The 72,089-nt window shown below is 31.9% G+C and overlaps 2 protein-coding genes and 1 long non-coding RNA gene across 4 annotated transcripts in view; 2 read left to right on the forward strand and 1 right to left on the reverse strand.

The window, feature by feature from the left end:
• Window positions 1-8,957: 8,957 nt before the first annotated feature.
• LOC133179426 (uncharacterized) lies at window positions 8,958-9,993 on the forward strand. Its single transcript, XR_009720119.1, has 3 exons — window positions 8,958-9,001; window positions 9,411-9,477; window positions 9,915-9,993. It is a non-coding gene; the product is annotated as an uncharacterized LOC133179426 (long non-coding RNA).
• A 1,282-nt stretch (window positions 9,994-11,275) lies between these two features.
• On the reverse strand, window positions 11,276-20,171 carry LOC133179427 (uncharacterized). The gene is made up of 4 exons (XM_061314187.1): window positions 20,059-20,171; window positions 15,803-15,905; window positions 15,525-15,634; window positions 11,276-11,575 (listed from the first exon to the last, which is right to left on the reverse strand). The coding sequence occupies exons 1-4, from the start codon at window positions 20,126-20,128 to the stop codon at window positions 11,505-11,507; spliced, it is 354 nt and encodes a 117-aa protein (XP_061170171.1). The 5' UTR covers window positions 20,129-20,171; the 3' UTR covers window positions 11,276-11,504.
• Window positions 20,172-64,168: 43,997 nt separating this feature from the next.
• The window catches only part of LOC133179068 (titin-like), a 13,122-nt gene continuing 5,201 nt past the window's right edge, over window positions 64,169-72,089 (forward strand). For both annotated transcript variants that reach the window (XM_061313779.1, XM_061313780.1), the window contains exons 1-10: window positions 64,169-64,207; window positions 67,573-67,628; window positions 68,014-68,334; window positions 68,774-69,043; window positions 69,228-69,439; window positions 69,522-69,627; window positions 69,756-70,076; window positions 70,732-71,034; window positions 71,381-71,506; window positions 71,606-71,630. In XM_061313779.1, the coding sequence (XP_061169763.1) occupies window positions 67,580-67,628; window positions 68,014-68,334; window positions 68,774-69,043; window positions 69,228-69,439; window positions 69,522-69,627; window positions 69,756-70,076; window positions 70,732-71,034; window positions 71,381-71,506; window positions 71,606-71,630 (1,733 nt within the window). In that variant the 5' untranslated portion in view covers window positions 64,169-64,207; window positions 67,573-67,579. The remainder of the gene's footprint in view (window positions 64,208-67,572; window positions 67,629-68,013; window positions 68,335-68,773; window positions 69,044-69,227; window positions 69,440-69,521; window positions 69,628-69,755; window positions 70,077-70,731; window positions 71,035-71,380; window positions 71,507-71,605; window positions 71,631-72,089) is intronic.

Consider the following 72,089-nt stretch of genomic DNA (forward strand, 5'->3'; position numbering starts at 1 on the left):
AAAACATTTTGAAACGAACTCCTTCTTGTTAAACAATTGGTCGTATCTCTGATAACGGATAAGTTAACTTTGTAATCGGTAAGATTGATAAAATTTGAAATTTGAGACTCAGTATGATAGATAATGACTATTAGACGTGCAATGGCTACATTTTTTTCGACCTTAGTGCTTCCATTTGGAACCGGAGGAGAAACTAAAAAATAAAAAAAAAATTCAAATATTTTTTTTTTTAAATTCCCGACATTGACTTTCAAAAGCAACAATAGCATTAGATTCAAAAGGAAAACAGTAAAAAACAGTAAAAAGCGTTGCTTTCTTTTTCAGAAACAAATATGTGTAATCATAATTGGAGAACATTTGCTTTCTTTTTCAGAAACAAATATGTGTAATCATAATTGGAGAACATTTGACACAGTAAATAGAAAGAGCAATAATTTATTATCACAACATGAAATTAAAACTATAAGGTGTATATGAAAACAATATGTAATGTCATACATATTAAATTCATATAAGAAAACACAATGAAGCGTTGCTTTTTAAGTCAGAATATCACATTGTTATCTGTAGTGGAAAAAAGAAATGCATCCATCCACAAGAGCCATTTTTAGGCGGAAAACGTTTTATTAATGAAAATTCATCTGTTATCATTTTATTAATTTTTCTGTTACGTGATAAATTACTGTAGCATTTCTGAAATTGTTTCTTATGAGATAGAATTATCCCAATTTTAACAGTAAAAGAACTGGGTGCAAATGTTTTAGGTCAAGTACGAGGGTTGTCCCAAAATTCCGTAAACTGAGTTCATATCTTTTGCAGAAATCAAGGTATCTTTATATAATTTTGTGGGTGTATAAAGTGTATTTTTAGCTGATAAATTACGAAGTTTTAACGTAAGTTTAATTGGAATTTTAATGTTACCGTGTCCTACCACCCGGCGCAATCTTCAACATCAAAAATTACGTAAACGTCACCGGTCTGAATTTTTGGGGAAAATGCATTAATTATCAGACTCACATTTTCTACTTTAATATAAAGATTTGTGAAATGAATATGAAATATTATAATTGTTATGATGTACTTAACATTAAAATATACGCCAAAAAAGTTTAAATTGTATGCATCTATTAATAATTCATAAAAATCTCCTTATCTCCGAGGGACTTTTTGTGCGTCTTTCCGAATGGAGTTGCACTGTGTAGCTTTGACGACGATTTCTTTGTCTATTTCTTTCAACTGGTCTCTTTAATTGCTTCGTTTTGCATATATACCTTGAAAAACTTCTAATGTCATTCAAATAATACATACTTGAATATATCTACGTGTTCCAAACATTTGCACCTCTACTTTATTCACTTCTATTGCACCTCTATTAAAGTTCCGATCTACATTTTATCATATTCCATTGCGCCGCCTGTGTCAATGCGGCGTCATTTTTTTAAACAGTCAAACGTCTAACCAGTGCAAATAAACGTTACAACATTCTTATTAATGAAGGCATATGTGTTAAAATTGGAATTAAGATAGTTATTTACGTATATAATTTGAGAAACTATCATTTTTATTCCACGAAATTTTGACAAGAATTTTCTTTTTTGCGAGATTTTACATTTTATATACCGATTTTTAATAGCAAATTTTGATATTGCGCCGCCTCTTTACATCAGACATTGAATTATTTCATTTAAACAGGATAAATCTGTGTAATTACGCAATATTTTACACTAAAAATATTAGTTGTTAGTAGTTTTAGTTATTTTGAAAATTTCATTAATTTATGACACTGGGTTACTACAAAACGACGCTTGTCTACGGAATTTTGGGACAACCCTCGTATTACTGGTCACTATAAAAATATTGGCAAGAGAAAAATTGAGGTAAACGGTTGTAACATAGGATTCGAATGAATTGACTTCATACTGGTCCTCATTACTTGACTCTGGTAAAATAAATTATCGAGCAGTTTGGAATTATTTTCTTGGGAAGTTATCTCTCTTATCATAGGATCATTCCACCTTAAAGTAATTTTTTCAACATATCATTTTTTATATACAAAAAGGTGATCTAAAAGAGTTTTAATCTATTTAGTCATTAATCAAGAGGATAAGGACCTAATTATGCGTCATTAAGTTATTTTCTGTAAATACATATTTGATACCTCGCTTTACAAAGATATACATACCTTGGCTTGATACAGTTGAAAATGTTAAAAAGATAAAAATGCTGGAAAATGTAAACTTCATTGTTGAAACTCCGACCTCTCACACACAAAGAAGACGTACTATAGGGAAACTTTTTAATCTCATTCTGTCAAGTGTATTTTTATCGTAAAACTCACCTTTCGAACCTTTTGTTTCAATGGTGATTGGTTCATATTGTTTACGCAGTCTATTAAGTCAAGATACAGTGCTGAGGGTGGAAAAACTAACCACAAACTTGTTTTAGCATAACAATATATTCTTTGCAGTTAGTCGTTATAGATATTATCCGTGATTCACAACTGTTTGACGGTGTGTATATAGAGCTACCAAATAGTAATTTAAAAGCTTTTTAAAAAAATATTTTCATGATTTAGAAATTTACATAATTAACATTGCAGAGATAAACTATACATGGAATCTAAATCACATGCCAAGCATATTACTTTTTTCATTATCATAAAATGTATTATATAGGAATATAATATTTGAAGAAAAAAAATCAATCCAAATGAATGAAAAATTAAAAAATTAACAAAAGTGTTCATTAAGGTGACTACAAGTTATAAAAGTTAAGTATAAAGTTTAACAACAGAAATCGCCAAAAACATCAAATATTTTCAGCACTGAAACCACTATCATGATAATAAATAAATTACTAAATCTTGAACTTATGTGTTATTTAAATGTTATAATGCAAACATTTTAACACTAATAAATCTTTTTTTTCAAATTCAAAATGACGATTATGAAAATTTATCGTTGAATCTTGATTTCTGATTAATCTAACCTGGTGGGTTTTCCAAGAAAAGATAAACCAAACTTTTTTGATTAGTAGAAAGATGAGCATAGACATGTTGTAAACTGAGTGCACACAACACGTGTACTTCTGATAATAATATTGTTGTAGATTATTGACTTCCAAATAATACCAATTAAATGACCGTAGCTCACCTGAGCTAAAATACTTAGCAATCAATTTTGCCCAATAGGGATATATTAGTGGAGTCTGTCTTTCATTCTGCTGACGGCAAACATTTTAACTTCTTTTCAACGCAGCTAGCCATAGATCTAGGATATGCATAAAAAATAATATAGTTAAAAAAAAGGATACAATATTATACAATCATTGCTGTTATTCTAAAGGTCAATGCGTTGATTCAAACATCTGAGAAGTACAATATTCACCGAGCCCGAAGGGCAAGATGAATAATGTACTTCGAAGGTGGCTAAATCATCATATTGACCGAAAAAGCAGCAATAATTGGTATATGATTCAATAATTAATATGCCAACAAAGGAATTGATGCGGTTAATATAGTTAATATTCTTAATCACAAAAGGGTCCAGTTTTGTATTTCACCATATTTCTATCTGAAGACTACACCCTGTATTTCCCTTTAAATATACATCGACTATTGCTTCCAAACTTTTTAATTACAAGAAAACTTTACACAGCCTGGATATTGAGCGTCTCAAAAATAAACCTCCATCGTGTTCATGTTTTTCTTCACCCTACAACTATTGTCCTGCTGGACACGTTATTATAATTACTGGTGACGTAAATATAGTTGATAATGTGGAACTTACATCACTTATTATAAAAGGGCCAAAATTTAGGGAACCCCGATCTTTCAGCTAATATAATTTCATAAATATTATGAATTCTGTGGAAGATTATGCCAGGCGATGGGTCAGACATGAAAGGATGACCATGACAGTTTGTCAGAATGAATTAAATGTAACAAATGTATGTTAAAATCTCGCATTTAGCGATTGAGGGACAACATGAAAACTATCTATCCTACTGTGTTCAATAATTCAGAATTGAAAAAAGAATTAGATAGATTACACTATCAGTATGTACTGGTCCCAGCAGACAAAGCAAATAACAACATTGTTTGTAAGGCTCATTATTTTAATTGTATCTTTGAAGAACTGGGATTTAATTCCACAAGTGGCAATCCAACTTATACCCATAGCTTCCCTTCTAAGGAGGAAATTCTTTAAAATCGTATATCAGTTCTGAATATTTTTAATATTCCCAACAATCAAAATGAATTTGAATTATTATTTATATTGATTTCGGAAATTTCATAAAACTCTTTACAAACAAAGATTCATAGCGGGTTCCAGTAAATGTTGAACCAAGCTTCTTTCTTTACTCCTCACTGAAATATTAACAATAGTGAAGGAGAAAGCTCAGGAGTACTGTTCTGTTCTATTCGGGAAGTGATGTAAATCAGATGTGGATACTTTAAAATACCAAGGAACTTTTGGAAAATTTGAAATCACAAAATTTTACTAAAATCAATAACATAAAAACTTTTCAACTCTGTATACAACCATTCCCCACGAGTCCAGGCTGATTGGTATCATTGACAGCTTTTTTTCAATAAAAATAGAACTCGTAAATTTACTTACCTAGGTATTGGGCATTTGCAAAATTATTTTGTTAAAAACATTCTTATTGTACACACACGTACTCGGAAGTTGATATTAAAAAGTTGTTTGAGTTTCTGATTGACAATATCTATGTCGTTTTTGGAGACCAGGTCTTTCAAAAATCTGTTGGAAATCTGTTGTACCATTTGTGCCCTGTTGTTAGCAGACCTATTTTTGTATTCATATGAAGCAGAATTTATTCAAAATCGTATACATGAAAAAAGAAAACTCTTGCTGTAGCCTTCAACTCGACATTTAGATATATCGACGACGCAATATTAATTAACAATAGTAAGTTTCATTCATATGTCGACACAATATATCACAGTAAACTTGAAATAAAAGATACCACAGAGACTGACATATTTGTTTCATATTTGGATGTTTTACTTTAAAAAGTCGTTAATGGTAATCTAACAACAAAGCTTTATGATAAACCGTGATGATTTTAACTTTTCAATCGTCATCTTCCCTTACTTACACAGCAATATACCCTTATCATCTCCATATGGGGTGTATATATCTCAGTTGATTCGATACGGAAGAGCATGCTCTACGTATGAACAATTTCTAAAACGAGGTAAGTTATTGACAAATAAGTTGATGAAACAAGAATATCAGCAGTCTCGTTTAAAGTCATCATTTCGTAAGTTCTATGGTCGATACAATGACCATGTCAGCAAATACAATCTATCATTAAGTCAAATGCTGACTGACGTTTTTCATACTTGGCCATTATTTACACACTGAATTGTCGACGGATTTTCCCGTTATTTCCTGATCATGAGAAGGAGCACACGGCGGGTGTAACCGGTTGGCAGGGGATAATCACTCCTCCATGGTACCTGATCCCACCTCTGACATTTTAGAAGGTTTTGTTTCCTCTGCTCCTGATTTGTATTGTTTAATGGACATTTGCACTTGAATACTGTTCGTTATCTCCATATATTTCATTTCACCAACATAAATAAACCCACAAAGAATACATTCTATTCTGTAGACAACATTAGAAGATTTGGAATTCAGATTTCCCCAAGTTTTGGTATAGAAGCTCTGTCTAGTAAACAAAGAGCTAGTACCGTAATCAAAATATCATTGGTTTTACAGTTTTTGACACATATCAAATGGAAAATTCTTTATTGTATACGTACAGAAGTCTATATCCATTTACTTCTAAATATCGACGCAAAACCTGCCATGGGAGTATGATGATACATCTAAAATAAACCAGATTTTCTTCATTTTACCGAATATTCGAATATATTCGAATACTTTCATTGAGTATTCGAATATGAATTATTGACAAAATTGACATCCCTAATTATCAGATATGAAATTAAAACTGAGTTTTTTCAGATACGAAATTTAAACCGAGTTCTTCAAGGAGAAAATTGTTATAATGAGCCTTACAAACAAAGACTACATTGTTACAAGCTTTGTCAGCTGGAACCAAAAACATATTTTTCATGTAGTCTTCCTAATTTCTTTTATCACTTCAGGTCTACTGGAAACGGAGGGATAGATAATTCGCACTTTGCCCTTTAGCCGAGATGAATGATTTATTCCTAAGCAAATGAATGTGTGAACATCACTCTAAAGGTTTTCCTAAGTTTATTCCATTAAGAAGTACAAAAATTCCATTTTTGGTATTCAACATCTTAAATTATGATCTATCGAAAATTTCTTCTTAAAACATGGGGAAAAAAAATAAGGTAGTCAAAGTCCTTTGGGGATTGAGGGGGAAACCTTTTTTTAAATATATATTTATTTATTTAGAATTTTGGAGGTTTTGATGAAAAAAAGAGGTAAAGGCTAGTATAATTTTAATCCTACATCTTATCAAATGACTGCACAACAATGAATTACATGGATGACATTTTTGTTTGCACAATTTCCTCTCTACACGTAAATCAGAAATGATGGATAGTAAAATAAATTCCTCCATACTACAGTATGACAGTAATGACATCACATGACAGCTTTATCTCTAATTATCTGAATCAGTACAACTTAAATAAATGCAACTTTTTAATAGATGAAATATTGCTGGAAAACTGCAGTCACAGGTAGGCACGGCATGTTGACAACAGGAAACCCAGCTTGGGAACCTAAAGGTTGAGCACACACACACACACACAAATATATATATATTTATCCCATGTTTACCCCTTTATCCCGTGGATGTGACTCATTGGATAATATTTTCATATTCCACAGTTAAGTGCAGTTGTGACGTCACAATGGTTTTAGCGTAAGCGTGATGAAGTAAAATAAAGTGGAGTCCTATATATAAAACAGTGTAAAACATTAAACATGGGATAAATAGAATCTCCCATGAATTGTAGTTGGATATGACTTTTATCCAACTCGTTGTGTGTTTTTATAAAAAACACACAACTCGTTGGATAAAAATCATATCCAACTACAAAACATGGGAGATCCTATATATATATATATATATATATATATATATATATATATATATATATATATATATATATATATATATAAAACATTTATAACATATATCTATCTTTGTATATCTATCTATGAATTTTATGTATCATAATAGCAATTAACCCTGCATTCAGTGCTGATCGGTAAATTTTCGTCCTGAATTAAATCACACTGTATTGTTCTTAATTAGTTAAATAATTGTGGATCATTAAATTCGCTAATGTTATTTTTAGCCTAATTTCACCTTTCAAACATAATATTCCAGCAAACAAGAGTTTTCTCTCTTTTCATACATTAGCGTTGCCCTTAATGAGAAAAAAATACCTTGCATCTGCATCATTCATGGTGTGATTCCGCCAAACTCTACAATTTTACTTGCCAAAGCCAAGCCAAATTCCACTGGATACTGTTACAGTGTTTAACATTAGCAATGTTGAGGAGATGAGGATGATTATTTTTTCATATGTGTTTTCTCTCTGTCGTCAGAGATAGGATGGATTTCGGTGCAGTACTAGCAAGATAAATTGATCATGAAATTTGCTGATTTAATTTGTTTATTGAAAGCATACCGTAAAGTTCTGCTGTTGAGATGCTGAAGGAAGAAAAAATATTCAACCACAATCTGTCAGAAAATCTTATTGAATATTCTTCATCATATGAAAATCTTTTTCGATATCTTGGGATATCTAGTAAACGATAAAAATGTATTTAAAAAAATACAAATGTAGAGAAACGAAGGATTTTTAACACTACATGAAGTTATGTCCAGACAAAGAGAACAATTTGAAAACAAATGAGAGAACATTTTGACAACAAGTGCGTTAATACAAAAAATGACAGACTCTCTGATTTTTGTTTTGTTGTTGTTTTTTTCATAAATTTTAAATTTTATATTCATGTGTGAATGAGTTACAGGGATTGCACAACAGTAATCTATATTACATTTATCTTATGAATATATCATCAACTATGTTAAGGAAGAGCCAAGTGGGAAATATGATCTTAGTACCTTCTTAAAATATATAACTTTCAATAATATCTGTATCAAAGTAACTGTATAAATGTAGGAAAGATAATACATATATCCATAATGAATGGGTTTGTATCATACTTAGTACCTGTTACATCGCATGTATCAGCTGTGTGTCACGTGACTGGTAAAGAATTGGTAAGTTGAATGTAGAAAAAGACACAAGTGCAAGGGAATACGCATGTTTATTGACTTAAAAATTGATATGCATTAAAAGAGGTTATCATCGTCTACCTGAAAAGTGCTGGGAGTTAGTCTGTGTTGTTTCGGAAGTACTCGTTATTTTGCCGAAAATGCGTGCAATAGCTGAAAATCCGTACCACGTTTAAATTTTATTATGAATAAAAGTAATATTATGCAGACAAGAATCAGCTCCCAGCACTTTTTAAAATATACATATGTGGTATAGTGTAAATATTTGAAAAGTGTATATAGTTTTAGTATTTTAGGATTTTGAGTTTATTTGATATGTTTAGTAATATTATCTACAAAATAATTTTGATATTATTATTTACAGGAAATTTATTTAATTTAACTTAATATTTATATTTCAGCAAATTATTATTTATTTAATGTATATTATACTTTAGAAGATACAATTATTTAGGAATTACTTTAGTATAAATAAATATAAGTTCCCCTTATTGTAATAAACTTTGAGAGGTCAGTGACCTATGAAATAACCCATCAGTGAGATTTCATTGGTCGAGGTTTTTGGAGGGAAATCTCTTTGTGGGCAGTTTATTTTTGGTTAGAACTGGTCATACCAGTCTTTGTGTTCAAACTGACAGGATGTCTTGATGTTCCTGATTTCATACGTTTTGGGGTGTAGCAGTTTATTTTCTTTGATTGTTCAATTCCAGAATTTCAGGTCTGTTCTTAATATTATTTTCATGTATGATTGTGATTTTGTATGTTTATGTGAAAGTGAATGAAAAAGGTGTTTGAATGGTGAATGCAAGCTTGAGAGATTGTGTAAATGAGCAGTATAAATATTTTATCAGACATTTCACTCTAATTCAAGGATTAAATTATATATATGTAGGACTGAGTGAAATGAATAAATAAGTCTAAAGTTGTAAAACTATTTTTATCAATAACTTGTATAACTGTAATGTGATTAATAGTAAAATTAGGAATTTTATCTTCTGTTTCATATAATTTAAATAATTCTTTCAATTTAAAAGCCTAGGTACTTTTCATTAAATAAAGCAGTTATTATTATTAAAGATTTTTATAGCAGCAAAGGGAGATTACTCATTGTTATGCATTCCTTATAGGACTGTCACAGCTACATGATAGTATAACTTTCCATATGTACATCCAGACCTTTTGACCATATTAAAGGTAATTTATGTGTTTTATGTTTATGTGTTGTTCCATTATATGTATGTGTTGACAGAACTTATATTTGAGTATTTGTCATGCATGTCTATATTTTATGTTGAATTAAATTTCATGTGTGTTATGTCCAATGCATGAAATTGTATTTGTGTTAATGTTCAATATGAAATCATATAAGATTATTTGATTTAGAATTATTTAATATCAGATAATGATTTTGATAATTATCATGATTTTTTATTTTAAATGACTAAATTAATAAAGGAATTATTTTTTATGATAAATTGATCTGTGATAAAGAAGTGGTAATTATTTTTATATCAATTTAATTTAAAGAGAATATGAATTATAAAGTATGAGATTTATTATAATGATGATATACTATAATAGAGTTAAATGTGTATTTTTAGCTTGTCTAATAATTGTTATTGTTATTACAGGGTCTACTATATTATACTACTCTACTCTACTGTTACCATGGTTACTATTATTTAATAAAATACAACAATGAAGCAAGGATCAACTTCGTTTTTATTCAACGAACCCTATTAAACATGATTAGGCAGTTGATATTACATATTTCAGCTAAAACAGTCTAAGTCTTTGACCTTGCACTTTTGAGGTTAATTGGGAATACGCTTATCATGTAGTCGATCTTCTTCACATTTTTGTCGCTGTGTGGCTCCATAACGCCTAGATAAAATGATTATCTATATAATTTTTTTAAATAAATAAATTACTTCTAGTTTAATTCATTAGATCTAAAAATTGACTATGATTTCATATTTAATCAAGCATTTTTGTAATGATTATACCAATGGTTCCACTGCTCTGGATCACAAGTTAAGGCTAGTGACGTCATTTATGACACAAGATTTGCTTAGTACAAGGCAGTCCTGTTATCAAATGGCAAGATTTTGAATTCCTTAATAAATTATTGAAAAAATTAAATGTTTGCAAGTTGTTATTTACGCATCATTATGTAGTTTAATTGACTTTTGTCGCTTGTTGAATTTTTAATGACGTCAGAATGATATTTACCATAAGGTGCACAAAAATGTGAACTCAGGCCTTCCTTAATGTAGCTGAGATAGAATAAATGTCTCTGAAGAAGAAGAAAGGACGGAAGACCTTCTTGTTGCCATGGCAACAAGTTTCTAATTACTATTTTTATTACGCATAATCTCCAATGAAGAAGATCTTAAAGAAGCAAGATTTTGAAAACAGTAGTGGATGTTACTTGGTAGATAAGGTACAAGTCAACAGATTAGACACAAAGCAATTGTCTTTCACTTTTTTTGTCTTTATTTAAAAAAACATTTTTCTAAACATGACGTGTTGGTTTAGAGGTATAAAAACGGGAAAAATTACAAATACATACTTTGATATAATATGACATGTATTATACTACATCAAACTAAATGTTTTATGGGGGTTTTTTTTACAACAAACTACGATTTTTTTTTTATTTTTGATTAACGTTAATTTTATTCTTATTGACATAGATAACAGTTTTTTTTTTCGCTACATGATATACAATATAATGTATAAAAATGAGATTTCGTCGTACTAAGATATGGCAGTAATGTTATTAGAACCCTCTATACACTGCACACTAAGATATGATTCTGTGGTAGTTTTATTCAGTTAAGAGTAATCTGCCCTTTGATGTAACATAAAATAAATTGAAATATACAATGCATTACTTAACTTGTAATCAATTGAAGAATGCTTTACATTTTATCAGGCCGCGATAAAAAAAATGAACACTTCATTTGTATGTACATTCTTGAGGAAACAACATTGTTTTCTGTTCATCAGTACTTTGTTGTCTCTAAGCATTTTTTCTAGGGGTGAACGTCAGGTACCCTGTATTGAAAATTAAGCAGATAAGGTCAATATTTCCAAATTTATGCAATTAAATTTTCTCTACGCCTAAACAACTTTTTTTCCTAGAGTGTGCAGAGGGTCCTTAAATATCAGCTTTATCGCTAAATGTCTTAAATAAATCATCCTAAAAGAATTCGTCTTTACATCAGATGGAAAACTGTAGCCACAAGAAGACACAGCACGCTGACCACGGGAAGACCGGCTCCAGAACCTGAAGGTTAAGAACAGGTACATAAAAAATATATCTATATCTGCAAATATTATAACAGTTATCTCTAAAATGTGCAGTTAAGACTGATGGATATTTTTTCCGATCTCAATTAGGTCACGAGGTATAATTCTTTATTAGTATTAATCATGTTAATCGTATATAAATAATTAAAATCGCTACAATTCCTATAATATTTGATATTTATATCCTCAAAAATATCAATGCACCATCTCAAAAACTTTAAAATCTCGAAGCATGGGTTTCTAAGAATGTTTTGATTACTTTTATTTCTCCGATATTTCTCCCCTCCACAAAATGTTAAAATGAAGCTATTTTACGTTCATGTAGATATATAGGCTATCAAGAGATCTGAAAACAAGAGGCCCATGGGCCACAATGCTCACCTGAGTCAATATGGCCCTGCTGTTCTTCGTCAGCAGATTTCTTCTCCTATATTTCTCCTATATATTCATATATAAAGCTTTGATCGCCTGTTCTAGGCATACCCTACCCCAAGGTGCCATGTTTTGAATGAAATTGAATATAAACCTTCTGAGGATGCTTCTATCTTCAGATAACTAATCATGATTTTGCTGTTCTTTAAAACAGAATTTTATCTAACACCCTACCCGGGGGGGGGGGGGTCATTATTTGAACAAACTTGGTTGTACACTACCTGAGGATGCTTCCATATCAATATGACTGATCATGGCTTTGTTGTTCTTGAGATTGATGAAGATTTTTAAAGATATTTCCTGTATATGTTATATTGTAAAACTTTGATCCCCCATTATGGCCCCACCCTACCACTGGAGGATGTCTTAAACTAGCTTGAATCTACAATATTTGGGGAAGATTCCATATCAATATGACTAATTGTGGCTTTGTTGTTCTTGAGAAGAAGATTTTTAAAGATTTTCCCTATATATTCCTATGTTAAACTTTGATCCCCCATTGTGGCCCCACCCTTCTCCCGGGGGTCATGATTTGAACAAATTTGAAGCTACACTACTTGAAGATGATTCCATATCAATATGACTAATTGTGGCTCTGTTGTTCTTGAGAAGAAGATTTTTAAAGATTTTCCCTATATATTTCTATGTAAAACTTTGATCCCCCATTGTGGCCCCACCCTACCCCCGGGGGTCATGATTTGAACAAACTTGAATCTACACTACTTGAGGATGATTCCATATCAATATGACTAATTGTGACTCTGTTGTTCTTGAGAAGAAGATTTTTTTTCTATATATTCCTATACAAAACTTTGATCCCTCATTGTGGCCCCATCCTACCCCCGGGGGTCATGATTTGAACAAACTTGAATCTACACTACCTGAGGATGATTCCATATCAATATGACTAATTGTGGCTCTGTTGTTCTTGAGAAGAAGATTTTTAAAGATTTTCCCTATATATTCCTATCTAAAACTTTGATCCCCATTGTGGCCCCACCCTACCCCCGGGGCTAATGATTTGAACAAACTTGAATCTACACTACTTGAGGATGATTCCATATCAATATGACTAATTGTGACTCTGTTGTTCTTGAGAAGAAGATTTTTTTTCTATATATTCCTATACAAAACTTTGATCCCTCATTGTGGCCCCATCCTACCCCCGGGGGTCATGATTTGAACAAACTTGAATCTACACTACCTGAGGATGATTCCATATCAATATGACTAATTGTGGCTTTGTTGTTCTTGGGAAGAAGATTTTTAAAGAATTTTCCTATATATTCCTATGTAAAAATTTGATCCCCCATTGTAGCCCCACCCTACCCCCAGGGGTCATAATTTGAACAAATTTGAATCTACACTACCTGAGGATGATTCAATATCAATATGACTAATTGTGGCTTTGTTGTTCTTGAGAAGAAGATTTTTAAAGATTTTCCCAATATTTTCCTATGTAAAACTTTGATCCCCCATTGTGGCCCCACCCTACCCCCGGGGGTCATGATTTGAACAAACTTGAATCTACACTACCTGAGGATGATTCCATATCAATATGACTAATTGTGGCTCTGTTGTTCTTGAGAAGATTTTTAAAGATTTTCCCTATATATTCCTATGTAAAACTTTGATCCCCATTGTGGCCCCACCCTACCCCCGGGGCTAATGATTTGAACAAACTTGAATCTACACTACTTGAGGATGATTCCATATCAATATGACTAATTGTGACTCTGTTGTTCTTGAGAAGAAGATTTTTTTCCTATATATTCCTATGTAAAAATTTGATCCCCCATTGTAGCCCCACCCTACCCCCAGGGGTCATGATTTGAACAAACTTAAATCTACACTACCTGAGGATGATTCCATATCAATATGACTAATTGTGGCTTTGTTGTTCTTGAGAAGGAGATTATTAAAGATTTTCCCTATATATTCCTATGTATAACTTTGATCCCCCATTGTGGACCCACACTACCCCCGGGGGTCATGATTTGAACAAATTTGAATCTACACTATGTAATGAAGGTTTCACATAAGTATAAACTTTTCTGGCTCAATGGTTCTTGAGAAGAAGATTTTTAAAAGATGACACCAAATTTTCACCAATTCTTAATTATCTCCCCTTGGAAGAGGGAGTGGCCCTTCATTTGAACAAACTTGAATCCCCTTCACCCAAGGATGCTTTGTGGCAAGTTTAGTTGAAATTGGCCCAGTGGTTCTGGAGAAGAAGTCGAAAATGTGAAAAGTTTACAGACGGACGGACAGACGGACAGACAGACAGACAGACAGACAGACAGACGGACTACAGACAAAATGTGATCAGAAAAGCTCACTTGAGCTTTCAGCTCAGGTGAGCTAAAAAGGGAAAATTTCTGGAAATGCACCATTGTGATTTGATGTATCCACATGGATTTGAAGATGAGTGTGTCGAGTCATCTAGATTGATGCAGAAATTAAGGCCTTGAGACTAATCCTATCGATCACATTAAGATAATTGAAACACTCTGCCTAATGTCGATTTCGATGTCGGGAAGCAAATTTGGCAGACTCAATTGAGGTCTGTAATTCAAATAGACCCTTAAGCCTTGACATATGTTTTTAACATAAGACCAGCTAAGCTTCAACTGCATGTGGTTGCAACTATAATCTCTTAGTATATGAGATGAATTTAACATTTTTATACGGTACATATTTTGTCCTCATAATGCATTATGTTTATTATATGCTCACGACCAATTAAATTCCTACCCGTGACCCGAATCGAATAGGCGTCAATGGAGGGAAAACACTGTTCAATGATTTATTTCATATTATTAGTATGCAAACAATTTATAGAGTGTGTTTTGCGATGAATTTTCAGAAAATTATCAAATTAGCCCCTACTTTGGACCTGAACCCTTGAATAATAAAAATGATATTGAGAGATATAATTGCTTTTCATATTCTTCTATCATTTATTCTCTAGTTGCAGTTGCTTGTAAGTAAAGACAACTTTCAAAGACATCGTGTATATTTAATATACACTTCTAACCAGATCAGCTTTACTCTGGGACATGAGTCCTGAATTCCTGGTTTTGGTTATATAATTGTTCAATATAATCATATAAATAGCTTGCTTTTGATGGTTCGATTGGTCAGATTTCAAAGATTTTGAAAATTGGATAAACTACAGTGATAATTCATGCCCCATCGCACATTCTTATGCAAGGCGGGGGTAAGAAATTCCATTTTTTTCTTTTCCATTAAGAATAAAGGAACATGTATGAATATTTCAAAATTTGCAAATACAGTAAAAGTGAAAAAAAAAAAATGAATAAACATTATAAGATATGAACATGCATACTGAAAAAGTTAAACTTTGTTTCAATTAGTTTGGGGTTATAATCTCGCTTCAGTGTTACTCCTTGCAATATTTTGACCATATTAACAAATAGATAATTTTTTTGTATACATTTTAATTAAAATATAATATTAAATGATTTGCTTACAGCCATGATCTTTAAGTTGTTTCTGGGCACGTTCCAGCATATCCTTGCCAGTGCTAACATTGCACTCGTTCATTGCATTTTGAATGCAACTTATATAGGTAGATAATCCACTGTAAAAAAAACGTATTTGATATATCATTTGTACATAGTCAATGTATTAGATAAAAGATTTTATCAATGTGAGAATAAAAAAGATAATATCTATATACATATATTTTTTTAAAAATAGCTGTAGTGGGTTTTTTTGGTCAAGGATCTAATTATAAATTTAAAGATACCTGCACATCTTCTGTTTGTTGTTCTCGCTGCCACCAGTTGCAGGTCTACATTTAGAACTTTTGGATAAAAAACATTGAGCATCTTTACCTTGCGCTGCAACACCTAAATATAACAGAAATACCTTTCTTATTTTCGTTGACCATTATCTCGACGATGCCATCTCTAAATATTTCAAATATTTCTCTTTTCATTTCCTTCAAAATTTCTTTTTTTAATTTAAAATTTGGAATTACATCCAATTCACAAATAACTAGGGTTCTGTTGAGGGTTTAGGAGCTTATAAGGTTTACATGGTATGCAAATCGTGAAGATAACAATCAGTGATCATCTCAAAAATGCAGTAAACTTAATAGGACAAAACAACGGACCCCTGGAAACACCATAGGAGGGATCAGGGAGATTTCTTATCAAACATATGCCTTATACTTTTCCTTCCTCGTATTTCTTCATAGTAAGACCATATATCGAGTACCTTTCACCTATTAGCCAATCATTATTACATAAACTTCGATACTTGATCTCACTTGCATCCATGTTTAGTGCTCTAATGTCAGTATTTGCTTCTTATTCAGTTCTAAATGAAGTAATCAAATTTTCTTTTATTATTTCAAAAGTAATTATAGGTGAGAACTTTAATAAGTACCCTATATACATGAAACACTTTTGATAACAACACATTCATTCTCTCTCCTTCTTCTGTTTTGATTGTCAGATATTCATCTCATTTTTTAAAAGAGTGTATCTGAATATATTACCGCTAATTAAGTTTTGCTTATCTGCTGGCAAAAGCCTCCCTAACACCTTACTTTGCTTTGTTTCCTGTGAAGTGCTGAAAATGAATGATTTTCTTGGAATCTGAATGCAAAATTGATACATATTATGAATCCATTATTAAGACTTTGGTATTTCACAGTCTTCTGAATTTATTTTTACAAGTACTATTTCATTAATAAACATTTAACCAGGGTGTTTTTATTTAAATGCCTTCTCTCATTTCTCCTGAAATGTAAAAAATAGGTAACAGTGATCATGGTCAAAAGTCCAGGTAAACAATACAAATTGTGAGCTAAGCCAACTAGGACTTCTTAAAACAGAGGAAGGATCGGGTGCAATGGAGGAGTAAACATCCCCTGTCGACCGGTAACAAACGCAGGGTGCCCATGTCATGGTAAACTGGAAAATCCGTAGACAATTCAATGTGAAAATAATTGCCTACCAATGTGTATCAAAGGTCAGTAAAGATTCGATCTAAAGACAAATTGTGTTTTTAAACTAGGTCATTATATCGACCATAGATTTTGTTGAATTAAAACAAGATTATTGATATTATTGTATCTTCAACTTATTTGTCAATGACGTACCTCGATTTAAAATTGTTCGTATGTAGAACATGCTCTTGCGTATTGAATCAACTGAAGTTCTATTCAAAGAAAATATTTCCTAAAATTCTACTGAAGACAACAATTTTTCATTATGAAAAACACTCGATTGGGCTTTCAATTTTAGTAATTAGATTTAAAGAGAAAATTATAGGTGTTTTTTTTTTCTTTTGAAATTGTATATATCTCTAAAAATCCAATTACATATTTGTTAGACGTATTAATGAAAATGCAGGATTGGTTACTTTTTTTGTTTCCTTACAGTTTATCTAGCATTTTACAAAACTTGTTAGTTTTCTCTAGATGACTTTTTTATCCTCGAACAAAAAATATTTTTGTGCAATTACGCGACGTCGTCTGCTAGCGAAAATTTCATTTTCGCGAAAAAAAATGTTATAAAAGATTACGTACAACAATAACCAACATTCGTATAAATTATGTCTCCCTTAAAAATACCTAAACGCTATTAGAAAATAAAGTTCAGAAAAAAAATTTGTTATCTACAGTATTGAATATAAAGCACGATTACTTTAAAAAAAATAGTTCAATTTTTTAAATTTGAAATTTGTTATTGATTTGATAAATCTGTAGAGATATTTGAACGGCTATATGGTCTGTTAGTTCACAAACATGCAGTATCTCTGATTTTCTGTTCAGAAAATACATCAAGAAGAAGAACAGTGATCAATCTCAGAAAACCTACAAACCAAAACTATTGTGTGAACAGGGCATAAAACACGGACCCCTGAAAAAAAAAACAGAGGCGGGATAAAGTACCTACAAGGAGAAAACATCTCCAGTCGACCGGTTACACCCACCGTGAACTTAAGGTATTGATCAGGTAGGCGGAACATTCCGTAGTCAAATTTATATAAAAATAAAGGCCTAAGAATGGTATAAAACACGTCATCCATGAAACGAGTCAATGGTAGGTTATATTTGCCAACAATGTCATAATACAACCATAGAATTTACGAAATGCTGACTTTAAGTGAGGATGTTGAAATCCCTGTAACATCAACTTATCTGTAAGTAGAATGTCTCGATTTAAAACTTGATCGTTCTCAGACCATGCTCTTGAGTATCGAATAAATTCGGAGATGTAAACACAACATGCAGGTAATAGTAGAATATTACTATTACTACATAATCTGTATGGATATCGGCCTCCCGTTTTTCACTTCATACCAAAACGCAATCAAAACCGTATTTGATGTAAAAATGGACTCTGTTAACATGAAATATGAAAATACGGAATGAACTTTGAATTCTTAATATTCTGATGGAGAAATAAAATCCACATGCAGTTGATTATGTATTAGCTACGATAAATAAAGGAATTTGACGATAGAACAGTTGAAGTCATCACGTTTATCAATTTAGTTTGATAGTTTTTTTTCCAAATATCGGTATTTTTTCCTAAATGTGGTATGTTATATTTTTTTTTAATGAGAAAATTCTACGGAACTGTGTATAAAAATAATATGGAACCCCTACATCTTCCCATGCACACAAATTAAATGTCAATTATGCTGTATATCAGAACACAGTATAACTATGCTATTGCTTAGTCTTGTCATTTTTCACTGTTTGATAATTCCTAATACTGTAATGATAATCATACTTTCCTTAAATAAATATTGAAAAATATATTGTTTGTACATAATGTTATAACGCAAATTTAATAAACAGTACGGGATAACACTAAATAGAACTGCTTACAGGCATATCTCTTTGTTTACGTCTGTTTGATGAACATCATGTGTTTTAAAGCTGAAAGACTGACAGGTTTACATAAATCTCAAGTAGAACAAGTAGGAAAACAAGGAACACAATTCTTTAACAAGAAAAAAACCCTGATCGGATACAGTGCTTTTCATAAACAGACTTACCGTTTCGAATTTAGCGTGTTTATTAGTTTTACACAGGATATTCATTACTGTGAATTTGCATTTTTGACATAAATTAAATTTATTTTTATTTCTTTTTTTCATTGTAAAAGGATGTTAGAAGAGGAAAAAACTGGCAATATTTAACCTTAAGACTTAAAATTTTCCCTTTCTCAATATTTTTGAAATGCTCTTTGATAAAAAAAAAATATAGTTTGGGTAACACATTGAATTAATTGGTTGGTATTTGGCCTGCGATCAGACAGTGAGGCTGGAACTGACGTTGGAAGAGATATTTTGAATCACCCTTTATATCATGACTCTCTTGTGCCCACAAGTAATGTACGACTACGACCAAGCTGTAATCAATCTTACAATGACCGGCACACGACCCCATCCTGCCATCGTGCTTTCCCTAATAATCTGCGTTTTTATAACTTGACTATAATATGGGATGAAAAATGAAAATATCATACAATATGAAATGCAACACAGGTTAATTTGCTTTCAGATAAGAATCATATTTTCATTCAAATGCCCTCATAAAGTATTTAAATCCAATAAAATAAGAATACATTTTTACTGTCTGTATATATTTCATATTTGTTTGAATTATAAACTTGTTGTTACGTCGATGTAAATAAAGGTACAATTATTAATTTGATCAAATTGTAAAAGGTATCACCTATCTGCATTAACATCGGTAAGCATAGTTTTGAAACATAAGGCTAGGATAAATACTTAGCTGGACTAGCGAAAGTTGTGTTCTAATAGCTAAAGAATAATGCTGAATTCCATCTATGATAACATTTATGTTAACACAAACTTAAAAACCCAATATCGAATTGACGCTGGGTTTAAAAGAATACATATACAATTTATCATTATTTACTTTTCAATTAGTTTTTATAAACTTCTACAAATTATATATGGTTAAGAAGTCCTCAACAAAAATGTCAGTAAAACTCAATAATATGAATGTCTTACCGTTATAGGCAATGAATACAATGACCATAAAAAGTAACACATCGATATAAAACCTTCCGAAAAACGCCATTGTCTCCTCCTGGTGCGTGTCAGAAATAGGAAGAGCGCAAACTTAGCATAATATTTCAATACGGTAATCTTGCGTGGATTGGAGGATGCCAATCGTAACTACTCGGCCATTTCCGTAACCACAAATAAAATCTTTTTATCGGTTACGGAAAAGGGCGAGCGTCATCCGAATGGGAGGATGCATGCCCAGCATTACCCATGGTTCATTGTTTTTGAGGCTCTAAACAGGAGCTTCAAAAATGCAACATACTCATAACCTCTTTATAGCAAATAGCTACTCGATCATATAAAAAGTAGTAAATATAACATTTTTTTGAAATTTTTATTTCTTAGATTCAATGATTTAACATTTATATTTGGAAGCGGCGGTCAGTAAATGTATTTTGGTTACCTTTAAAAATTGTTATGTATAGATGTATATGTATAAAATCAACACTTCAGATATAATCATGGTTATGTTGTATCAATTTGTAAAACTCTTTGGTTTAATGAATGAACTTTCAACTTTTAAAGAGATTTAAGTTATGGTTTCACTCTGCTGTAAGTATCTGATGCTTATAAGCCAAGTATGCTTAAGACTTTGCTTTTTAAACAAGTTGATGATCATAACAGGAAAAAAAATCAAGTAACTTTTATCCCTCTGACATGAGAATAGATTACGGTGATGTTCTCATCATTGTCAAGCTTATATATGTTTAAAAAAAGTAAATTCTTTTCCCTCTGACATAATAGATAATGGTTTAATAACTTCATCATTGACAAACATGTTTAAAAATTGGTGTTGAATAATAAGCACATGCGTACGTATTTCCTTTTTCTCGGAACCATGGTATTACTTACCTTTTTATGTGACAGAAAAGACGAAATACTTCTTTATGGAGTCCAGTTCGCCAAAAACATTTAGTTACGTTGTAAACACGACTTTACAAAGTCCCGGTTTTTTTTTTTACCAAAATGCTTCAGACAAAAACCAAAAAAAGGGGGGGTTGACAAAGTAAATAAAAACTAAATGTAATGAAATAAAAAAAAAAAACAAATAAAACAACAACAAACAAACAGAAAACAATCCAAAAAGGCTAAAAGTTAAAATATAAATAAAAAAAAATAATAATAGAAGAAAATAAAAATCAAAAGAAAGGAAACAAAGAAACAAAAACAAAGCAAAAATAAATCACAACCAAAAAAATCAAACAAACAAAAAAGAACAGAAAACAATGCAAACCAAAGCATAAACAAAACAAAAACAAACAAAAAATGAACCAAATTTTAATTAATGTGCTTGCAATTTATTTCACCATACTTTTAAAATTGTAATTTATTTCACAATACTTATAAAAGTTTTTCCAAACTAAGAAAAATATTTCAGAACAATAAATCAACATTTCATTACGAAGTAAATGACATGTTTTATGATTAATTCTGTCTTGTATTTATCTGGAAAAATCAAGCTCGGTATAATAAAAGGGTTGTTGGATTTTAGCAATGAAACGACCTCATGTTTTGAACAATAAATCATTTATCACCTTCATTACTATTTTACCTGAATATTATAATGAAATGAGCCAAGAATGAAAGTAAAAATGCGCACAATACACACTGTTTATCGCATATTTATGATAAAATTTCATATATTATTAAGACAAATCAAGATTGAATAGTGTATCTTAAATAGTTTTGCGTTCACAAACACCATCTTTATCTAATGATTAACTTTCTCTACTGCGTCTATTTCGTGGATAGTTGTCTTTATAGGTCTTCTAACTAAAGAATTACGTGCACAGATAATCAAAGCAGTATGTTTTGATGCATAAAGTAGCTATTTTTTTGTGAAGAATAATTCGTTTTTATGTCAAATAGGTCGAAAAGTTTAGTCTTTATCCTTCTCATATTTGATTGAGCTTTTTCACAGAACATTGGTCCTTTAAACAGACAAGTTTGATAAGCCACCTACTTGATATCACTTAAATTTGAATCTCAGAAAAAAGTACACGAATAGTCAAATTGAAAACTAAAACTCAACTTCATGTACATTTTCCATCAGGAATTCCAATAGAATTCTTGTGGGAAGAATCAGAATACATTTGGATAAAATAATTTCCTTTTATTTATTTTTTATTGAAGAAGCAGTTATCTATAGTATCATAAAGTCATTTTTCAATTTATCATGCGGGTAGTTGTATAAATATATGTTCCATGCCCAGCGCAAGTAAGCAAACGGTTTTTCTAAAACTGGTGTTCCTTTTTATTTTTTTTTTAATTTTCAAGACACACGAGGCTTGCTGACTTGTTTCTTCCATAAACTTAAATAAACATGGCGCTAAAGAAGTTGTCTATTCCGTTAGTATGTACGTTCCCGGTAATATACCTCAATGATCCGTCGAAATGAAAGATACAAGGGAAAAATTCAAAGAATAAACATTTTATTGTAGATATTTACAAACAAATACTATATCTGCATGTCATCATAGGGATGAACTTGGAGAATAGACACTGCAAAAACAGCCAATTAGAATCGTTATAAGTATAAGCAACTAATAAGAATTGTCTCATCTGTTTTATAACATGTTGTGAACACTAAAAAAACCAACTACTTGGGAAAAATGAGTTAGTTCCCGAGGGTCTCTACAGCCCAGTAGCTAAATACTTTGGTACTAGCTTGAAAATACGGATATATATTCAGTTACTGTGGTAAAATTTTGAAATTTATTTCAAAATTAAGCATTTATTTATCTCCCTCATGCATAGCAATGATCCCTCAACGTATTTGGCTCTAGTCTTTGGCACTTTTTTTCAGCTCTTCAAAGTCTTTATTAATTTAATATTTCGGATTTCCAACGTTTCGGCATGAGCATTACTGAAGAGACATAATTTGTCGAAATGCGAATCTGGTGCATCAAAATTGGTACTGTATAATTATGATTTCCATTATGATCCCTCGGTCGAAGCCTCTGTTGGTGGACTGTTAGTCCCCGAGGGTCTCTACAGCCCAGTAGCTAAGAACTTCGGTACTAGCTTGAAAATACGGGTATATATTGAATTGCTGTTGTAAAATTTTGAAATTTATCTCAAAATTAAGGATTATCTCCCTCATGCATAGCTCTGATCCTTCGATGTATTTGGCCCTAGTCTATGGCACTCTTTTTTTGGCTCTTCAAAGTCTTTATTAATTAAATATTAAATATATTGAAGAGACATAATTTGTCGAAATGCACATTTGGTGCATCAAAATTGGTACCGTATATGATTTGAATGAAACACAGTTGATAATGGGAGAAAGAGTTGAGAATTCATATCTAATAATTTGGGTGATTTTCGAAATTTTTTATGATTTCAAATTTGCTTCAAGTTTTATAGAATTTCAGAAGCCACTTTTTGCTTAACACATTAGAAAGAACAGGGTATCTTTAAGTTTGGACCCTTCAAAAATGAATGACATGAGGTCCTCATATTTATCTATATTCACCTCACTTGTAATGACTGCCCAACAACATTTCCATTTCATTTACACAAATTTTAAATTAATAAGATTTCACTGTTTAGATTTTCATGACTCCTCCCCAGACTCAAATAATCTTCTCATTCTTTCTCTTCATTTAAAACAATTTCTCTATATGCAGATGTCATCAAATATTCTGTCCATTATAGTTATGCGGCAGTTATGCATATTGTTCAAGTGTGAATAGCATTAACCAATCAATATCGAAAGAGAGAAGACAGAAAGTATGTGGAGTTTTGTGACTTTTCCTAGCCTCAACTTCCTGGGAATAGAGTCCTAGTCATATTGATTTTGCCTTTCCGGTGATTCATTTTCAGAATTTGTCATACTACCCTCGTCTCATGCAGCCAAGGTCGAGCTTAATACAAAACAAATGTGAAAAAATGGAACACAGGTTATGTCCTGAATCTAGGGACACCGTCCATAGTTTTACTCTCCTTCTGCACCTATTTTAAATTTCTAAGTAAACATTCTGAATATTTTAAGAGAGAGAGAGAGAGAGGCTACTACTAATTACTTAAGCTGTTGCATGTGTTTACTTCTTTAATTAAATCTTTACATAATTGAAGATAGACATATTCAACACATTAGAAAGACAGTGGTTTGGAAAATTAAGAAGGAAATAACAAAAAAAAAAAATATGTGTGTGTGTTAGCATAGCTCACAAATACAATGTTGTCTAAATCCTAAAAGTCCATGTAAATTGAATAGCAATTTTATTTCCTGTAAGATTTTTTAAGTGTCATTTTCTTTATTTCTTTTGGGAAAAAAAGTTTTAAATATAATATACCTCAATGTTTTAACAAAACTGTAAAGTTAGTTTTGGATATAATATATCTTCTAGAGTATGAACGAAACTTTGTTAAGTTGAAAACATAACAATAGATTTTTTTTATTTTAGATGCTTACATGGTAATTGTTCATGATAAAATCATATCTAATAGAAAAAAAAAGATAGCAGCATAGCAGCATATATAGTTTACAAACTGAACAAGCATTCTGAAAGTATTGCATTAGCAGTACTAGTCCCCTACCGGCAAGTGTAATCTGGTTCCTGTTAAAAACTGAAAATGCCATAATTCCGTCAAAAATCACTGAAGCGGAACGAACTGCAAATCTGATCTATAACTAATCAAGGTAAAGTCACATATTAAAACTTAGCTCAATATCTGCAAGCGTTTTAGAAAAAAAATTGCAGAAAACCCTTAAAAATTTAAATGGTCGTTATTCCGACAAAAATCAATAAAGCAGAACGAAATGCAAGCTTGATCTGTAACTCATCACGATACACTCACATACCAAAAATCTGCTCAATATCTGCAAGCGTTTAGGAAAAAAGTGCGGAAAACCAAGTGGGACAGACTGACAGACAGCTAGACAGACAGAGGGACAGACAGACGGACGGACAGACGCAGAGGAAACCTATAGTCCCCTCCAGTTTCACCGGTAGGGGACTAATAAGAAAACATATGACATTACCAAGCAAAGAAAACCATGTAGTTTGTTTGTATTTTTTTTCAGATGTACAAATATGTATCTCTTTTGTACATGAAACGAAAATATAAATACCAAGTCCGACTTCTTTACACAAAACGTGTAGATTTGTTTGATTCAAATGTAAAGATAAAGAATAATAACCATGCTCAAAGTCCAATAAAACATTACAAATTCTGAGCACAGCAAACACTGAAAAGATCAAAGGTGGGATCAGGTGCCATGGAGTAAGCATCCCATGTCGACCGGTCACACCCGCCCTGTGTCTCTTTCCATGGTAAACGGAGAACTCAGAGTGAAATAATGACGTAACAATTTGTATGAAAGACATCAGTCAACATTCGACATGACGACAAATTGTATTTGGAAACAAGATCATTGTATCAACCATTGAATTAGCAAAATTTAAGAAATTGTTGATACTCTTTTATCATCAGATTATTTATCAACAGCCCCTCGTTTTGAAAATTGTTCGTACGCGTAGAACAAGCTCTTGCGTATCCAATTATCTTTGAGACAAACATCATATGCAGGTTATATCAATAATTCGTTAAATAAATAAAGGGAGTTTACAAAAGTATCTTTGGCTATTTGATTAACAGTGCTTGTGGAAATGTTCCATATTTGTTTGATAGCATGATGTTCTTTCTTAGTACATTGATTCTATATTAGAAAAAAAAGATGCAAAAATATCAATATGGTATAAAATATTCATAATGAAAATCTTTATTTATTTTGACTGTTTAAAAATCCAGATAACAGTATACAATTTCAATTATAAATATTGAAAGTAATTAAGTAATTCATATTTTATAGAGAAGATTCTCTCAACCTGTCCAGAATTCTCTAGATTAACCCGTAACTAACGACTATTGTAAAAAATAGATCTGCTCAGTATTATAATTATAAGGTCCACAAACCTGTTAATTTAGGAATATAAAACATAAAATGATTATTTGATGTTTGAATATCAACAGTCTCGTTTAAAGTCATCATTTTGCAAGTTCTATGGTCGATGAATCAGCAAATACAATCTATCATTTTGTGCTGACTGATGTTTTTCATACTAATTGTTAGGTCATTGTTAGGCCATTTCCCCCGTTTACCCAATCACGACAAGGAGCACATGACGCGTACGGGTGTGACTGGTCGACAGGGGATGCTTACGCCTGCATTGCACCTGATCCCATCTCTGATGTTATTAGAGGCCCCTGTTTGTTCTGCTCTCAATTTGTATTGTTTAATGGACTTTTGAGCTTGCTTACTTTTTGTTATCTTCATATTTTATCGGTGAATAATTATTTTGAGTGTTTTCTTTAATATGGAAAGGTAAAAAAAAGAACTATTCTAGAAGAAAATCAAATATTTTTTTCCTTCATGTTGTATACATGCATATTTAAACCATAACAATTTTTTCATGTACCATATTAAAGGAAATTGTTGAAGGAAAATGATTGTTCAGATAAAAGAAAGAAGTAAAGATCTCTTTTAATTTGATAAGTAATAAAATATTCAAAGTTAGCAAAATAAAGTTTTTGCATATTTCAGACAGTTTGATTGAGTATAATTGGGACATTGCTTCTGCCAGATTTATCACTAATCATTTCGTCATGTCATCGCCTGGAATAAAGTAGGAATACACTCCATCAAAAAACCAAATTAAAATAACTATACATCAAACCTTATTTTCAAGTTAGAATTCTTTTACAAAGTAACTTTAGGCCAGGGATACAAAAATCAAGACTAATTAATAGTGACAAGGTGACAGATTAGAGCCTGTGTCGTAACTTCATTTGTTATGTCTAACGTCTTCTTTAATGCTGAATTACCTTTGGTTTTAGTTCATTAAATACAGGTGAAAGGTGTGTCTATATCACTTTAGTGGGGTTTTTTTTTCGTCGTATATAGGTTATGGGAACTTGTTAAACACAGTGAGCTAATTTCACTCTGTTGATTTTTTTTAGTTTGTTTTGATGTAATTATTTAGTTGTATACGTTTAAATTATAATATATTAAAGAAAAAAGAAGTAGCATTGAGAAGCAGAAATATATCGTTTTGTGTAAAACACTAGCTATAGTAATCTAATTATTTGAATTATAGGAAAGGAACAAAATGGATTCATTGTTTTTATGAAAGTGAAATTATTTATTTCTTATCATCAACGAAACAGATGTAAATATATATATATATATATATATATATATATATCATCAACCGTATTTAATTCATGTAAATAGTATTTTTCTAACATTATAATGATTTTTATTACAATGCTGCATTTAAAAAACGATAAATGTCCTTTGGATTAGTGAAGTGTTGTACAAATTAGCATGCATTCACCGAATGAATAATTGATTAAAACAAATGATTTATATAGCTTATAGGATATACATCTGTATCGATAACAGATAAACAAACATATTAACGTAACATTTCTCTACCCCATCACACCCTACCCTACCCCCGTATATTTTCAACACATGTTGAAACGTTAGTTATTGTGATCTTAAATCATGTCATAAAAATGAATAGAATCGAAGTAAATGGATGTTTTGCCAATTTTAAACATTCAAGAATATCCCTCATCATCTAATCGATACTTCCATGACTCAGAGCAAAGCTTTTCATCAAATTACATTGACATTTGTTCCCAACTTTCCGAGAAATTTGCAGTCATTCCAAGCACAATTGAAAACTTTACTCTCTTCCAACCTCGTTGGTCGAGGTACCTTTGAAGAAATGAATATGAAACACAGAAATGTAAACTTAATTAAACTTCTGAAGTGTTTAAAACAACACCAAAGAATTAAAAAATACATCTTTTTTAAACTAAAAGCTTATTACTATGCACAAAATGTTTTAATGCTAAATGGTATGGTAAATCATTATAGAACTGTTGATATAATGGAATATGGATTTACCGAACAGTATTCAAGCTCAAAGTCTATTTAAACAATATAAATCGGGAGCAGCGCAAACAAGGCCATCCAAAAACATCAGAGGTGGGATCAAGTGGCACTGTGCCATGGAGGAGTGAGCATACCCTGCCGACCGGTCACACCCGCCGTGTGCTACCTGTCATGATGGGAAAAACGGAAATATCCATACACAATGCAGTGTGTAATTAATGGCCTACAATGTAACAATTAGTATGAAACACGACAGTCAGCAATTGACCTAATGATAGGTTGTATTTGTTGACAAAGTAATTGTATCAACCATAAAACTTGTTAAATGATGACTTCAAACGAGACTGTTGATATCCTTGTTTCATCAACATGATTGTCAATAGCTTGCCTCGTTTTAGAAATTCTTCATTCTTAGAGTATCTCTTGCGTATCGAACAAACTGGGATACAAAAATCCCATATGCAGGCGATAAGGGTATACTGCTACATAAGTAAGGGAAGTTGACGATTGAATAATTGAAGCCATCACGTTTATCATAAAGCTTTGTTATTAGGTTACCATTTAAGTCTTTTTCTAGTAAAATATTCAAATGTGAAACAGATGTGTAAGACTCTGTGGTATCTTTTATTTCAAGCTTACTGGGATATATCGAGTCGACATAATTGTTAATTGATCAAACGTCGTCGATATATCTAAATGCCGAGTTGAAGGCCGTAGCGAGTGTTTTCTTCTTCTCAGGTAGAAGTTTTTGAATAAAATCTGCTTTACATGAATACAGAAATAGGTCAGCTAACATGGGGGCGCAATTGCTACCCATGGAAATTCCAACAGATTGTTGAAAACCTGATCTCCAAAAACTTCACAGAAACTCAAGCTTCTTTTGAATATCAACTTCAGAGTACTTGTGTGTACAATCAGAATGCTTTTGCAAATGACTAATGACAAGGTACGTATATTTACGAGTTCCATTTTTATTGAAAAAGCAGCTATATAAATAAATTCTAATTCTCTAATTAATAAAATTACATCTGAACAATGAAAGATTGAAAATATGGTGATCATGTTTATCTTGGAAAACCGTTTTTAATCAATCATCCATAAGGTCTTGTCAACTAGTTCACATAGTTATTTCCCTTTCGATATTTAACAATACACTTTCTATTTACTTTCTTTTAAAACAAATTATTTATATATGTATTTATTTTATCATTATTAGTATTAAGTTCTCTGTTTGTATGGTCCGTGGACACTACTACTAATAGAGGAAAGCATTTACTTCTACTCAAAATACTTCATTTTAAGCAACATTTTATTAATAAATAAGTAAGTAGTAATAAAGTAAACATTTTATTATAGCGACATGTGTTTTCTTACAAATACAATAGTTATTATGATAGAAACGGGTATACATGACACCCGGTCCATTGGATCTATTTGTCATTTTAGCATATTTAACATATTTTTATTTTCGAAAGATTGATTGATTGTATGTCGTTTAACGTCCCATTCGAGAATTTTTCACTCGTATATAGACGTCACCGTATGCCCGTGAAGGGCTTCAAAGTTAAACCTATACTCGGTACTAAAAAACATTGAGCAGTGCTTTATCGTGCCAACGCCTACCGTGACACGGTATCTCAGTTTTTAAGGTCTCATCCGAAAGACCCGTGACTTTCACTCCTAATGCCGGGCGCTTGGCAAAGGAAAAATTATACCTATGTTAAAGTCTTAGGTTTGATACGGCGTGGTGAATGAGAACGAACCCGGGCCTCCCTATCACTAAGCGAACGCCCTACCACTAGGCTACCGTAACCGTTTTTTTTTTTTTTTCATATAGAATAGTTCTGTTATCATTAACAAATTTCATTAAAATGCTAACATCGCTTTTCATTCCTAGTTTCTGAAACTCTTTCCACAAGGTACTGGGATTCTCTGTATTAAATGTTAAATTGTTTAAGGCTAAATCACGTGTGTTTTCGCTCGTAAAATCTGAGTCGTTTATCAAAATCTCTCTGTGCTGCTAAATCCTTTAACCTGTTTATACTTTCGCCTTCCGGATTTACGGAAATATTTTTACTTTTATTTAACTTTTCCATAGTTCTGAGAGTTCCTGATTTAAGTGTGATTTATTGTTCTTCAATCGTTTTCGAGGTTTTTTTTTCTTTATGCCTCAAAAATATTTTTTTTTGTTCCATTTCAATTGTAATAATATTTCACAGTTTATTGTAGATAGTATTGATTTCATTTCATTTTTCTCCGTGTAGTTATATTTGACTTATAATTTCACACGAACCCCCTTTTATAGTGTTCGAACATATGAAGTTTGTTGGTATTTGTTCGAATTTGAACTTTTTTTTTTGGTGCATGGTCAAAGTTGTTCTTTGTTTTAATATTTATATCACTTTTAATTCCGGACTTTCTATTCTAAATGTGTATTCAAATATCAAGAGGTCAACGAACGACATCTGGGACCAAGAAAATTTTGTAATTTTCCTGATTTGGAAGTTTTTATTCTGAAGTTATGACAGTTTATCATCTGATGATGGAAAGATACATAGCGGTACGTACGTACGGTCTTTTCTTTTGACGAAACCAATGTAAATTTGTTTGATACCGTCCATTTAACACACAAAAGTTGGCGTCTCTTAGAAATTCAGCAAACGCCTGTCCATGTTGATTTGAGTTAAGTCCATGATTTTCCTGGGTCTGATATTGACATCTTCGATACAAAAGTCTCTCAGGTTGCCCAGACGTTGTTCTAAATCTGTAGATCGCTGGTCTGAGAAAATTGGGATGGACGACCAGAGAGCTTCAGTGCCACCCAGTTTTAAAAAAGTGTGTATTTATTGCGCACAAAAGTAATGCGCTGATTATCGATTTATTTCTCAGTATATTTGAGTTGCCTTCTCAAATATTACAAACCGTGTGTTCCTTACATATTTTTTCACTACTTCCACAAAAAACATTTCCCAAAACCGTTGTAAATAGCCCTCCTGGGCCTGAATTTGAGACCATCGAAAATTTTGCATATTAATACTGCCATCTTAGGAGGCAAGTGACTTGCACATACAGTTTTGTTGTGAAAATAGTAAAAGAATATACGAGTATACACGTTACTACGCTAGATACTTTCACACGCTTACACATGCAAGCATGTGAAGCACATATAACAGAATTAATGTTTTATATCTGTGACTTCGTCTTAAGATGGGGGTTTTCGTTCATGTGAGATGAATTTGGTGCAACGGGAGTGAGCTATTGTTGTCCTGATGGATACCCATAAGGCCCTGCGATAGCAGGTGCGCTTGGTTGGGGACAGCTCTGGAACGGAGGGGGTGTTTGAGGTGGCTGACTTTATCCCTGTTGACCTAGACTCTGATCCCAAGACTGATACACTGAAAAAAATCCATATAATTCATTAAAATTCCTTTCATAAATCGAAATCTGAAATGGAAATAAAATTTGTAAATGTTCCTATATGATTTAAAGAACTTACTTTCGATTGATATTTGATCTCTTCTTCATAGAAAATCAAGATAACATTAGCATAATTCAAGGTATCCGTAGTGGAGAAAATGTCGGTACATCTACATGTATATTTAAACCTAATAAAGGACATGAACCTGCATAAGAATTTATACCCTATTTTTCATAAGGTAAGAAATAAAAAAACAGAAAAAATTAGAGTAATAAATGTACTATCTATAATTCAGCTCAACTATCTATACTTATAAATTAATAAATTTTGCAAATTTAATAATAAAATTTGCGAAATGGGTGCACCAGAGTTCTTACTTACTCCTTTAACAATACACTAGATACAAGCTGATGTCCGTAAACTATATTTAGATTTTACTCGCATAGTAAGTATCGTACATTAAATTAAAAGTCTGCTTTCATTTTCTATAAACAGCCATGAAATAGCTAAAACGTGAGTACGGTGGCGTTTCCGGTTGGAGGATCTAAGTTACTGGCAATTTTTAATGAAACTGACAACAAGCAATCGTTTATTTATTACATAAAACGTCATCACTGAATTATTCAATCAAAACTCGATTTAAATGATATAAAAGAAATAAGTTGTGATAACCGATTGAAAAGGAAAATGTGCAAAATATTTTCGTCATTCACCGATCTTTATATTGACGGAAGCTTCTAGAACATCATATAGCATCGAGCCCGATGTTAAGAAAAAAAACGAGGCGATTATACTACATGACCATTAAAAAAAGCTTTTGTGTAAATGGTCATAATTGAAATAATGGTAAATCACTGATAACACTGTAAGTTGTGAATATAATTATATATCGAAAGACTATTACATATACATGTATGTAGTACATTTAGGTTTTCCTAATAAATCTATCGGTAAAATTTGTATATATTCCTTACTGAGAGCATCGTGGCAACGAACCCAAAGTACAATTTGTACTTCGTAATAAACTTGCTTACATGAAAAGAGAAAATTAATGAATAAGGTATTGTTCAAATACAATTAAAGATGTAAAATTTTGCGCTTTAATCAATGCACAGTTAATTTTGTAGCCCTGTCCTTTTTTGAGGGGGGGGGGGGGCAGAGAGAGAGAGAGAGGCCAGAAAATATCAGATCAAAAAAAAAAAAAAAAAATCGGAGAGGCCTTCATTATTGCAGCTTAGTCTTTTGTATCAAATACTCAGCCTATTCATAGGGCGTTAAAAGCTAATTTTTACACAGGTACTTGGTTAATAAATATGTATCTACCTTATTGATAGGTAAAAATGTAAAGTACAATTTTACATATCAATAAGGTACAAACATATTTATAAACCAAGACCCAAGTACCTGTGAATTTTTACCCCCCCCCCCCATTAATTTTTTAGTAAAATGTGCATATTCGTTGCTTTTATCCTTGACGGAAATGACATAAGAGCATCTGAAGTACAATATCCATAACATACAGGTTTCACAATAAACGTCAATTAATGAAATTGCTATTTTTCAAGTTTAAAAAAAAAACGAAAAAAATAAAATAAAATAAAACAAACACAAAAAGGGGTGGGATGGGGTTGGATAGGTAAATCTACTTCATGCGGGATTTTCATCATCCCAACCACTTAATGACATGTCTCGACAAATGCTGCTACTTTCCTCGCCGGTATGAATGACCTTGAAACTCACTCTTGGTGTGGGATGAAACGGCCCAAAACATCTATCATCCTCAAAAGTCACTATCATATAAAAACAGAGAGGAATTAGTATCCAAATTTCAAGTAGATTGACTTGAAAAACCCAACGTCTTTCTTATTTAATTAAAACTGTTGACTAAAACATTATTGACTGGATCAAATGAAATGATAAATATTAATGTTTAGACATCTTTATTTTATAGTGTTACACCGTAGTAAACATCATCAGTGTACATGTAAATTTACATTTATTTTAATTTGCTGTGTTAATTATTTACAACTACATGTACTACACTACAATACTTCCTGCATATATTTTAAAATATTTTAAGATATTTTGTATTACATAATAAAATAAAAGAGTGGATTATAACACTAAATGTTGTTTGATAAAACATTAAATCTATATTGGAAGTTAAGTGTAGATGAGTTAAAGCCCGAGAAAACAGGTACATCCTTCAATTTTATCTGGTCTGTGAACCCGCATCAATCAAACAAAAGGAAGAAAGGGATTGCATGGATGCTAGAAAATGAGAATTTAGTTTATAGACCATGAGTACACTTTGTTGGCCTTAAGGAGGGATTCTTCTCATAAGAACACTTATTTCTTATATTTAAAAATCAATGAAATTTTTACAGAATCAAGAAGACAATATCACTAAGTGATGGTATCAGTTATATTATTTGACCGTTTTATATTAGAGGCAAGGTAAGGTCAAGGTCAGTACCTTTTCCCTGGACATTAAGAATAAAAAATTACTGTTGCCAATCATGCGATGCCTACTTCTATTTCAATAAATTAAATCTTTTTCTTTTTGCATAAAGAGATATTACCATATAGGGTCTAAAAGATGATATTACCAAATTGACATAAAAAATTTAACTAAAATGGATATTGGCCAATCCGAATTTTCTCTATTTTTCTTAAAATTTTAAGACATTCTAGTTATTTTTATATGCTTCCTATATTTAAATTTTTCTTATTTTCAAAAATAGTAAAGTTGTCAAATAAAGATACAAAATGATATAAAACAAAAAGTTTTGGCCGTTTACTAAGAGAGAAAAAACACTTTTTACGGATTTTTGGCTCAAATTTGAACCTAGGTTGGAAGCTTTTAAAAGCAAACATAATTATAGTTTGTTTGGAAAATCATATTTATTTGATATATTTTAAAACTTTAGTTTCTTATTATTAATTTAATTTACATTTAAAAATTTTCTCCAAGTCTTTGATTGTGTAAAAATTATAACTAAATTCATTGTTCTATAATTATTTTGAGAGGCAGAAAAAAAGATATTTTCATACGCCGCCATTCCGCCAAAAATATAGTCCCTGCTAGATTTCAAACTCACTTTACCATTTCTATTTAAAGTTGTACAATTGTGACGAGGAAAGAAAATTATGATCTTTTAAATCTCTTACATCTAAATATATAAAACATATAAGCAAATATACTTTGAATATTTCATCTAGTCAGAAACCAGACACGAATCCCTCCTTAAGGTCAAGATCTAGTAAATGAGCTCAGTCTGTCTTTTGGTGCTGGATCCATTATGACGTCATAATTGATCTAATCATTTTTTCCCGTATTTTACGGCTATAACAGATTTAAGTAGAAAATGACACATTTTCATGGAATTCAATTTGAAATCATTTCAAAAGGAATCCCGATACCTATATTCAATTTAATATCATTTTAAAGAAGAGGTCAAGAAGATATGAGAAACCATTTACTGAGAGACAGTAGGCAATATTGATACATTTTGCTTGTCTGAGATGGAGAAAACTCCCAAATTTAACCTGATTTTCTTCATTTTTCATTGAAAAGGGCAGTTTAAAATATGTTTTTTTTTTCGTTGAGTTTATCTAAGAATTATGCCCCGATACACCTCAATTTATTTAGCTATAATTGTAATAGATTATTAAAAGGAATTTGTTTCTCATATTTGAGAAATCTTTAGGCACTCTTCATTTACTAGATCTTGACCTTAAGGACACCTTAAGGACAGATGATAAAACAAAAAAAAAATGTCTGGATTGGTATGCATTTTTGGATCTATTGTCGATGTTAATGATGAGAATAATAAATTTCTAAAATATTAAGAATTTCTAAACTTTCTATGATGTTCAAAATTCTACCTTTTTGCAACCTTCCTTATTAATCTATACAATTTTATGTCACTTTAAATCTTATTATTATGAAACTTAAACCTATGCGGTTAAATCTTTATTCATTTTACTTGTATAAACATGACTTATAAGTTGTTATTTTCAATATTTTTTTAATAAAAGTTTGTATCATCTGTCCTTAACTAGTGATCGTGGCGATCGTCAAATTAACTTTCGGTCTTTTGATTCGAATCGCATATACTAGAGCGATAGAGAAAAAGTATTGATAGGAAATTTATGGGTTTATTTATTTTTAATTATGAGTATATAAGTCATTCAAATCTTGTTTTCATTCGGCTGAAAATTTAAAAGTCAAATGTCCTGAATAAAAATTATGTCAGCATTCTAAATGGGAATATGCATTTCCTGTCAAAAAATTGTAAATAAATATGTAAAGTACACTGTAACATGAAATCTGAAAATATATCAGTAAAAGGAAGAAATGCTGTCCATGCATATGATGAAATGATTTCTGGATCTCGTGTTACATTTTAGCAGTAGCTAATTCATTCTTTAGAATATTATTGTTTTTGTCTGTTGATGTGCAGTAATCTTTTGAAAGAAGAAGGTATGGTTTTTGCTTTATTGTGCTCTAAAAATTTAATGTTTTCAAAAAGTTTTGAAACTGGCTTAAAATTAGTTGAGTATATGACTTTGGAAAAATCAGGAAAGAATATGGCATGATGGAGTACCATTCTGGAAATATGACGTCATTAATTTGATGCCTTTCTCTATTTTAGTCAGAAAAAAAGCCTCAAAATGTCCCATTTCAAGGTTTATTTTCTATAAGAAAATACTGTCCACAGCCGTCACCCACTTTAATTTTCGGATATGTTGTGTAAATTTCTTTGAAAAATCACATATCTCAAAATCTTTGTGGGCGATGCCTGTGGACAATATTATCTGAAAGAAAATTCCATTGAAAATTGGTGTCTTCTGCAACATTTTAAGAAAATACGGGAAAATGCACATGTTTATACGTCACAATCAGCATTTAGAAGGTCACTTGAAAAAAATGATTTGCATGATCCTTCTGCATGGAACTTCAATGATTCAGAAAGCATGAGTTTTAATTTTTTACATCACTTTCATTTTTAAGAGATTTGTATTTAAACTGTACCTTGTTCTTTATAATTTCATTTGGGGGGTTGGGGCAATTACGGATAAAAAAAATTCTTTTACTCACCTTTTTAGTAGTATCCAAATTATCTATTGTAATGTCTTTAGTTGTACCCTGTAGATGTGAAATTAGTGTTAGTCTTTTCATTTCCGCCCTGGTTCACAGTTGGGGATCGAAAAACTAAATGTTATCCAAAAACCTTGTCATTTAGAACTTCTCCTATAATTAACAGAGTAGCATTATCATCTTTTGTCCTTTAGATAAGCAGAAAAGTTTTTGAATTTTCATCCTTCTTGAGCCAATTGAGGTGAGAAATTCCTCCTACATTTTATAAAGTAGCCATATCATCTTTTGAAAACTGATTGGGTATGTGCTGTAGAAGTGCACTAAGGTTTCAGAATTTTTATTTTCATAGGGAGGTCATTAAGGGATCAAGAAACATTTTCCTAGAAAAAAAAACATGTTATATTTTACATTTGACATTGAACGCAGTAGTCAAAGAATATGACTGTTGGTTTCCTGTAGATGTGCCATAAAGGTTTGGAATTTTCATTTTCATCCAGTCGGCAAAAAATTTGATTTTTTTTAAACAGAAATCTTTAGCAAAACTCCTTTTATAAATAGAATATATGCTTCATAAAATTCTTTGATTTCAGACCGGTAGTGAATATATTATATGAAATAGTAATTTAAGAGGTTCATGGGCCACATGCTTACCCGAAGGAAAGTACATTTAAGGGGAAACACGTACTTGCGGGTATCACTTTCTCATGACAGGATCTAGTTAATTAATATTTCCTGTTCATATCTTCCATGCTCTATTCATCGCCTACTTTTTTCAATCACTATTACAGTTGATTAAGCAAAAGAGTCTAGTAAATGAGTAAAAAGTGTACTTTTTGGAATAATTATCTTACTATTAGCACTTTATCTTTGCATTAAGCATGGTTATTTAGTAGTTGGGAGTTGTGATGGCTGTACTACCACATATCTCAAGTATAATTGCTTCGTCCTTATATTCTTCTATGATACGACTTAATGTGCCAGACAGTATTTAGTGAACATATTAATACTTTAAATTTCTGGTAAATTCTTCCTTATGGCGACGTGTACGGATATTTTTCCAGTCCATAGCAGTACTTCCTATTTGTGCTTTTTTATGAAGACGAGGCCGAGTCCTATGTTAATATTAGGTCCTTTTCTATCTGGATGTTTGATAAGTTTAGATCGTTTTAATCTCGATGTTAAATGCACTTTTGGCATTAAAATGCCGACATAATGTTAAAAAATATATTTGATGACGTATGAATTCCAATACGTAGTGTACGTGTTTATAGTTTTTTTTAAAGTCTTATATTTTGGGCACTGATTTTTTTGTAATATTTCGATTCCTTCTTGTTAATGTTATGGCCGCAGTGATTTAGTCGGTTGACCGCTTGTCTTGCATGTGAGAGAAAGGTCCTCAGTTCAACTCCGGTCATGTCCCATGTAAGACTCAAATAGGTAATGGCTGTTTCATTGCTAAAAACACCTTCACAATAAGTATATGATAGATGAAAACACAATAAAAAGCCCTCCCTGCATCTTTAGTTGCATTTAATATAGGTTTATAGCTTAGGCCTAGGTTTGTACCCCATAAATATCTCTTCGTGATTGAAAGTATTAATTATCATGCAAAAGCAACATCGTGTTTTACTAAGACAGAATTTCACACTTTTCAGAATTTCAGAAATACAATTAAGTAAAGATAAGTCCATGACCGATATTAACATATAAACTGTTTTAAACAATATTTACATGATAGTTAAAAATTCAAGTACTGAATCGGATATCATCGAAAGTCAAAATATTTATTTTAAAAATATGTACTTAAGTTGTTTTTTTTTTTTCAGGAAGAATGAGTTCTTTAAATTACTTAAACCTTTATAAGTTTTCAACTTGCTTTGTTGACATATTGTAGTTTTGTAGTATTGTAATAAAGTATACAACAGGTTGTATGAAAATGACCAGTTACTAATCAAAGTAATGATAAAATCTTTAAATGACACATAGTGTAGAACAAGTAAATACCAGATTTAAATTACAACTTAGTTGTTTAAGTTTATCAAATAAATTAAAAGCGGAAATACACTATAAGTTCAACAGATATAAACAGAAAAAACATTTACAAATGTTGCATTAATATTAAACAAAATTTTAACTTGAGACCAACTTTAAAAAAGATTTGCTTGCCCTCTCCCGACCCAGGATAAAAAAATAGGCCGGTAGGTAGGTGGGTACGGAAGCCCATTTAGGACCTATCAATAAATATTTTTGAATTCGATATAATGAATTGTCGAATTTGTTATAACGAGTTTAATTCATTATAATAATTTCTTTGAATTCGTTATAACGAATTCAATCTGTTATAACTAATTTGTTGAATTCGTTATAACGAATTCAAAAATTTGTTATAACGGGTTTAATTCGTTTAAACAAATTAATTCGTTTAAACAAATTAAATTCGTTTAATCAAATTCAACAATCGGGGCCTATAGAAAAATATATATGAATTCCATATAACGATTAATCGAATTCGTTTTAACGAATTTAATTTGTTATAACAAACTAAGGAAATAGTTATAACGAAATTAATTCGTTATAACAAGTTTTAGAATTCGTTATAACATATTTAATTTGTTATAACAAATTTTCGATTTCGTTATAATGAATTCAACAAATTTGTTATAACAGATTGAATTCGTTATAACCAATTTAAAGAAACTGTTATAACAAATTGAATTCGTTATAGCAAATAAGACAATTCGTTATATCGAATTCAATTTTTTTATATGTCCCAAATGGCCTAACGTAGGTGGGGATTTTTTTTTCATTTTCAACAACAATGCTAAATTTTCGAAATATATTTTCTCGAATGCATAAAAATAATTGCTTCCTGGAGGTTAAAAAAAGTTTTGTTGAATCGGGCCATTTTTAGCCAGTCGGTCTGGAGAGGGCAACCAAATAATTTTTGAAGATGACCAGAACATTCATATTAATCAAAATTTGAAATATCTATACATCACAGTAAATTATTACATATTACGCTTGAAAAAAAATAAAAGTTGTACGATGACTTCATTCATTATCTGGGTCATATTCACACGGATGTTGAACGTACAATTATGGAGAACAGTCTCAATTTCAAACAAATATTCATGAAAGTGTCCCTGTTCAAAGATTTTATCCAAATGTAGATGAAAAGCACGGGGAATCATCATTCTCCTCAACTGTTATGATAGCGTTCTTCTCGATTTCTTTTCGTTTGGTAGGTGCACCCAAAGCAAATAAGGATAAAACCAAGCCTAAACATCAGGAGCAATTCCGGTCTCAGATAAACATTTCAGGTAAAATGGAATAACACTGTCATTGATCTGCTTCGGACTCGAGTTTCAAATGCTTTGTGAAGTTCAACAGGGTCTCTGTTCTGGTAGTATTCAATCATTTGCCAGTCTTTCGTTGAATTTAAGATACTCTATATTCAGTGACTGGGTAAGTTCTAAGTTCTACATTACAAAACGAAGTTGCCTGTGCTCATATTGACCAGGATGTCCTAATCACCAAGTGAAAAAGTACAATAATGAAAAGTGCAACACTCTGGGTGACTTTTCACCTAGCTGCCCTTTTTTCCACATCGTGTTTTCTTCATTTTCTGATTGAAAAAAAAAATGACGCATATAGGTTTTTTTCCTTTTCGTGCTATCCTTAAAGGTCATAGGAGACAATTAACTGAACATATTGAGTTACATACGGGAATAAGTTCATATGAGCTGGTAAAATAAGACTGAAATTGTTTTTTGGATTTTTTACGCAAGTTAGCTACAGCACAGTCGATCAAAATTACTCAGTCGTGAAAATTCACTTTGACTAACGTTGCTTATCTCCCTTAGCATATGACGTCAGTAAGACCCAATCGCTGTTCAAAGCTATGCAATGTTTACAAACTATCATGTCATTTTGCAGCTTAATTTTAAAGAATATCATAATCAAGGCTAAAACCTAGTATAAATATACGATCTTCAAACAAGCAAGTATTTCTTTTTAAAAATTCCATTGCATATTTGCAAGATGTTTGCATGTTTTATCAATCAAAATGTGATCATTTTCATCATTTGACACTTCGATCTATTGAGAGAAAAAATAAAGCAATCGGAAGAGAGAAAGAAGGGAGAGTGAGAATGAATTCACTTTTTATAACCAGGGCAGTTGTGTTTATGAAATCATTTATTTACAACCTAGTTTTACTTTCACACAGAGTCCAACACTGTCAGTATATGACACTTTTCTTGACAAACGATACGTACCTGCTGCGTTAGGTATCACATGACTTTAAAAAAAAAAAATTTCTTGTGTTATTGTTTTATATAATTAAATCAATTCTTATCATTTGACACTGTCTTAATATTCACTTACTCATGTACAACATCACCACCAATACCCGATCTCTGGCGCCCCCCTCCCATCCCCCTTGTTATTTCTTATTTCTTTCTTTTTGTAATTGAAAGTTCTTGAAATAATCGTGTCATATTTAAACACACTGCAGATGGGTTAAAAACAACTCTGGCAAGAACTATAGGTAAACTTGTATATATGGGAGTTAGTACAAACGACGTTTAAAAAAAAGCAGCTCTAACATGTGGAAATATTTCTATGAAGAATAAGGATTCTACCAAATGTAGATATTGAATGAATTAGAAATCGACATTTTTTTTTTTAATTTAGTAAAATTTAATACATAAAATACAAAAAAGGTAGGTATCTTTCCAGTCAATTTGTTAAAATATTTATCAAAGATCAGTACTTATCATCGTATACAAACCTGTTTATTTTTCCAGTGTGTATTATATTTATGTTTTTTTTTTCTGTAAAGGACATAATTTCAAGTTTTATCATCTGTTAAAAAGAACATTAATATTAAAATTGTAGTCTCGCAAATGATGGATGGATTTGCAAACTGATCACGGACTGTACTGTTTACTACAACATACCGATTATTTCAAAATTCGATATTGTAGAGTCAAACCGTGTCTGCACAAAGTATCAGCATCGTAACAATCTCATTTGTTCTGGGCTCAACATTTCTTCTTTATATATATATATTTTTATAGAAGAATACGATCATGTCATAAACTCAGGGATTCTATTGCTATATCGTTTTTACAGCAATATGTGTGTTTCGGATCGGGAAAAACGAAACTTCAAAGACGCTGACATTTTCAGTGGTTCACGCTTATCATGGACTTCAATACCACCGGCCCCGTGTTTATTTTAGGGATTCACATTAGGGATATTCCCCATATAAGTGTCATATTCTTTCTTTAACAGAATATTATAAGCTTAATCAAAATTTTTATTCATATCGGAAAAGGTCACTTTTAATAAATTATTCTATTTTATGTTGCATTATGCGATTTTTCTTGGAATAAAAAACGACTTATTAACTTTTTTTTAAATGACGATGGAATCCTTTTGGAATGTCGTATATGTGTATTAAACAGGGAAATATTTTTTTTGTTTCTAAAGGTTTTATGCAGAGTAAGTAATCGAAGTTGTAGCTTAATATAAGCGTAATTTTATATAGGATATCCATCAGGATAATCATCCGATAAAAAGCCCCCGTTTTGAGTTGCCGTGCCTTATTAACGACTCGTTCAAACTGAATTGACTGAACTACGAAATCAGATAACTCACCTAAAAACATAGACACATTCATATTTACAAAAATAGCTTAAATTAACTAGATAAAAATATGGTAGAAATACATCAGTCTAATGCTCTGTTTACATCAGTGGGCTCTTGTGACGTCATAAAACCACAAAATCAAAAACGATAAGCGGGTAAGAAAAGTAACAAGTGGAAAAGTTTTCACCTTTATTTTTCAGTAGAACAAAGGCCAAAAAATATTACTACTCGTAATTTAACATTCTTTCATATATAGCTTTAGGTTTAAAAAGTGAAATCCTAATGTTAAGAATCGTTTCCTATGACCTTTAAAGTAATTTTCTCTCCATTTCTCACGCTTATGTTCCAATCATGATATATCAAGTTCTTGTCCAAAATGCACTTGACCAACTTGAAAGTTACTCGCTCCCATCCTTCTTGCAAACATCGATGTAAAATAGAACATGTGCTGGAATATTTTTCAATCGATGGAAATTCAACTTGTCCAAACAACTAGACCGTGAGCCACATTCAGCCACATTTTGGCGGTTAAATTTAATGCCTTATGGCCAGTTTTGATTTTTTTTTGGGGGGGGGGGAGGGGGGTCTGACAGCCCCCTATAAGTCAATTCTTTTTCGAAAACCACAGAAAGGATCTTTTGCTTGGGGGTTGTAATCCATGACACGGGATATTGTTAAACGTCCCATCAAATAGACTCAAAATTTAAAAATTTTAAAGGACTAAAACTGTAATCTCTATATGTATTTACAAGCAAAAGCTACAGTTAAATCTATATTAAAATCATATTTTTGTTAAAACTCTAACTTACACGACTGATACATGTATTTGTAAAAAGATCATTCATTATTTGCACATTAATAAAACGTCTACTTCATACATGCAAAAAAATCAGTACATTCTAAAAGAATATGATGTAAAGTTAACGAACAGTCACAAGATATGCATTCGGGATGAAGTTCCCAGTCTAGTAGATATGATTTAGTAAACCTCCAATGTCCGATATGTATTCTTTATATTATTACATGTACTTCTTCCTATTGTTTTAAGCCGAAATCAGATAATATTTTACTTTGTTTTCTAGAGAATAAAGTTAAATACTTTCACGAAAATCCCAAAAAAGATTTAAGATTTATTAGATATTCCGAGATCAATTAAAGGAATTTTGAAGTGTCCAATTTCATATTAAGAGTAGTTTTTGCAGTAGTACCGGCCTTGGTGTTGCTAGGGATATCAATATGACGTTAGATTCAACATAATTAAACTATTTTAATATGATGATTAAAAGGTTAGAACTTGATGAATATGTCCAAAATGTATGGGTAATCAATGATCATGGGTTGAAAACGGGAGAGCGAATCTGAAAATATTTCTTTCTTAAAATTTATGATGATTTTTAACTTTTCAATCGTTAACTCTCCTTACTTATTCAACAATATACCCTTATCACCTGCATATGGGGTATATATCTCTCAGTTGATTCGATACGCAAGAGTATGTTCTACGTATGAACAATAACAAAACAAGTTGATGAAACAAAAATATCAACAGTGTCGTTTAAAGTCAACATTTTGTAAGTTCTATGATCGATACAATGACCTTGTCAGCAACTACAATTTATCATTAAGTCATATGCTGACTGCATGACGTTTTTCATACTAATTGTTAGGCCATTATTTACACACTGAATTGTCGACGGATTTTACCGATATTTACCGATCCTGACAAGGAGCACACGGCGGGTTTGACCGGTCGGCAAAGGATGCTCAATCCTCGAGCTCCGTGGCACCTGATCCCACCTCTGATATTTTTGGAGGTCCGTGTTTGCTCTGCTCCTGATTTGTATTGTTTTAATGGACTTTGAGCTTGAATACTGTTCGTTATCTCCATATCTCATATTTGGTATATTTTACTAACTATAGATTATTACATGTAATAAGCTCTACAATAGTAACTAACATTGTGCTGTTGTTGCTGATAAATACTGATATAGACCGATAATTTTACATTGATACGGATAACTTTGGTTGCTGCTTAAAATGTGGATAATAATTGTAACAGTTAGTATTTTTGTAGTTTTTGATAATTCCTGATAAATACTATTGGAAATGATGTCGTTGCTGAGATTTAAGGTAGCTATCGTTCTAAAGAGAGCAGAAGGTCTGATGGATAACTATATCTTGGTAGAGGTAACTTTTAAGTGTAAATTCTATTTGTTATCTTCACTTTTCATTCAAATTATTGGATATTTACAATAAATCATAAATTTAGAATTGTTAAGCTCTGATACAAGTGTCTTGGGCTTGTCGAGACAGCGGCTAGCATCGGACAGTACTTAGCGCAATCTGGACAGATTTCTTCATCTCGCTTTATAACATCAGGTTACAACGGCATCTTATTTCAAGGCTTTGAATCTCTTAAGTGATAAAAGAAAATAAATTATTCAAATAATCAAACGGGAAAAAAAAAACATTATTAAAAATTGCGCAAAAATATTTTTTATGTAAGAGAAGTACCCCTTTTTAGTTTATTTAGTATATCAACTCAATTAATTAAAACATTTACTAGTCAAGTATTTCTTATGACTTTTGAAAAAAACTTCCTTGAGTATCGTATTTAAACATTTGCTTTAAATAAAAAAATTACTAACCTGGCCTGTGAAATGACAGGTAGGACATGACTCATGTAACCTATACAAATGTAGTTCTGAACTCAATAATCTGAATTTAGAACACGAACGTTACAACTGGGTCTTGGTATAATCTTTTAAAATCGTTTTATTATGGGAAATAAGACATTTCAAGATAACCTTTACTATTCTTTGACCAAATTGATTCTATTTTGGTCGTCATGATAATTCTTCATCTTCATATCCTTTATGCATCTTCGCTAGCCAAGGGTTTCTGATACGCTACTCTCCTCATAAGCCCTTGGCATACGTTGTTAAAACAAGTTGGGAATTTTTTCTCAAGTTGTGATTGGAGTTGATCGACATCGTTCGACCAATCAGCAATTGTTTTTTGTAAATGACGATATTGCGTTCAGAATATATCTTGACTCGTTAATATTGGGAATGAAAAACGCAAGTAAACAACGGTCCGTAAGATAACATGTCATTCTATGAATAGTTATATGGTGTCATCCAATATCTTAATCTACGTGCAAAATATGTGATTTAGAATCTATACTGAAGATGTAGATTTGCATTTTAACATGTTTAAATAACAAATTAACATAACTCATTACCTTCTTGTTAATTATTCTTTAAAAACATTTTTTTTTTAAATACGCTTTTTATTTCTGTCGATGACGCAATCTGTGCATACCTATCGTGATCACGTGACGAAAACAATCCCGTCTTTTGTCAGCACCGTATGCCAAGGGTTTGTGAGGAGAGTAGCGTATCAGAAACCCTTGGCTAGCGAAGATGATCCTTTATGAAGATCGAAAGCATAGATGGACCTCTCGTACTTAAAAAATTATGCTAGATCTATCATGACGTCATATTTATTTCCCCCTGCTTTATGGCCACCATTGAAATATGTAGAAAACAAAGTGTTCTCGTGGAATTCAATTTAAAACCATGTCGAAAGACATCCCGATACCCGTATTCTATTTAATATCATTTTAAAAAAGAGGACAAGATCATATACTTTAGGCAATCGGGATACATTTCTTTTGTCTGATAAATAAAAACCCTCCCTCATTTATAACTGATTTTCTTCATCTGAGTGACTCAGGTGACCTATTGCTGTACGTTTTCGTCCGTCGTCATTTTCAGCCTCTTTTGTGCAACGGCTGAACCAATTTCAACCAATTTTGGCACAGAACATCTATGAGTAAAGGGAAACAAAACTTTTGAATTTCATGGTCCCTGCTGGGGCCTCAGGGGTGCGGCAAAAAACCATCAAAATGAGAGCAATTTTTAAAAATCTTCTTCTTTACTCCTGGACATCAAGCAGTCAAACTGTTAGCATGATTATAATAAGCATTGAACCTTCTACCAAAATTGCGAAATTCTTGGCCCTAGAGTCAGGGGTTCTGGAGTTAGGGTGGGACTCTATTGATCATATAGTGAAAATGCATAAATGCTTTAAAAATCTTTTTCTCTCCCCCTGTATATAAAGCAGAAAAACTAGTTGTATGGTTGTGATGATCAATGGTGCCTCTTCAAAAATTATGACATTTGTGGCCCTAGGGTGAGAGTTACCTGTGGGGGGGGGGGGGGGGTCTTTTGAATATACCGTGGTAATGCATAATTTTTTAAAAATCTTCTTCTCTGCCCCAGGTATTTAACAGAAAAACTAAATGCATGCTTATGATAAGTAAGGATATCTTTTCAAAAGGTTTGAAATTCATAACCCTGGGGTCAGGGATTTTGGTGTTGGGGTGAAACGCTTTTAAATATATTGTAGGAGTGCATTATTTCTTAGAAAATATTCTTCTCTGACAATTGCAATTGCCATTAAGGAAACATACTAAGTGATTATGATGTGCAAAGGTGCCTCTTTCGATATTGTGAATATTTTGGCCCCTGGGTCAGAGGTTCTGGTATTATGGTGGGGTTATATTGAATCTATAGTAAAGATGGATTATTTCTTAGAAAATCTTCGTCTCTGCTCCTGGGCATCTAGGAGCAAATATACTATATAAAATTGTAACAAGAAAGGGTGTTTTTATCAGATTTTGAAATTCTCTACCCTTTGGTCAATTTATTAATTTCTGCTGAAAGAAGTTATTCCTCTTTGCTATTCACCTATGATAGTTAATCACTGTAAACGAACTGAAAAGGTCAATTGAATAACAGAATTATACAAGCATTTTTCAATAATATTTAATACAAAAGACTTAGTACTTTAATAGTTTCTAATGGTCAGATAGACTTGAAGATAAAAGATAGATGAAAATGGGACAAAAAATACCATATCTTTGTATATTAAATAATTTTCTCAGACAAGGAGAGGCCAATGGGAAGGGAATGAAATGCGCTAACTAATAGTGCTATAGATCTATTGTTTTGTTTAGTCCACACGGGGAAAGTGACAAATGGGGGAAAATACAAATTGTAGATCAACTTTAAGATTCTTTATTGAGTACTGAATTTATATTTTGCTGATCCCTGATCATCCTATTTCTCTTGCTTTTGAGCAACATATCTTAAATTTTCAGCTTATTTTGTTTTCATCTATAGATCGTTACATTATACTCAGGTAAACGTTAAGGCCCTGGGTCTCTTGTTCATTGAAAATGACAGTTTTCCTTGTGTTTACCTACAAATTATGTCCCAAAACACCCAAATTTATCAAGCTCAAGTTATAAGGTATCATTAAAAAATTTATTTTTCGAGAAACAAGCAGGTAATCGGGAGTATTATTGTAATCCGTCTGAACCTCAAATACGAGGAATGCACAAGCAAAAGACAGCAAGGAACGATGTCTCTCTTGTATTGAATGTGTTACCATATTATTTACAGCGGCATACCAAATCTGGTTGTCCAAAAGAGAAATTATATCAACTATTGCCGATAGTGATGAAGACAATAGCACGAGATTTGACCCTTTAATCGTTAGGTGGCAGGGAACAGTTTTTAATTCCAAATACTAGTATGTGCTGGGGTGGTACGCATATACATGAGGTCATTATAAACAGATACGCTGGAACAGTTTCTTTGGGGCTAATGAATTGCACTTCTATACCGATAGCTAAAAAATATGTCAACATAGAACATGTAATCTATATATATTGATGTGCACATGTACCGAAATTGCACTTGGGTCCTCCCAAATTTTGGCCTGTTTTTCCAAGATTTGGGCCTCATCCGCACCCATACAGCCAATCCCAGTCCCCAGCTAGGGGGATAAAACACCCAACATTCTGTAGATTTTTGTATACCCTAATGAAAATTCATCAATTGATCTGGGCCCATTCACCTTCCCTCTGATAGAGACCTTCTGCTTATGACACTACTTCGTTCAATGATCAAGTTACAATTTGGGGGGGGGGGGGGGATTCCTGTAGCGATAGATTTTGTGCATTGTTTGAATAGCAGGGGGAAATTGTACAAAAATATAAATTGAAGAGATTCAGACAGAAATCGGTCGCTTCCTCCATGGTTTGATAAAACAAAAGTATGTATAGAATTTGTATGATGGATCTGACTTTGCTAAGCCTCGCAAATGTACACTCTATTGTAACTCATTCTAGGAAGAAAAATAATACTCAGTATAGGTGTCATTTAAACAATATGTCACTGTACATCAATAGTAAACCCTACAGGAGAGTTTTAAAATTCATTTTAGATCATTTCACAGCCTTCCTTTCTGACCTAATTTTGATGAGGTTCATAGTAATGGAGTCCCTTTTTGCATATTTTTGACGTGTTATTTTTTGAATTGTTTTAAAATGATTACTCAGTAAGGTTTATTTGACATGTACAACGAGGAATGCATTACTTGATCATGAAATGATTGCTGAAGACATTCATAAGGATTGTATATCGAATTATTACACTCGATACCGATCTCATGGATATCTCAAATTACACAGCCACTGTTTAGTATCAATGAAATTTGACTTTATCTAAATTGTACATAATAAATTCCGTAAAAGATATTCTACTGAAAAGCTTATTTACTCATGCACTTTTTTTATTCTCGAGATGCTAGGTTTGCCAGATTGTATCTTAAATAACTTAAATATACCCATTTCAACAAGAACTGGATTTCAAAGAAATGGAATTCTTTTAATTACCAGAACTTTGACTAAAACGAGAAAAATTTTTTTTCTTTTTCTAAATAATCATATGGGGCAAGACATACAGGAAGTTGTTTTACTTACATGAATAACTTTTATTATTTTTTCCATTATTTCCTTTCGATTTTATTGGCTTTCTAAATTTCTGAGAAATAATTTTTTTTTAAAAATGAGTAAACATTGAAAATATTGTTTATTTAAAACCCATAAGACAATTAATCTATGTTTTCGAAGGCATTTCTGTTTTTTATTATTATTTTTACCATCATCATTATTATTTAGAAAAACTTTTAGACAAAGTGAATAAAAAATCATGAAATAAAATTGATGTAAAATTTACAGCCATTTTTAAGGAATCTATGTTCATAGAGAATCAGTGACACTTCCAATTATTTGTTGTTCAAAGCCATATCATGTTTGAAGGGATTTCTAACTAAGATTTCACTGTCGTTCAAATTTGTCAATAACTGATAATTGATTATAATAGTTTATCTTTTCAAAGAGTTTAAGCTTTTACCTTTTCATGCTATGAACACACAGAATACTAAATATTTTGTAAGAAAAAAATAGCTTGTTGTACAAAAAATGTTCAGAGAAGAGATCAGAGGGATTTAATGAACAGATTTTTAATGTTTACTGTAATCTTTATTTGATTGAAAAATAGGAAGGCATAAAAATGTGCGTCACCTTTATTAACAAAAAGATAAATGTTTGCGACATCGAGATTATGCACTGTTTGATACAATATATACCTGTGTAAGCAGGACATAAACCCGAGAACGTGTCTAATTAGTTTCACTAATAAGATATACCAGGAAAAATTTAACAGTCAAGTGATTAGGAAATATCTAAAGCATATAAATTTGCATCTACTTGGTTACTTAACATGATGTTCTTTCATTGAGAATGCTGTAACAAGGCAAGTCCTATGTTATATTTGTTGAAATTAATTACAGCGATATCAAATAACTGTTTTACAGCAGAAAAATCTTTTCCGTTCCTGTTAAAAACATAGTAGTAGTGAATAAAAAGCAATTTAATTGTAACCATACCTTTGCACAGCGATTGTGGGTTGACTGTCAAGGTTTTATAAACATAAGTCAGAAGAGACTTTCGCATTTTTTCTGAATTTAAGAATAAAAAAAAAAAAATTTATAGATACATTTGTTTTCTTATTCCAATAAAGATTTTTCTAATCGTACTTGATTTTTTTTTTTTATTAAAACAAAAAATTTTTTGCTCAATTTTAACTAGTTACGCTTTAATTGACATTTGCTAATATAGATAAGATTTAACAAACTTTCGACAAGGAGAAATACTGAAAAAATCATTTTGGCAGAAAATATGACAAAATTTTTGAGTCCATCGCTAGGAAGTTGGACTTTTTCGTATTGTTTGATTTTTTTATTTTCAAAAAAATCCATGGCTAAGGACCAAGATATATATATATATATATATATATATATATATATATATATATATATATATATATATATATATATATATATATATATATATTTTTTTTTTTTTTTTTTTTTTTTTTTTTTTTTAGATTTTGAGGATGCATTGATGCTGCATTAAAAAGAAAATGAAGTAAAAATGGGGATATATAAATCTGTGAAGTGTAAAAGAAGACTATATAGAATAAATGTAGTACATCTATTTAATCATGTGTTATCTATGCTTACAGTTCTAGTAAAATTGACATACTTGCCTTCTTCGATAATGGAAAAGGTTAATAGTTTTATGCTTTCTTATTTTTTATATGAACACTTTCAAGTATATTGGTGGATTCAACTGAATAACGATTTTTTTTTTGTCCGACGAAGTTGGAAGTCGATATTGATTTTTCAAGAAATATCTCATTTGGTCTGTTCGTACAGTACCAACCGTAGGAAGAAAAAAAAACATGGTTGAAATCACAAGTACTTGGGGACGGGACCCCCCCCCCTTCCCCATGCGTTCCGTACCCCAAGTGTTCTCCGACTTTTTTTTTTATATAAAATATTTCTCTATGACACATTTACAAAGTATTACAATTGAAAAATCCAAAATATAGCCTAAAACTAACCTTTATAGAAAAAATCATACTCTCTGATACTAAAAGAGAATCTTTTGTATGAAAAGTAAAGACCAGCTATGTTGATTGTGAAAATAGCAGAGGGGTAAACTGAATTAGCTCAAAGATTTTAATAAGATCAGGTATTTAACCAATTTCAAATATTTTTTTTTTATTTTTTAAAGGCCTTGAAATGCACTTTTCTGTAACTTCGAGGCATGTTCTACCCTTAAGATATTTGGGAAATAATTTTTATTCCTTGGTGTTTTTTATACATAAAACACAATGAAGAGGGTAAGAATATGACATTTTTTATAACTTTATCGTTTTATACATATAAGTATGTTAATGAATCCAAAATTTTTGGTGAAAAAAATTCAAATATATACATTTAGGTAAAAGGCAAGTGCAATAATGTAACCATCTCCATTTTTTTTTAAATCTCAGCCCCCTCCCCCAATTTGAAAAAAAAGGACTTAGGTGGTTATATTATAACAGCTCCACAACTGAAAATCAAAATGTTAGTTAATTATCTGAGCCCCGCAACCCCCCCCCTTAAAAAATGGAGGAGTTTAAATTGTAACAAATGCAAAAATGTGAAAGGGTTAATTCATTTTTGAATCATTTGCAAACAAAAAAACCTGGATTGAAGGGGATAAATGAGAGACCGTGCCCTATTTTAAGGGTAGGTTATGATATACTACATATACAGGGTTATTTTCACCCCGTGTTATTTTCACCCTTTCACGATTGCAAACAATTATGCCCCGTTTTATATTCGCTTAGTCATAGTTTTGTGTAAGAAATTATACTGTATTTTTTGAATTCGCCCAGTTTTAAATTCGCCTACATAAGGGTAGGGCGAAAGGGGCGACAATAAAACGGGGACGAAATTTTCCCTGTATACAGTAATGAAAATCTGGTGAGCTTATCCAAAAAATTCTCAATTAGCATCACTGCGGTAGAAAAGATAAAACTTACGTAGAAAGATCCTGACATGTTGTAAATGCGATTCTGCACAAATCATGACCAAGCATCCCCCAGGTAGCATTGATAAAAGTAGCCCGGAACCAAAATTATGCTTATAATTAACGTTCCTGGTTACAATTGCTGAGAGTATTTTCAAACATTTTTGTTACAAGGCTATTTCTTTTTCTCCCCCCCCCCCCTTTCTTTAAGTATTCCGGAACCAAAATTATAGTTATAATGAACGTTCCGGGTTACAGTTGCTGAGAGTAGTATCACACATTTTTATTACTATGTTGTTTCTTTTCCACTTTAGAACGAAGATAAAGTAGTCCGGAACCAAAATTATGGTTATAATTAACGTTCCGGGTTACAATTGCTGAGAGTAATATCAAACATTTTTGTTACTAGGTTGTTTTATTTCTCCTTTATTACGAAGGTAAAGTAGTCCGGGACCAAAATTATGGTTATAATTAACGTTCCGGGTTACAATTGCTGAGAGTATTTAATAATTTTCAAGCATTTTTGTTACTAGGTTGTTTCATTTCCACTTTATTACGAAGACAAGGTAGTCCGGAACCCAAATTATGGTTATAATTAACGTCCCGAGTCACAATTGCTGAGAGTAATATCGAACATTTTTGTTTCAGGTTGTTTCATTTCCACTTCATGTTATATTTAGAGTACGAGTTTCCTACTGTATCGGAGATACAGGGCGGGGCTTAAGGGGAGAGCGATAGCTCGAGCCGGGCCCCGTCCTGTATCTCCGATACAGTAGGAAACGAGTATTCTAAATGACTTGTGACATGACCTTTCTTATGACCTCGCTAATTTAATTGTGTATTTGGGTATATATCTCTCAACCAATCGGATGATTTTGCAGAAAGTTGATTTAGTGCCCCATTTTTAGCAATCGCAACTGAAATGCCGAGTGAGGTGGACGTGCAGGTATCTATCAATTTAAATAATTATAATTCTGAGATGCATTATATAATGTGTTTTCCCAAAATTTAATTTATATTTGATTGCGTAGGGTTTTTTTTCCTTTCTATTTAGCTCTTGCTGACTTTTTTTTTTTAAATCTAAGCTACGAATTCGAATTTTAGTGCGAAACATTTTGATACATAAGAATCATATATGGGAATGTATTTGAAGTAAAAATGTTTCGGGGAGGTTGTATTCTGAGAGAAATGTCCGACGTCATCGACCGGTCGTACATGTAATACATGCGTATACAAAATTCTTGGTTCCAAATTGAAATAAACAGATGTAAGAAGGGGGCATATTACCTTTATGTTTGAAACAAAATGTAGAGGAACCAAAGGCAGATCCAGCACTCACTCGCGCGCGTCGGTATTCTCCCCCCCCCCCTTTCGAGTTTTTTTTTTTTCATTTTTGGCTTTTGTAAATTATGTTTGCTAAACTTGTATACACTTTAAATTCATCAACACGAAACGATCACGCACATATAGTGTCAGGCCTTCTTATGAATCTACCCCCACAAAACCCCCGATTTTCCAGTTTGGACTTTTTTTTTTTCGAAGAAAACCATTTGTGCACTGCCCCCACTCCCTCCTTTCTAAAATTTTTGAATCCGCCACTGGTAACTTTACGTTGTAAAATTCTATTCTTAATTCATCTCAAATTTTGAATAAATACTAACAGCGCTGTCATGCAATTTGATTGATTCCTATGTCTATATCATTTAAGATACGGATTCAGTTTTCTGTCATCGCTAAAAAATAAACCGTACTGTATCGTTGATATTTTGCAGATACAGTACAGTTTCTGCTTATTTGCATAAGAAACGCCCACTAAAAGTGTTCTGTATCGCAGTTATTGTACGGCTGACTTCAAAGGAAAAATCGCCGGGTCATGTCACATTACGAAGATAAAGTAGTCCGGAACCAAAGTGGTCATAAATAATGTGACGGGTCCTTTCCCTGGGTATAATCGATTTTGACGCTTTGAGTTTGACCCACTTTTTAAAAACTTTAACCTTGGTCATATTTAACTTTTGAACGGTTGGTTCTTGGGCTTTCACATTTCATAGGTATTTTCGTTGATACAAGTTCTTTTTTGGAAAACAACATTTTTTTTATCTCTTTACCTTGACTTAAGAGTTTAACTTGCATTTGAGAAACTTTACCAAAGACTGCCGTACGGGAGCATCAGTGTTTTATTAACGCATTTTGTTTTTTATTACTTCTCACTTTACCTAATATGTTTACGTTAAAGCGTTTGAACTTTTTTTTAAAACTATTAATCTAAAACAATTCCAGTATTCAATGTGAGCATGTACCCCTGTCTTTGATATATAATCTTTCAATTTTAGCCTTCTTAAAAGTTTGTTATTGCTTCAGACATACATGTATATCTTATCGCATTTCAACAATAACATACAATGCAAAATAATACAAAATGACATTGTATGGTAGTTTTTATAGATTACACATATATAATGATATCAAGGAGAATTGCCATATCATATCAAAGAAAACTTTCTCTTAACTTAAAACCATAATGGATATATGTCCCAAAATTACCGAGTTCATGGACCTTGTGAGCACTTAATAATTGTACAAATTTGAAAAAAAAAAAAGATGACTTCTGTCAGTAATACTTTTTGACATATTTTTAAAGAAGCTTTTCAAAATGCAGGGAATTAAAAAACAAAATGGTATTCATCCTCTACTTCACCACTGCCCCCTCTCCAGTTTAAGTTGTCGTTCGTACGTTATAACAACTCTCGTTTCATCTTCACCCCCCCCCCTTTTTCTTGGAAAAAAAATTGTAGATCCACGCATGTTCACTTTAACAATTCTACATATTCCCCTCTCCCTAAGTATTTAATTATGTCGTCCTGTCTCATTTTCAAGATTATAAGATGAAAGCCTAATTCGGCTAACTTAAAAAGAAGCTGTGCAGTTTTAAACCGACGAAAACCACACGCCGCATTTTCGTTTCACGGGGGGGGGGGGGATATTTCCCATTTTCCACTGAATTCTATAGCGGAAAACACGTTTTAACAGAATTACAGAGAAATCTCTTCTTCTATCCAAATAACTATTGTTTTGAAACTTCATATAAAATCTTTATTAATACAATCATTCAGATATGTCTTTTGAAAATTGAGGTAGGTGACAAAACAGTTCCGAAGATATGATATAGATACCTCGGCGTTCGACATTTTAGCAGGGGAAAGTGGACGTTTAAACACATATGGACATTCAACAAATTGTTAAGTAAAATATATATATGTGCCTCTTCCGTTAGCTAGAGTGTTTTCTGCCCCCTCCTCACTACGGGAGGAGGGGGTAGGATTTTGCGCAGATTTAACAATACTATTCATTTCTCAGGATTGTAAAATAAAGATCTGTATCTGCATTACATTTCCTCTTCAGTGTTTTAATTACAACTGCTGATACTTATACTTACCTGTATAAATAAAAATGAGTTCAGTTTTATTCAACAGTTTTTAGCTGTGCCATTGAAACCTTTGCGAGAGTCGGGAAATTAGAAATAAGTTCTTCATATTTTGCTGACATTATATTGATTGTAGGGATGTCAACGAATAGTCGACTTTTCGACTATCAGTCGAATGGACCGACGATCGAATAATGAAACGACATTCGAATATTATTTTAACTAAATAAATGCAATAAATGAGTGATAAATGAGATGGAATTCTCATTAAAAAAATGAGAAACAGTCTTTTCTCATAGACAGTCGATAATTTTCCTCAACAGAAACCGGTAGATTTACCATGTACGTATAGAAAGTACAGCAATTATAAGTGCTTCACTACTGCGAGAATTAATTGTCAGTAACTGCCTGTGTTGTTTTTGTAGTAAATTACCAACCAATATAATGTGCTTTGTTTGTAAAATTATTGATTGGACTTGATCTTATACCATGTACCAATTATCTTTTGTTATTTTAAGTTTGCTCAAATGCAAGGAATAAACCTGTTTTGATACATCGATAATTATTAAAACAATGCGCTTACATTTTAAACTGTTTGAGGACATTTTGATAGCCCCCCTCCCCCCCCCCATCCATTTTATTTCATAATAAGGTTTAAAAAAATATCGGCTGGTAATTTTTTAATGCTTACTAAATAAAACATGACTGCATGTACAGGCCGATTTATCAAATCTATTTACGGGGAAATAATAAATTTTGGAGAATTAGGTTTCTAAATTCATTTCATAGAATCATGCTATCCAGCGTTGTGTTGCATTAATTTTGATGTTACTTTTTAAATAGATTTAGGTAAAAAAGTTTCTGAGTATGTACCAATGAAGTACGAAATAAAATTTTATTTTCAGAAAATGTACCGAATATTCGACTATCGTTCGAATAATGCAATCGAATGATCGACTAAGGAAAATAAATATTTTGACATCCCTAATTGATTGTTTTAAAAAAAATAAATTTTAACTGAGAAAAAGAATATCCACAGAAATCTTTATTGAATTATTGCAGGAAACTGTTTTACTTCACATGAAATGTTATATAAATTTTCCACTGAAACCTCTGTTCACACCTTATGTAAGTCCTTCGCCCACACATCTCCTATTATGTTGGTTCATGTATTGTGATTTAATTATACACTGTATAGTTGGCTTTACAAAGACGCAATGGGCGTTTGAAAAAAATATATATAAAGATATTAAAATATCATCGAATATTTTTTTTAAATCCTAAATATAATTCATCTATTAGCATTACCAGTTGATCAGGGTGCACCTTTGCCTAAAACTCATTTAAAATTGCGGAAATGACATACAGCGATTCGCACTACTGCATATTGTATCGATAGAAGGGAATCATGGGGTATATCAATGTAAACAAGTTTTACACCTTCTTTTGTTTACAAAGAAACAACATAATTACGTATAATTCCATGGATTATTGTTTTGGTATTAAGACCGTATATTGGGCCTTCTTCTAAATCGATATACGTTTAAATCCTGCTGCATCGTATAACCCGTTAATGGAAAGAAAAAGTCCAAATTATTTGTAAGTACTAATTATAAATAAAGTTTTTTAAAGGGTGCTTGGATGCCCGGAACGTTTATTATGGCCGCAACCAAACTTACACGGGTCGGAACGTTTATTATAGCCCGGAACCAATATTATAGGTATTAAGCGTTTCGGCCGAAACGGTAAGTTACCCGGAACGTAAATTATACGACACCGGACACAACCTAACACCAGAGCGAACTCAAAGCGCACCCCGGGTTCGCTTCTTGGGTTCGCTCGGGGTCTGCTGCGGGTCCGCTTTCAGAAATTTTGGGACCGCTCTGGGTGCGCTTCGGGTTCGCTCTGCGTTTGCTAGGGGGCAGCTCTGGGTCCGCTTGAGCAAACCCGGCGTTCGCTTTCCGGGTTCGCTTTATGCACTCGTGCGTGAAGCGGACCCCACTTTGATCTTGCCGCCAGTAAGTCCCGCCCCTTGTACATTTGTATATTGCAAATACAGTAGTGAAATCGATCATTGTTGTTTTTATGGCGATCGAAACATGTACATGTAAGTGACAATATGGAGAACGCTGATAAAGAGGGTGTTGCAGAAACTCGCGATTATTCCCTAAATCGAGGACATTTAAATACCCACGACGCATGGATAGTTATCTCTAAATATAGATGATGCTACGTAGATGACTTTATTTATACGGCAGGTATGTTTATTCCATCCATAGTTTTTTCCTAACATAGACTGGCGACCAGTAAGTAAACTTTTTTCACATCTATGGTCACTGTCGCCATATTGCACGAGAAAAGTTAGAACAATAAAAAGTACAATTAATGGCAAGTGTACCTCGCAAATCATTTTGGGAGATGCACTGTAGACAGCATGCGTTAATATTTAAGGAATGAATTTAATAGCTACCCAATTTATACGGTATAAAGTGGGTTGGGGCAGTTTACGCTTTATAAACCGCGAAGCTAGCAAAATGTCCTCAAACAGTTTAAAATGTAAGCGCATTGTTTTAATAATTATCGATGTATCAAAACAGGTTTATTCCTTGCATTTGAGCAAACTTAAAATAACAAAAGATAATTGGTACATGGTATAAGATCAAGTCCAATCAATAATTTTACAAACAAAGCACATTATATTGGTTGGTAATTTACTACAAAAACAACACAGGCAGTTACTGACAATTAATTCTCGCAGTAGTGAAGCACTTATAATTGCTGTACTTTCTATACGTACATGGTAAATCTACCGGTTTTTGTTGAGGAAAATTATCGACTGTCTATGAGAAAAGACTGTTTCTCATTTTTTTTATGAGAATTCCATCTCATTTATCACTCATTTATTGCATTTATTTAGTTAAAATAATATTCGAATGTCGTTCCATTATTCGATCGTCGGTCCATTCGACTGATAGTCGAATAGTCGACTATTCGTTGACATCCCTACTTATAATTTAATTTTCATTCATTAAGTGTAAGAAAAAAGATGATATCCCTTAAAAATTACTTCAAATCGTACAAAATTTAAATGTAACGTCGGGCGGATCGATACGTTTTTGACACAAGTCATTGTGACGTAGGCAACCCAATTTATACAATATAAAGTAATTTTTTTATCTAATCAAATACCGCGTTATAACCAGAATTAAATTATTTTTCAGTATATAAAAATGTGTCCAATAATCACGCTGTTGATGCAATATATCCAAGAAATTCCATGGAGTCATTTCAATTTAGTTGTTTCAAGTCAAATCTGAGCCACTAATTAACAGAAAAATAATGAAACGAAATTCGTATGAAAAAAAAATTAATTAATTAAAATGATAGTACTTTATTTTTTAAGACATCGGCCACTAAATAATAACATTTCATAGGCAAATAATTTCAGTCTGTGTGAAATTTTTGTAAATTGAAGAGATTTTACATAAAATATACTTAAATGTTAGATGAAATATCAAAGAAAATTTTGATTAAATTGAGAATTTATTTTTCTTTTCATATTTGTCGTACTATAGGCACTTTGCCCGCCTTGTTCACCCATCTTCTTTAAGACCGTTTTCTGTTACTTAAAATTTTTCTTTTCAACTGCCACAAGTTTAGGGAAAATAACAAAAGAACTGCAGCACCCTCTTTCAAGAATTTCACCGTACATTCGACGTAGAATAATCACTTTTATTTTTCTTAACTTACAAGCATGTCTCGAAAAAAAAAAGGTGTTAAATTTATTTTCGACGTATCGGATGGAGTGAAATTGATAAAAGTATCTTAACAAAAAAGCTTTCAAATTCATTTGTTAGCATTTTTCATGCGTGAATAGTTTTAAAATCAGTTGGAACTACCAAATGTAGTTGCAATTGCTAAATCGTAATTTAAACGTTTGAAAGACAAACAACTGAATTATGATCTTATCTATGAAATAGCTGAGACGTACTGTACACGTAAAATGCTAAGTTTTCATATATAGCAGTTTACGTTTAAGCTAGGTTGTCCATTACATGTACATGTAGGTCGTGATAATCACTAAAAATTCTCATGAGTAACTTGAGTTTCGTTTTACAGATCATTTATGATTTAATTCCGTGCTATAAATCAAGTTTAACGGAAAACCTATTAAGAAAAGAATAACCAAAAAACCAAAAACAAACAAACAAACAAAAACTAATAACTGGTCCACTGATAAGAATATATTAATTTTTAAGTTATTTTCAAATAAATGATCATTTGAATAATTTGTGTTCCTTACTGTTTCATGCCCCCCCCCCCCCTTACATACATGTACATACTGGGGCGACATGTTAACAAACAAAATTCGAAATGTTTAAAAATAAATTAAAAAAGAAAGGAAACAAACAAACAAACAAAAAACAAATAAGAATTCAATAACTGTAAACTTGCATGATTAAGTAGATGAAATTAAGATAATAACGCCCGATGTTTTTTTTTTTTTTTTTTAATTTCTTTGAGCCCCCCAACCCCTCTCCGTACTCGAATTGTTTTCTACGGGCCGGTTGTAGCGATTTTAAATTCAAATAGTATACAGTGCTCTCTCTCTCTCTCTCTTAAAGCTATTTTACTGATTTTCAGCATTCAAGTGGCAGCAAATTACATGACATGAACATGTACTCTTCATGCAACGTACCAAAGAACTATAATGACGTTTCCAACTTCAAAAAAATAATAATAATAACTGGATTTCTCATTGATGAAGTGCCCAGACGAGATAACTTTAGGGGCATGAAGGGTTTATGAAAGGTTCGAATGTAGGGGGAGTATATACTCAGGTATACCATGACCATGGAGGCAGTATACATCCAGCTAGCAAGTGTCAATTAAAAAACCCCACCGCAATTGCTCTTAGCACCCGCAATATCTCCGAAACAGGTGGGTGATTTCCAACACGTGATGAACCTGGCTTCACTTTGAAACTATAATTATAAAAGTGTTAAAATTAAATAATTATGACACTTAAAAAAGTTCAAATACAGGTACCTATGTAATGAAAAATATATATACGTTTTCATATTAAGGTATTTTTGCGTTCAATTTACTAATGTTGGTATTACGTGAACTTTTCATACACAAGTACAAAACGTACACGTCTATTTATTTTTAATATAAAGTACTTCAAAAATTACATGTAGTACATGTAAGAGGTTCGTATATATATATATATATATATATATATATATATATATATATATATATATATATATATATATATATATATATATATATATATCGACGTGAAAGAAAGTGATAAGCATTTTTGTGTTTTGGACTGATTTGCAAGTAGTTAAAAAAATTCAAAAAACACACACTGTAAGGTCTACACCGTTCACGATAGCTCAGTCGGTAGAGCGCTCGCTTTGTGATCGGGAGGTCGTGAGTTCAAATCTCGGCCGCGACTGACCTAAGTCGATAACAAATGGGTAGCAACTGTTCCTTCGCCATGCGCTCGGCACTTTGAAGTGAAAGTTGCGGGTCCTTCGGATGAGACCTTAAAAACCGAGGCCCCGTGTCACGGCAGACGTTGGCACGATAAAGATCCCTCACTGCTCAATGGCCCTGAGTGCCGAGTAAAGGTCAAAATTTGAAGCCCTTCACCGGTATATGGTGACGTCTCTATATGAGTGAAAAATTCTCGAATGGGACGTAAAACAACATACAATCAATCAATCAATCAACTGTAAGGTCTACATGTAGGATAATTAGAATTGACAAAATAATCTTTCCCTATATACATGTCTTTAAATCAAGCTATTTATTAAATTTTGGTAAAAGATTAATAAAAAAAAATATAGTAGTTTAAAAAAAAAGAGATTTTTTCCAATTTACGAATTGACATAATGCACATTTGTACTGTACAATGTACATTGAATTTTTTTCATGATCAACTATTAAGATCGATAATTTCGATATTGATCTGGATAAATACAAACGTGCATGTAAATTGAAATAATAAAAATTAAATAATTAAATTAAGCACGTACATGTTCTTATACTGTATCTTGAGATAAAATTCTATAATTTGTTGAAGACCAATTTTTTTTTGTTCTTTTTTTAGTAACATTTGTTATAACCATTATTATTTTTTTTCTTTTCTGCATTAAAGTACTTATTGTCTGATAAATTTACGCAATGTATATTTATATATTAATGGATTTTAAAAATATAAAGAAAATAAATATGTATAACTATACATGTAACATGTTACCTGGATAATAAAAATATTGGATGTATTAATAGATTTTAAAAATAAAAAATAATGAAAATAGATATTAAATATTGCATGCTGTCTGGAGAATTAAAATATATAAATATAAAATCATGTTTAACAAGATGTGTTTGTGAAACACTGATGCCCCCGTATGGCAGCTTTTGGCGAAGGTTAAAGTTTCTCAAATGCAAGTCAAAATCCAGGCCAAAAGAAAAAAAAATTGAATTTGAAAGGCCTAGCTGCAACTGTTCAAAAGTTATGGCGAAGGTTAAAGTTATTTAAAAGTGAGTAAAACATCAAGGTCAAGGTCAAAGTTGTTGGTATCCAAAGGAAGGTCTTGTCACAAGGATTACATATGTAAAGTATGAAAACCCTAGCACCAACCATTCAAAAATTATGGTCAAGGTTAAAGTTTTTCAGAAGTAGGGCAAACTCCTATGTCAAGGTCAAAGGGTCAGAGTGGTTGGTATCCAAAGGAAGGGGATGTCACAAGGATTACATATGTGAAGTATGAAAGCCCTAGCATCAACCATTCAAAAGTTATGGCCAAGGTTAAAGTTTTTCAAAAGTAGGTCAAACTCCAAGGTCAAGGTCAAAGGGTCAGAGAGGTTGATATCCAGAGGAAGGTCTTGTCACAAGGAATACACATATGACGTTTGAAACCCCAAGCACCAACTGTTCAAAAGTTATGGCCAAGGTTAAAGTTTTTCTAAAGTAGGTCAAACTCCACGGTCAAGGTCAAAAGGTCAAAGTTGTTGGTATCCAACGGAAGGCCTTGTCACAAAGAATACACATGTGAAGTTTGAAACCCCAAGCACCAACTGTTCAGAAGTTATGGCCAAGGTTAAAGTCTCATAAAATTTTGCAAAAGTGGGTTAAACTCCAAGGTCAAGGTCAAAAGGTCAAATATGATAGTACCCAAAGAAAGGTCTTCTCACAAGGAATAAACATTTGAAATATGAAAGTCATAGCTCCAACCAATCAAAAGTTATGGGCAAGGTTAAAGTTGACAACAGACAGACAGACAAACAGATAAACAGATAAACAGAAAAACAGACAGACAGGACAAAAACAATATACCCCCGGGATCTTTCGATCCAGGGGCATAAAAATCATATTAATAATATTTTTACACTGTACATTCACACACTTTGCTACCGTTCACGGTAGCTCAGTCGGTAGAGCGCTCGCTCCGTGATCGGGAGGTCGTGAGTTTGAATCTCGGCCGCGACAGACCTAAGTCGATAAAAAATAGGTAGCAACTGTTCCTTCGCCATGCGCTCGGCACTTTGGAGTGAAAGTTGCGGGTCTTTCGGATGAGACCTTAAAAACCGAGGCCCCGTGTCACGGCAGGCGTTGGCACGATAAAGATCCCTCACTGCTCAATGGCCCTGAGTGCCGAGTAAAGGTCAAAATTTGAAGCCCTTCACCGGTATATGGTGACGTCTCTATATGAGTGAAAAATTCTCGAATGGGACGTAAAACAACAATCAATCAATCACACACTTTGCTTGTACAATGTTTAGATGACAAACTGGCATGTTGACTGGTCGACGCGCTGATGGTCAACGCATTTTATCACTCATCCTGATTGACGGACCTGATTGGCATGTTGACTGGTCGACGCGCTGATTGGTTAATCGCTAATCCTGATTGACAGCTCTGTTATGCAACACCGAACGCGCGTTCGCTTTCTTGGACCGCTATTGAATTTTGGGTTCGCTTTCAGCGTTCGCTCTGGGTCCGCTCTGGGTTCGCTACGGGTGCGCTCCGGGTTCGCTCGGGGACAGCCCTAGCGGACCCCAAGCGAACCCGGGGTGCGCTCTGGGTTCGCTTTCTGTTAGGTTGTGTCTGGTCGGTAGTCTCGGTACTGTATACTATACAGACTTGTTTTGCTGAAATGCTTTCATAAAAGACTAGTTCATGTCCTTTTTTGAACATGCAAAAATAGCACCTTTTCAATATATTAAAGTTTGTTTAAAAGAAACACTGCTTTTGATTGATATTTCCTGTTTAAACTTGAAAATCCCCATTATCTCATACCAAGGGACTGATTTTTTACATTCCCTAATACAATAAGAAGTTCCTTTTTTAATTTGACCTTCCTTAAAATATGCTCATTAGTCCAATATTACTAATGTGTAAGTAAAACAGGCTTAAAATTCACAGAAATAAAATATATTTTTCTATGCCTTACCATATAATTAACAACTAATTTATTTTTATACTAAGTAATGTTGTATCTTTCAGCTAAGGATTCAGTAGTTGAGAATTGCTTTCATTATATGACCACTTATCTCACACATAATTATTACATTCTTATATATAGTCCTGTATGATAGGACTTAGTATGCCTGTGAGAGTCTAATGAAAGTAAGTAAATACTTTAAATTACAAGTAAATTCTTCCTTATGGGAAGTTAAGTTCTTTCAAGTCCGCAGAAGTACTTCCTGTTCGTTTTTATAAGAACGGGGCCGAGTTATCTGCTATCAAAGGCTTCTCTTCCGTCTGGAGGTCAGATTAGGTAAGATAGTTTTATCTTTATTGCAGAATGCATGTATCATCATATAAAAAGGTCTATACCTTATTTTTAAAAAAATTGGTTTGGTAATGAGTGTACAACATTCTCTTGCCAATATAACCTCTCTCTCTCTCTCTCTCTCTCTCTATATATATATATATATATATATGTGTGTGTGTGTGTGTGTGTGTGTGTGTGTGTGTGTGTGTGATAATAATAATAATAATAATATATTTACCGAGATGGAGACTAATACAAAATTAATATTTCAATCACAAATCCTGAACGTTAAAAAATCAATGTAAAAAGATTTTTCTAAAAATCTACTTATATCTTGATAATATTAAACTAAAAAAAACTTATGCAAAATTTCGGCCATATATCAAAAAAAAGTTCATATTTCTCTATCAAGATTCCTTATTTTTTATTCCCTTTTTAATAATGCTAATTTTAGCTACTAGCTACACTATAGGTAAAAAAAAAAAACTAATTTCCTTCAAATAAGGCGATTTTACACAACTCTCCTATGATAACAAAACGTCTTGTTGCATAAGAATAGTTAGAAAAATTTCCTGAAATGCCATAGTTATTTTTTTTTTCTACAGAAAAAACAACATCCTTAAAATTCGGTTTTTTTTTTTTGTTTTGGTTTGTTTTTAGTTTTGTTTTGTTTGTTTTTTTTCGTTTTTTTTTGTTTTGTTTTGCTTTGTTTTTGTATGTGTGTGGAAAATTTAAAAGAACATTTTTTACACATAAAGATTAGAATCGTCTTTCATCTTGGTGATTTCTTTCTAGAATTTATTTTCCATAATTCAATGCTATCGACACAGCGAGTCAGTCGGTGGGGCGCTTGTCTTGTGCTTGAAAGGTCTTGCGCTCGACTACTTTCGGTTCCCGTATATGTTTATAAAGCGAATAAAATAAGTGCCTTATATAATTACAAAGCAAGCATTAGCTCATGTAGCTTATATTGAATTTCATATATAAATTTTATCTTTCTTTTTCTACGATTTGCTAGAATTTTAATTTTCTCTGTAGGACGCATTTGATAAAATTGACCCTCAAGAGGAGTTTTTCAATATAAGTTCATATAATACCAAATACAATAGTTTCGCATCTCAAAAATCATTCCTTAACCCCCCCCCCTCCAATTAGCCTATATGAAGATGAAATTAAGGGATTTTTCTTTTGTTTTGTATACATATATCCTCGGAGGTCCTCGAGTCTTTACTTTAATTTGATTGTGACTGTTTTGTAAATAAATGAGAAATATTATTTCACTGTGTAAGTCAAACCTAAATTATAAAAAAAATTATTTTACAAGTGAACGGATTGTTTAGAAAACCAATGCTTTATTTGATTGTTTTCATCTCATTGAAGTTACCGATGTTTACCGGGCACCATTTTAAAAACAGGTCCTAGGGTCGTGACTTCATTGAAAATGAATTTAAAAAACGAATTATTTGGTTACTGTTGACATAAAGTAAACAGCATTAATTACCGTAAATACCGCACAAAATCTACTCTACCGAGCATACAGTGGCACAAGTACATCACCAATACACTCGAGATAGGTCGTACAAAAATATTTCGGATTTTCCTTTCATACGTATTTAGTAGGCCTTTCAACTAATTTCTCAAGTTGCACATATGGTAAAAAACATTTGATAGATAGATTTAAAGCTATGTGAAATTCTCAAAAAGGATTATGACATATACATACCTTTAATTAAATCTTTAAAAAAATTATTATTAATAATTGATTTTTACGATGTTATGTTTTAAGGACAGGTAACTCAAGTGCGAAAAACGACCAACAGAGTGCCGATTTTTGAGTTATCGTTTATAGGAATGACATATAGGCTGCTTCATTTGGTAGTGTTATGTACACAAAAGGGTTCCTTACATTGTTTTGTACACAAAAGGGTTGACCGAAACAAGGAAATGTTTTCACTCTACCTGAAATGATGGAATCAAATGAATGGGGAACGGACTATATTCAAGATTTTTAACTCTCTCTCTGACTGTTGTTACGAGGAAGAAAATATAATGTCATGTTTTTTGTTTGTGCATTGTTGTGCTTCTTATATAAAGATAAACATTTCTACAAGTAAATGCAACAATTAAATATCTCATTCTTTTTACTAAGCACGAAGAAGAACGACCAAGCATAAAAATTTAATCAGGTTAAAATTAAGAAGGGGGTAGATTTCACTTTATATTTTTATTAAAAATTTCACTTATATATTATTTCACAGTGTCCATAACTACATTATAAATAATTTTAACATTTGTGCTTAATTTTAAAATCACTGGATTCCGCTGAGAGCAAAGGAACACTTGGGAAATGCTGAAAATTGACCTGTTTAAAAATAATAAGATATCTCAGACCTGCTGTAAACAAGTTCCGGTAATGAGTTATCGTTCTTTATATCGAACCCTAGCGGCAGTTGAAAGGCCTATATTTAGTAGTGATGGGTTAATGCTAAGTTTGATATTTTGTTTAAGGATATATATATATATATATATATATATATATATATATATATATATATATATATATATATATATATATATATATATATATATTTGTTATATGATTGAATAATTCCCATCTCTTTGATTGGCTGAGATCCAACAATGTTAGAAAAATACTACGTTATATTGACCTGCACGTGACCTTCCAGGTCAATATAAGGAATTATTTGCAGGTCAATATAAGGAATTATTTATTCTACATTGGACCAAAAGTAGATAATCATATAATAAAACAGTTATTGCTGTTTTTTTTAGGTCAATACGATGATTTAGACACCTTCGAAGTACAATATTCACCTCGCCCGAATTGTATTATAATATATATATATATATATATATATATATATATATATATATATATATATATATATATATATATATATATATATATATATATATATATATATAAAACCTATTTTGATCTTTTTATCGTCTACAGTTGTAATTAAGAAACAAAGAATCATTTTTAAACTTTTATGCAAGTACGGGTTGATCGTGGTAAATTTGATCAAACCTTATTTAAATCCCGATAAATGTTTTAAAATGATATCTCATTGTTTATATATACATTTTTGACTGATTTATAAAAAAATATCTTTGTTCTATAGTTTTAAACCCTTAAGATGATTTTTTTTCAAACACAACGGTATAATAATATGATAAAAGCAATCTTTGGTTAATAAAAACGTTTTACGCTTTGTGGTGCAGCAGCGGATGAAATCTTGAGAGATACTCGGGAAAAACACGACCCTAGGACCTTAAAGAATTTAGGGCCTTCGACGATTATATGCGTGTACGTTGTCTGTTATTGAATGTAATATTTTTAACAGGGAGAGGATGATTCTTACCAGAATTTTCTTGGTCATTTTGACCCTGGATAGCGCATGTAAGTTTCAAAATCAATTTGTATCGTTAAATATGCGTTCGTATGAACTTGACAAAGATACAAGAAAACTGCCTTTTCTTCTATATTTACAAAAGAAAGGTAAAAAGGAATCAGTAAAAGGAATGAATAAAAACGTGAATCACACAATTTTTTTCTTGTTTATGTAATAAAGAAATCCTAATGCAGATCTTAAAAGATTAATACAATTTATTTTTAAATAAATCAAAATGTCAATAAGTACACTGCAATTCATTTATTTAAATATTATTTTTAAAGACCTTTTAAGTATGCCGGTTTGATATATTGAATTATTTGATTTATTCCCGAAATAAGTATAAGTATAAGTATAATCTTAAAATCCTTTTTTACATTCATTGAATTTTAGATCTTACTATCATTGTAAATCCATCACCAGTTGCAAATGTGACATATGGAAAACCGCTGTTCTTCAGTTGTACATTTTCACCACAATGGATATCCTCAAGTCTTAATATTCTTGGTGAAACAGGCTTCAAATTTGCTATATTTAATGGAGGACCATGTTCAGTTCCCTCTGAAAAGCAGACTTATTACAGCGTAGACTGTCATGGAGACACAATTACTTACGGTGTACTGCAACCTAAAGACGGCCAAATATGGCGCTGCACTTCCAGTGATTCCGCAAAAGTCAAAGAACATGGCAACATAACAGTCAGTCTGCAACCAGGTTGTTTTTTTTTTAAGTTTTCTTCTCCCTAATGCAAGGAAAAAACATATACTATAAACATGGAATTTTATGCATGGAGGAATAACAACCCGCCAACCAATGACATTTTATTCAGAATTAATAGCATATTAAAGTAGTATATATATTAAGGTGGTATTGCAGAAGCAATCCCCATGTGTGTGGTTTCAGCAACTGGTTTGCGTAACTTACACGTTTAAATATTACGTTTACAATCATTGCTAAAGTACTTTGGACTAGTTTAGCAATAAAAACTACACTTCCTTGTCAACTTTTTATAAGTTTTTTTTTTATTGCTTTGTTAACAAAAATACTTGCATTGTTTTAAACGCTGAATTCTCTCACTTGAGAAAAAAAGGCGTACATTACAAATGTGCGAACTCCATCCCAGAATTATATATACATTTAATTTTTCTTGCAGATCCACCCGTTATAGCGATACAGAACAGTGCCTACAGAATCAGAGAGGGTTCTAACTTTTCAACCCCGTGCACATTCAGCGGTGCACCCATCTTTAATGCCACATGGGAACACAGCACTGGTGTAACACACTGGTCAAATAAAAACCAACCACTGATATTAAGTTTCAACAATATCTCTAGATCAGCTTCAGGAAATTATACCTGTAACGTCACTGTTATCTTTAAGGGAAACTACACCGCCACGAAAACAATCAGCCTGGTCGTGGAGTGTAAGTTAATTAAGAAAAATATTTTTTTAGAAAATAGAAATTTTCTTTTTTTGAAATTATTTAACTTTTTTTTGCTTTACCTAAATACAGAATTGAAAAATGCTGAAACTATTTATGACATTTTTATTATAAATGTATAAATGTACTGCAGCCCAAATAATTCTGTGCTCATTGGTATTTAAAGATCCACCCACACTGAAAGCAAGCAATGACACCACCACGAATGAAGGAGCGAGTGTTGTAACGTTTACCTGCGAGATCTCTGAGGATGGACTTCCCAGAAACTACAGTGAACTATATTGGCAACACTGGATAGGAAAAAAGATGATTAGAGAACTACATTCCGACAACTCTTTGAACCCCTCCAGCACAAGATATACTTTGTCCTTAACATCGGTGAGCCCTTAAAAAAATACTGTAGCAATATGTTTCATATAATGTTCAATGAAATTTAATGTTTTGTTTTTTTCAAATACAGGTTACCTATAATGACTCCGGAAGCTATGTATGTTTGTTGGGAAATGGTATTGCTAATTTGAAAGGAGAAATAAATCAGACTGCAATGGTAGATCTGGTTGTACAAGGTAATTTTTTTTTAGTTTATTTCATTTTTTATATTAATTTACAGACATTCAAACTTTCAGCAGTATATAAATTATATACAGCTTGTGTTTGAATGATATGTATTCTTTCATTTACACGTGGATATTAGCGAAACCAAGGATCCTCCATTCAAAACCTGAATATCATTGTAAAGTTGGAAAGAATTGTAGTTTACAATTTGAAATTATTGGACATCCAGCTGTTCATTCTTCAATTATTGTCAAAGAGGGAGAAGCTACTCATCAGTTTAGAAAAGAAGATACAAAACGCTCAGTTGCTGTCGACATTTATGACACAGAAGTCAATATGGATGGGACTGTGGTGGAAATGGATTTTGATAAAATAAAGAATAGGTTCAGAACAACCTACCAGTTAATTGCTGAAAATTCCATGGGAAGAGCCACACACACATTCTTGATTGAGGGACACGGTAAGAAAAAACAAAAATTCTATAGGAGTAATATTGTAGATTCCTAAGGAATTTTTTTTAAATCAAGATTATCAAATTCAGAGGAAGATGGCACAGAAAATAATCCTTTAGGAATAACTCTTAAAATCTTAAGGGAATTTTAATTCCATGGGAATTTTTTTTCCCAAGGGAGTAAAAAATTCCCGTAGGAGAATTTTTCTTTCCTGTATGATATTTTTTCTCCTATAGGATTTGTCTTTAAATTCCCTAGAAAATTAAATTCTCCCTTGGTAAATTAGATTCCTACAGAAATTCTTAAAAATCCTGCTGGAAATGGCGAAATCTTGTAGGATTTTGATAATATCCCTCAGGATTTTCAATTATCCTACAGAAACTTTATATTTTCCATTGGGAATTTTCTTTTCAAAAGTGATTATCTCACCTGACAGGTGTGATTTATCTGTAAAAAAGGTTTTGAACTCTGTGAGTGATGGTCGACAACTTGGTATTTCTGAATTTTATGTAAAATAAGAGTTTGGCGGGCGCCAATTTGCCACTTTGGAAGTGGCAGATTTATCCTGCACAGTTTTGTATTTTTAAAGGGATATTCGATTTAAACTTTGACATGGCTATTTTATAATTATCCATTTCAAAATGTATTTTTTCTAATTTCCAGAATTTCCAAGTGAACCTTTCCATATTCATTTCAAAGAATTTGAATCCTCTGCTCTTCTAGAGTGGTCCGCTCTTACTCCAGATTTGGACATGACATACGAAGTTATTTTTAAAAAGTCCTCTAGGGAATTTGATGTTGAACGCATTGAAGGAAATAATTCTAGGATGTATGAACACAAATTGACAGATTTGGATTCAAATTCTATTTACATTCTTCAGTTATGTACAACAAACGCCATTGGTAAAAACTGTAGTTCAACATTTAAAATTAAAATGGGTGAACAGCAATCAATGTCCTCAAAAGGTACGACAGTTGTTTTTGTTTTGTTTTTTACTTGTTTTATATTTGGTGTTATTCTTTTTATCTGATTTCCGTGAATAATAATTTTCACGGAAAAAACAATAAAAATTGATTTAGTGAGCTTCCTGGTAATTATTTGTACTTCCGTGGTAATTACTAGTACATGTATTTTAATTTGCTTCCGCTCTTACCTAGAATCTCCAAGAAAACAAGCATATAAATATAATAATATTTTAAAGTTGTTTTCTACTTGTAAACTTGGCTTTAATCCTTAAAACCAGTTAGCAGTTATTCGAAAATAGTGAGAGGTGTAAGAAAAGTTTATTGATGATTATTTTTAATAATTAAGTTTTAGCCAATGAAATGTCGATGTCAGAGACTACCTTGATTGTCATCGTTATCATTGGCGCTATCGGGCTCCTATCCATCCTTGTTTTTATTCTGATTGTCAGAAAACGAAAATTGAAAAATAGAAGTAAGAATTTTGCTACTATGCTGTAATACAGAAATAAAAAATACCAATTATTTAACATTTGACCTATTGCTATCGGTTGTAATTTTCTTTTAAATTCAGGCTCAAGTCTTCTTTCCCTTGAAAGGTAAGAATACTTTTTTTAGAAGCACTGAAACTGGTTTATTCGGTTGACAACAAAATTCATTAGAGAAATTACAGTCAAAAACCATGTTGACAAAACAAACACGCTATAGATATTTAAATGTGTGAGACCAGTTGATTTCCAAAAGCTTTTTTTAAAAACCCTGAAAAACACGTGAAGATACCGGTTAACATAATTTGTATCATGTTCTGAATTGCAGTTCAACCCTGGCGATACCCCAAGGTATTGCTCTGTGTGCCTTTTTATATAAATACACTGCTTTGTTTCATTCTTACGACCAGAGTCAATAAGTATAAATTGAATTCGTTATAACAAATTCAACAATTCGTTATATCAAATTCATTTTTCTTTTCGAAATGACCTAAATGGGCTTCCGTATTCCGTAAATTAGCGATTTGGGGCTTCTTTACAAAGTCAGTGCACATGCGCAAGCTTTGCATT

This window comes from Saccostrea echinata, unplaced genomic scaffold, assembly GCF_033153115.1.
Source record: "Saccostrea echinata isolate AGI-Se365-2 ecotype Australia unplaced genomic scaffold, CSIRO_AGI_Sech_v1 ptg000004l, whole genome shotgun sequence".
NCBI lineage: Eukaryota > Metazoa > Mollusca > Bivalvia > Ostreida > Ostreidae > Saccostrea > Saccostrea echinata.

Coding starts and splice junctions, on each gene's coding strand:
- LOC133179427 (XM_061314187.1), bottom strand. CDS start 20,128: ATGGCGTTTTTCGGAAGGTTTTATATCGATGTGTTACTTTTTATGGTC. Junction 15,906..20,058: donor TGTATTCATTGCCTATAACG/GTAAGACATTCA, acceptor TGTTATATTTAG/GTGTTGCAGCGCAAGGTAAA. Junction 11,576..15,524: donor ACAACTTAAAGATCATGGCT/GTAAGCAAATCA, acceptor CTTAACCTTCAG/GTTCTGGAGCCGGTCTTCCC.